The sequence below is a fragment of the Salmo salar genome, chromosome 19 (assembly GCF_965601325.2).
Source record: "Salmo salar chromosome 19, fSalSal1, whole genome shotgun sequence".
Lineage (NCBI taxonomy): Eukaryota > Metazoa > Chordata > Actinopteri > Salmoniformes > Salmonidae > Salmo > Salmo salar.
Window position 1 is genome coordinate 30156203 of NC_138309.1, and position 72089 is coordinate 30228291.

Here is a 72089-nt window from a genome sequence, read left to right on the forward strand (position 1 = left end):
ACAAACAACTGGATTCGTTATCCCGTTCATGCCCTACCTCCAGTCAACTTACTGATAACTGAACAAGAGAGCCTCATCAAAATTGCAACAAGCGGTTCTGTGAAAATTGAATTTAATCAGAAGCCACTGCCAGTTTTCTGGATTGGTGCTGAGCCTTTCGCCAAATGCAATTCTTGAGGTGGAGTAACTCTGCAAGATCACGGTTGAACCAGGGGCTGAACCTTTTTTTAATTCTCATTTTCTTTATTTGGGCGTGTTTGCTAACAATACCACTGAAAATATCAAAAAAGAAGGTCCAAGCGTCTTCGACAGAGGTGATCAAGCTGATTCTATACCATTTTACAGAGGCCAGCTCATGAAAGAAGGCTTGGTCATTAAAGATTTTTAGCAAGCGTCTATGACAAATCAGGACAGGTCATTTCACTGAGCAGCCATTACGAACACAGGCTGTAAAACAGTGATCACCTAGGTCATTACAGAAAACAACAGACTGATAACTATCAGGATTATGTGTGAGGATAACATTGAGGAGAGTAGCCTTTTCTGGGTGTTTGGAGTCATAACTTGTGGGATTGGTAATCTGAGAAAGATTTAGGGAGTCCCATTGCTTTAGGATTTGGTCAGGTGGTTTAAGCATGTCCAAATTTAGGTCACCTAGCAGGACAAATTCAGTCTTAGTGTAAGGGTCCAGGAGAGAGCTTAGGGCAGGTAGGGTATAGGCCGGTGCTGATGGAGGATGATGGTGCTGATGGAGTCAACAAAGAGCTATTTGAAAGTGTAATGCCAGCGAATCAAATTGTTTGGGGACAGACTTGGTGGAGACAACCGAACACTGAAGCTGATCCTTGGTAAAGATTGCCTACTCCCACACCTCTGGAAGATCTGTCTTGCCGTAAAAGGTTATAACCATTAAGGTTAACATCAGTATTCAAAACACTCTTCCTTAACCTTTTCACATGTACCAACACACGGGTGTGATCATTCTACAGTGGTCCCTGTAGTGTAAGATCATAGCGGTGTGATTGGAACACTTATTTAGAACGCTTATTTAGAACTGCCAGTTTCGGTATGACGCAAAAATCAGCATTTGAGCTGGCTCAGTTCCAGGTTGGATGGTGTCTCGCCTGCTCCCGTTCTCCCACTCTGGCGCTCAAGGGCATTACGTGCAGCAGCACTCATTGGACTCATGCTGTCCTGTTCCATGTCCGTTGTAATTAAATGTTCACTCCCTGTACCTGCTTCTCGTCTACCAGTGTCGATCCTTACAGAATGCTGACCACTAAAAGAAGCACCAGGTAGTTTTGTTTTTTTGTTTTGGTTGGTGACGTCGGGTCCGGATGCCATCGCAGAGGGAACCGGGGGTGCCTTAGCTAGCTCGTCAGGCTTCCACACCTTAGCTGGCGCGAGAGGTCTTCTTGCCTCGGTGGGCTCGGCAGGTGCCCTCCCCACGTCATGCTTCAGCTGGCCCATCAGGCTCCCACAATTAGCCGGATTGTCGGGTTTCTACGCCCCATCGGCTTGTCCAGCGCCCATGCCTCGGCTGGCCCGTCAGGCTCGCCCAGGTGGGACGCCGGGTGGCGCCCCTAGAGGGGGGGTACTGTCACACCTGCTACCGCTCTCCCTCTCTGGCGCTCGAGGTTGCCAGGCTGCCCTTCATTACGCACACCTGTCACCCTAATTACATGCAGCAGCGCTCATTGGACTCACCTGGACCCCTTCCCTTTGTTGATTTCCCTGTCTATAACTGTCTGCTCACCCGTTTGTTCCATGTGTCAGCATTAATGTCGTTATGTGTTCATGTCCAGACGCTGTCCTGTCCTGTTTCATGTTCGTTGTTAATTAAAAATGCAACTGCATGGTATTTGAAACTACAACGAGTCTGGATTATGATCAATTAAACCATATCAATGCAGTTAAACAGGTTCATGCAAAATAATGTATTTTGTTGGCTTACACTTATGGCACTTCCAAGGCTGTTTCATGATGATTATTATGGTCGTGTCAATCATGTTATATACTTAGGCTACTGTAACAAGGCATATGCCAGCATTATAGGCCTACTGCCTCTGCCCAGAGGCCTACTAGGCCTTCAGGGCAAAGGCCGTTAGAGCTCACTTTGCAACGTATGAGCCCTAGTTAGAGTCCCTGTTGCAGCTTTCAATTTCTTACTCTACATTGGTGGCAGCTTGGACCCAAAACAAACACATTCTAAACATTTACAAACTACCTGTTTAAAGTGTTATTAAATCCATGGTGTTCTTTTGTTACTGAAGCATATATCAAATAACCTGACAATCATCCACATCGTATTGGTAGACAAATAATGTAAAGTGTGTTATGCAGCAAAACACAACTATCCTTTTTTGAGGATGCAAACTAGTAATATGAATCACTGTTGATCCATCCTGTTCTGATCTAATGACATGGATGTAGGATTTCCTACGGCCTAGAATCGAGGCCTTTCACTCTCATGAAGGATGAAGGTAGGCCCCTCTTGGTTCTCATTGGCAAAGACTGAACTCAAGTCAGGGGTTATATGTCAGACTCTCCTATACCACTATTCCCAAACATTTTATACCCCAGAGGTTGTAAATAAACCCTTTTTATCAAGGCACAAGGCAAGACCCAGATGCAGACACAGGAGGCAGATGGTTGGAGTCTTACAATGTTTATTAATCCAAAGGGGTAGGCAAGAGAATGGTCGTGGACAGGAAAAAAGGTCAAAACCAGATCAGAGTCCAATAGAAGGACAGGCAGAATCAAGGTCAGGGCAGGCAGGATGATGATCAGGCAGGCAGGAAAGTAGTCCAGAGTCAGGCAGGGGTCAGAACCAGGAGGACTATAAAAAGAGAATAGAAAAGGAGTATGGGAAAAACACGCTGGTTGACTTGACTAAACATACAAGATGAACTGGCACAGAGAGACAGGAAACACAGGGATAAATACACTGGGGAAAATAAGTGACACCTGGAGGGGGTGGAGACAATCACAGGAACAGGTGAAACAGATCAGGGCGTGACACTTTCTAAGGTGATATAACTTGTATCATTATTATAGGGCTGTGAAACATATAGCCGAATGGCGGAGAGCTATTTGTATCTTATAACAGGTGCTGATGGCCTCTGTTTCAGTAGCGAAAGACTTCAGTGCGTCATCAACATAGAACTCACGTTCGACAAACGTTCTCACATCGCGGCCAAAGTCATCCTCTTCCTCCTTGGCAGCTTCTTAGGCCATAAATGGCAACAGCAGGGGACAATGTCATAGTTGGGATCGTTGTTGCGATACCACAGGAAGCGGTGGAAGTCTCTGGGATTCTCCCTCACCACGAAGCAGTGGAACATGTGCTGGATATCAGCAGTGATGCCATGGGTTCTTTCCTATACTCTTGTGTACCCCCAGCAGGCTTTTGTTGAAATCTGGGCCTGTGAGGAGTTCATCATTGAGGAAGACTCCGAACGAAGGGAGGTACCAGCATTCTTGACCTTCCTGAAGTGGTGGAGCTACCTCTGCATGGTCATTGACGAGCATTTTCTGCATGAACTCTAGGAAGTGCAACTTCATCTGAGTGAGTTGTCTTGCACATTTGGCTCGTTCAGGATCTGCTGCTGTGCTCCGTAACTGAGCTTCTCTTTCACCCTAACCTGACTGTTGCATGGGCTGAAGTAGGTTGGACAACCATTTTCCACGATGGATGTCTTGAACGAGCTCACCTGAGATGGTTTGTTGGCAGCTCTGAGACACACGTCCCTGACAACAACCCAACCTAGGTCTAGCTTCAGGGTGAATGGAGTGTCGTCTAAACTGTTGATTTGGTTCCTGGCTTTATGTACTCTCAAGACATCTCTGCCTAAGAGGAGAAGTATGTGTGCGTCAGGATCCAGAGGTGGGATCTTGTCTGCGATGCGTCTGAGGTGACTGTGGTGTCAAGCTGCATTTGGAGTGGGAATTTCTGAGTGGTTGTTAGGGACTTGGTTACATTCGATGAGTGTTGGAAGGCGGAGACTTGTCTTCTCATCGACTGACTCCACAATGTAACCACGGGCCTACCGGCTGTCTACCGGCTGTCTCTGTGAGTCCCGCACACGTCTTGAGTGTGTTTGAGTTTATTTAAAAAAATTTACAGGGACAGTGCACATTAATCAACGTTTTAGAAAAGTGCCGGTTTTAGCCAGCCGGCTAATTTTCAACCGCAATCCCTGGGCAGGTGTGTGCGATGAACTACCTTCGACCTTGAAGATGTCAAAGAACTCTGATCTTGCTAGAGACCGATTGCTTTGTTCATCCAGTATAGCGTACATCCTTTTGGATTCTTCACGACTTCCTTCGGGGAACACAATAACGAGGCATATCTTGGAGCATGCTCTCGCGCTCATTCTTTCTCCACATATCTTGGTGCACTTAGATGTGACCTCCTGATTGGCCGGTTCCTCTTCCTCCCTGCCATGCTCTGAAGAGGAAGGGGATGAGCTTAACTTTCATGGAGCTGGGCAATTACCTTACAGTTCTTGGTGAGATGGTTTGTGGAAGAGCAGCACTGAAAACACACAGAGTTCTCTTTGAGGAACTGTTTGCGATCTTCCAGGGACTTCTCTCTGAAACCTCTACACTTCTTTAACGGATGAGGATTGTTGTGGAGGGGCAGTGCTTATTCACATCCACTGATTTCCTCTGATCCCCCGTGTTCTCAGTTCAAGACACTTGTGTCTTGTGGACAGATATTGTCTTCCCATGTCTGTCTTCCTTGTCTCTTCTGACGGGGCTGCATGGGAGAAGAGGTTGAAGCTTGGGTCTGTCCTGACTTTGGCTTCTCTACGGATAAAGTTGGCGAACACCCAGAGGTGACGTTGTTTTCTAACTTGAATTTTGAACCGTATGATGCCCACTTTTCCTGCAGGCCATATGGGAGCATCTCTACAATAGGGCTCACCCCTCTGGATGTGTCCAGGTACGATAGGCCAGGTTGGTAGCCATCTTGCTTTGCAGCTTCGAGCTGTTTCTCATCAATGTTTTCAGCTTGCTGCGTAGCATTTTCCTTACTACTTTCTGCCATGATGATGTGAGGTAAGTGTGCCACGTAGGGTGAAGACTTAAGCTGGCGATGTCGTGATGGCTAGCTCTGAGCCGAGATGACAGCCCCTTAACTCTTGAATCCTTGCTGCCCCACATAGAAAAAAACTGTCAATGGCAATGTGAGAAAATTATGGTAACTAGTCTGGCCCTAATTCAGGTTAATATATATTTTTTTATGTAAGCCAGGGCGGGATCAGCCAACGGCGGCTTCCCGCATGCGCGATTCATTTGCAGTCTGGACGCGGATGGGTGAACATCGCCTGCTCTGACTGCAGCGCGAGCACTGGGCCGCCTGTGAGTGCTTTAGGACGAGGGTGGGACAGGGGTGGGGCCCACGGCCACCCGCTGCTCTTTGAGAAGAGTAAAAACGATAAGTGCTTTCACGTCAGAGTATCCAAAAGTCTCCAATAACACCAGAAAAAGTCGCTAGATTTTTCGCTAGGTGCTTGTTTGAAAATTTGTCGCTAGAGGGGTCTGAAGACTCGCTAAATATAGCAACAAAGTCGCTAAGTTGGCAACACTGCACATGGCTTCGCTTCTGAAACTGCTTCCTGTCACATGACACAAACAGGTCAATTCTACACTGCTCCACGAAATCTGAAATGCATTACGAAGAAAACCGTGTAGGCCTACACAAAAAAATAGTATTTCTGACTACAAGTGCACTAGTATCCCAAAGTATTAAGTAAAAACAAGCATAGAAAACAGTATTGGCATTAATAAAAAAAATGTAAAAACGTAAGGCTACTATTATATTATTTTGGTGACAACCTGGTTGATTAAATATATTGGGTTGTTAACACGTTTGCTTTTTATATAAATAAATGTGCAGTGTAGAACACTATTGCTCATCAAGCATTGCTCTAATAACTTTCAAAAGATTGTTTCCCGAAACTTGCCCCAAAAAATGTATTTTCTTATGAATGAAGTCGCACAATAATTTGTATTTTCCTCGAATTAAGTCGAACGCAATTGTGTGTATTTACACATGAATTAAGCTACACAAAAACGCATGAAATCTGCTGAAATGGTTTTTGTACATATTTGCATGAATTGAGTGTGAGACTGAGTTGGCATATTGGTAGAAATGGTAAGATAAATTGTCAGCTTCCCCAAAATTGAAACTCAGGAGCTGCCTATGGTCTTTACTATTACAGCCATTTAAAAAAATGTGAATGCACAAGCTTGTGCACACATAGGAGGTCCAGTGAAAAAACGTGTCCCCAGTCCAACTGATTCTGTCATGAACGTTGTTGTAATGATCGGACCGAGGCGCAGCGTGAGTAGCATTCCACATGTTTATTAGAAAGTGAAACTTAGCAAAATACAAAACAATAAAGAATAAACGAACCGTGATGACAATGCAGTGCTAACAGGCAACTAAACATAAACAATATCCCATAACCCCAGGTGGAAAAAATGCTACTTAACTATGATCCCCAATTAGAGACATCGATAACCAGCTGTCTCTAATTGGGAATCATACAAATCACCAACATAGAAAATAAACCTAGAACCCCACATAGAAAATATAAACTAGAACAACCCCCCAGTCACGCCCTGACCTACTCTACCATAGGAAATAAGAGCTCTATATGGTCAGGACGTGACAGGTTCGTTCTGCCGCTGGGTCTGGGAAGGCCGACATATGTGGATGCTTGGATTGAGAAGCAGCACATGCTAAAAAACAGAAATGTTAGTTTAAACGGACAGATTTTTATGGGGACTTTTTCCTTATGTTACTTAGATTGAAGCATGGGTGCGTCAACAGACGCTTAACATTGTGCACAATATGGGAATTGGGAAAGTGGCATTCGGTTGAACAAAGTTAATGTCATGTATACTCCCTCTCCGGCCTCTAGGTCATCAGGCTGCTGATTATCCCGCACACCTGTCACCATCGTCAAGCGCACCAGCGCCTCATGACACTCACCTGGACTCCATCACCTCCGTGATTATCTTCCCTACATCTGTCAGTCCCCTTGGTTCTTTCCTCAGGTGTTATTGACTCTGTTTTCATGTCGGTGTGGTGTTTGTGTTTCGTGGTTATTGTTTTGTTTTATTTATTTATTAAAACACTCACTCCCTGTACTTGCTTCCCGAATCTCAACGCACTCTTTGGTTAATCTTTAATCTACAGTTTATTATTAACATTGTGGTAAAAGGTTTGATATTGTTCCACGTATCTTTGAGATTTCTTCACATGGCGACAACAGAATACGCATCTAAATGCTAATACTTGTGTCTATTAACCTGGCCACTTCACGTGTCACATTATTTCACAACATCCTTGAGACACAGGCTACTTCCGGCATGCATACACTGGATATTGGATTTAAAAGGTATGGAGCAGAGGGTAATCCTGGTCTTACATTCTCTGACAACAAAATTACTCTATGGCCTGAGGGGCAGTCTTTCAGGGGCTGCCTGAGGTACTGCCTCCCATCCTTCGACTGCCTCCCCTCAGCATTGCACAGCTCAGGCCACCCTGATCTGTAACTGAAGCATGTACAAATGGAAATTACTGTCCAGGAGGAAAATGAAGAGGATCCATTAGAGAGAGATCTTCTGTTATTCTGAGATAGGAATTTGAATTTGCTTATGAATTTGCAACTTTTTCCCATTTTGAAAAGCAAATAATGTAGACCTTAAAGTTCCGGATTTTACAACTTGAATATTCGAACATTTGACAATTACACATAGCCAAAATCAATTGGGGTGATAGTGGCATATCTGTGAATTGAATTCCTCAAAGAACCATAAACTGCCAACGCCTGATTCATGCGTCAAACCATGAGGTCATAATGTCACATACAGAAATGCAGTTATAGTAATATATGGCCTCATTGGCCTGAACACAATAGCCTATAGCTGAGGTATATGCCATATTTTGCTGAACCACAAGACAATTATTGGATTTATCTAATGTGTATTTCAAGGCATTAGTGTCGTGGATTTTGTGGTTTATTGACAAATGAAATGATCAAATATGCATTTAAGTCAAATATATTACAGGCAGTTCACATATGCATAATAAAAACAACCCTCAATGCAGGGTTAAATCTTTACTGAGAGGGACTCAGATGTGCTGTCTCATAGTTTGATATGAAATATTACACACTCTCACATACACTGCTGTAACACATTTCTCAGAGGAGATATAACTTATATGGGCTCCAATGGCTTCGCCTATTAACCAGGCTATCAGTCTGAAAAGATTGCTATTTGGCCACACACACACACACACACACACACACACACACACACACACACAGAGAGAGACAGAGAAGGGACAGAGAGGGAGAGAGAGAGAGAGAGAGAGAGAGAGAGAGACCTGACACAGAGGTCTGTTAAATTGAAAGTATTTTATAGCCCAGTTGTCATATAAAGTAGAGGAGGATAGATATTCCCCCTCTGCAGATCTCCCAATAACCATATACCATATCTCCAGTGTCATATTTGCAACTTCAGCTTCAGGGAAGAGACCGACTGCACAGAGAGTGTTGTACCGTGAAATGAGGAAGCACGGATAAGATATTCTGTATGACAGATTTTCTTCTTCTTCTGAAACACACAGACAGACACACAACAGCTATTTTATCAACGATAAAGCCCACGTTTGACCTTCTAAATAGGAGCGAAGAGGAGAAAGTTGAGATGACAGTTAAAAAAATACCCTCCCAGCTCGGTCCTCACCAGTTCCAAGTGCTGTGTAATGTAACACAGTGGGGATTTCCTTCAGAACAGGTGCTTGTGCGTCAGAACATCTGTTCAACAGTTCAACCACATACAGTATCTGTCTTAGAAGAACCTTGTTACCCTATTACCCTATTACCAATTATTTTCCCCATAAAACCTAGACAATAGATGTCTGCAAATTGCAACACCAACTTTACAATTGTCAAGAAGTTCATGAGATGGACAAAGACATGTATGCACGCATTAATGCATGCACCTAAGCATGCACGCGCACACACACCCACTAACACACAAATTCAGTTACACCCACATGCACACAAACATTAGCATAAACACTCAAACTTGCAATAGGCTACTGGCAAGATAGTGATTGTTACAGTTCAGTGAACAGGCAGAGATGATTAACAAGTACAGTTGATTGATTGTTTCACTATAGAGTAGCCTTTGTCTATTCGCTTATGTATGTATAAAGCACAAGTCCTTTTTTTCTGCTGAATTTCAAGCTCAATAAACAGAGAAACCAATTTTCAATTCACATTAAAACCAGATCTGTTGGATAGAGATATGTAACAGATGGAGGCATCTATTCTTGCTGAGAGTCCCTGATGGTTTTTACTGTTTTCATCTCTCTGACAAAGTCAATTAAGGCTGAATTCAAAGGAACCCACACAGTTTAGTTGGTATTTGGTACTGCATGGGTGCCACCACTATACACCTACGTAGGCCTAAGCAGGCTATAACGTAGGCAGAGGCCTAATGGACATTGTCTTGGAGTTAAACCTACCCTAGTCTTCGATAAGACCATTCTCTACTTGGAAACGAAACACGTGTTGATAGATGTGTTTTAACATTAGTATTAGCAGCAAAGAGATCTGTTAGCTTCGCGCTCCATCGGTAACTAATGCTACACAGCATCCATCAAGTCCTATGAAAACTGCATTGTGCATTTTAACATAGATCGCTACTGCTCTCTTGTGGCTGTAGGCTCCTACTGCCGTTACGCAAAGAGAGACCAAATCCATGCGCTCCAAGGAGGTCCGATGGTTTTCCAGCTGTGAGTTGGCTGACATAGTTGGCCTTGTATCATGGAAGACATGGGTCACAAATTCAAACACCTCACATGTCAATGACCCACACCATTGCATAGGCATATTAGGGTACTAGGTGGTAACTACCCCCCCCCCCCCCCCCCTGAGAACAATGTCTAATTGCTGACACAAAAAAATAAATGTTTGGAGAAATAAAAAGGTATGTGGATGAAGGTCATGCTAAGGAAAACCAACCATAAAAGGAAGTAAATGGCTACATTTCAGACTTTTTTCAGATTTTTTTTCTTCATGAAATACATTTTTAGAAAAAGGCCATAACCAAGAGTGTGCCAGTTACCCCGGTTGTCACTCCCTGATCTGTTTCACCTGTCCTTGTGCTTGTTTCCACCCCCCTCCAGGTGTCGCCCATCTTCTCCATTATCTCCTGGGTACTTACAGTATACCAACGTTTTCTATCTGTCTGTGCCAGTTCCTCTTGTTTGTCAAGTCAACCAGCGTTCTGTCTTAGCGCCTGCTTTCCCCCCCAGTCTCTCTTTTTCTCGCCCTCCTGGTTTTGACCCTTGCCTGTCCTGTCTCTGAGCACGCCTGCCTGACCACCCTGCCTGACCCTGAGCCTGCCTGCTGTCCTGTACCATTGCACCACCTCTGGACTACCGACCCCTGCCTGCCTTGACCTGTTGTTTGCCTGCCCATGTTGCTGTAATAAACATTGTTACTTTGACACAGTCTGCATCTGGGTCTTACCTTCAAAACCTGACACCGGTAGAAGATTATGGCAAAGGGTTTCACCCAAGTGTGTTAAAATCCATTTACTCTGTTTTATTTAGAAATTCTTTAGTAAGTAATACCTAAAAGCTCATTCTAGTTGTCTTATTTTAATTATTTCAATAAAATATGGGGGGGAAATGGTGTTGCACATGTCACCATTACTATCCTCACTATGAGGAGATTTGATGTAAAGTCCCTCTTTTTTAATTTTCTTTGTTCTTTCTTTGTTGTTCCTTTCCCGTATATTCCATTATGTAAAATTGCACTAAATCTTATTTAAGTAATGCAAGATTTTAAATCCCAGCATTCTTTAAAATTACATTCATGAGCAAAAGGTTTTCAAAAGTTGTTTTTAATTCATAAAGAAATATATTTATTGGAATATAACTTCTAAAATTAAATAACATTGGAATATAACATTTAATAACAATAACTTAACTAATTAACTCAGTGTAACATTGGTGTGGCAACTCTCTTATGCTCTGCTATTGCACAATTCTAATTTGTACATAAATCACAAATAAAGCTATCCCCAGTCAAATTGGACCACAACTCATGAGCCCACCTCCTGCACTGCTCATACCTAATCCAGTCCCCACCTGTGACTGAAAACAGGGGGAGAGATGCCAATTGAAAAGCTCTGTCTTAAAAACGTAGCTAGCTATCCATCAAAATGACATAAAATGGTGTGTAAAATTGCTAAAAGGCTAGTTGCCCTCAACACACTCATCCAACATATTACTACTTTACTCAAAGTATCTACATTTTCTCTCTAAACAAGTGGATTATTAATTTTAAGGCTTTCCTACTTGCATATTTAAAAAAACAATTATAGATCTAACTTCATTGTAATATATCTACAAGTTTTTCAAATTTTCAAAAAATGCGATCAACTTCTCACAAAATCGTTTTCTTGAAATATCTCCAAAAGTTGTGACAACGCGGAGGAAATGTTTTGTTGAGCGTCAGCAGTGGCAGCCAGGGTACGTTTTGGGAAAATATTTTGGTGACATCTTGTGCTCTTTATGTGAATTACAGAGGGGGTATACTGTATCCTGATGATGAATTCATAGAATAAAATCTCTATCACTAACCAGGTTTCCATCCAACATTTTTATGCGCATAAAGTATATGTTGGGTAAAAACATGTCATGACAGGAATAATGGAAACATACAATGTATCGGTACACCTTACAAATGTCTACAAAACAATATATGCTTGACAAGGTGGGATCTATTTGTGTCGGTAAAATTAATGCGAGAAATGTAGGAGGAAACGCTTTCATGCGCAAATATTGATACAATAACCATCGTATCGAAGTACACATGGAGTCACGCGATTACATGTTGTGTGGTCCTCCCACTGCGACCTGTCAGGAAACCATGCAGTTTATCAGGCTACAGATGAAATAAATGATGATGAACTTCACAGGGTTGTGAAAGTGCAATGTGATGAGTTTGATGCTCTTTTCCAATAAATATCGATGGTCTTGTTCTGGAGACATGATGATCAGATCGATGCTTGACTGCTGTTTGACAAATACAAATATTATTATTATAATAAACTCATCATGTAGGCTAGCCTAACCGCACATCCTACCCGCACTGTATCTGTTGTTGCCTAGAACGCACGTGTCAAGACCAGAGAAGGCTATTGTTATTTAATGCAACAGTTTTGGAAAATGCGATGGACATTTGATTTGGTACAATGAAATATTAAGCGAAACAAATATGTTTGTGTGCACTATGTCATCATGCACTGATTTGTATCTGGAACAAGTCCGTTTGGTGACAATACTGGTGGTTATATTGCGCATATTTTCGACATGTGGATTTTACAATATTTTCATGAAAACCTGTCGCCAATTGGATGGAAACCTAGCTACTCATGGTGGGTGGATCATGTATAGGTTTCATTCAGTGGTTGTGAAGTAGGCTATGCTACAGATGAGCATATGAGAGCATCATCAAACATTGCTTGAAGCCTCCAGTAAAAGCTGGTCTACCCTTCAACGCTTCAGCTGCAAAACATTTTTTTTTTTTGCATCGAAACAAAACGCATGCGCATGGAGCAAACGAATTGCAACACAGTGCAGACGGATGTGATTGAGGCAAGAATCACCTGTATTCTGGCATTCATGGTGACACAGTGAGTACAGTTACATTGGAATTTCCTCTTTGAAATATAATTGAATGCTAAAATTTGAATTAGATTCAACATCAGCAATCTAAATGGAAAATGATGGACACTAGATAATTATTGCCAGCATGGTTTCTTGACAATCTCGTTCTATCTTTTGGAAATAGCTACCGAATTTAATGGTCAATTATTTATTTATTGCTGCTGTAGTCATAATTTGCATCAGATCATTAGATGCCATATTCTCCATCTTGAAAGAAAAATACAGCTTATGCGTTATTATACTGTATGTCAGCATACAGTATTTCGTTTAAAATATTGTCAATATTGATGAACCTAATAAATGGTAAAAAAAAAAAAAAAAGCGCTCTAACCCCCAAGTCTCCATCTGTGTTGTATCTGAGGATGCTTGGATAGAGGCAGCAACGCCTCGTCTTTCTCATCCCATGCATGTCTCATCCCAGAGCGCGTTAAAATGATTTGATCCTGCGAATGTTAAGCTTGGTAATAGGCGTTTAATAGCTTATATATAGTTTATATATGTTTATGTATTAATGTCAATGACGGTATTTTGCATAGCCAACTGGTACTACATTTCTCGCTATAATAACTTATAGCTTTGACAGTGAAAAGAAGTTCTCACAGCGATCATTCTGCTTTGTTGAAGTGGTCAGAGCATTCCGCAAGACATGCGCGCTATAGCTGATGTGACGACATGCCGTGGGGATTCCCTCAGTAGGCTACTATTTTTACGTCGTTTCGAGATGTTGTACAAGCAGTGGCGGTTCTAGCTTGTATGGCTCCCTGGGCGACGCCCCCCCCCCCCATAAAAAAAGCACCAATCTGCACTAACTGTAATTTTTATTCAGACATTTGGAACAACACAAATAAATAATCACTACATTTAAAACTATATAAATATATACAAAAATATGACTCATAAATATCAAAAAGAAGTATCAAAGACATAGAAACAAATTTGTGTTGATTTGACACTCGAGGATCAATACATGACCCATCCCCCAACACTGTCAACCAAGAGTCAAGACTAAACCAATTCACCTTGGTGGTGTGCAGACAGGTTTAATATTATTCCTAACGATTTTGCAAAAACCAGAAAAAATGCAACAATATGTCTGTGAAACTATATATTCACAGTATTATGAATGAATTGTGGTTTATTTGATAGCATTTCGTAGTGTGACTTTACTAATTGCATTAGTACTGTACAAAGTTAGAGGTGCGCTATTTGATAGATTCCCCCGCTACCCCTACCTCGGGCTTCCAGTGGGGAGACCTGATGTCAACCTACCCCCGCTCCCTTCCCCATCTCGTACTTCTGAGTGGGAGTGAGTGGGGGGGGTCTGCAGTATTGTGAGTCTGTCTCACCTACAACCTCAGCGTGGTGTTGTGTGTCTTGGTCTGCAGCGCATGGGGTCAGAGCGGCTGGAGATGCGCAAGAGACAGATGCAAGTACACCAGGAAGCCGCGGCCAGTGTCCTCCAATCACAGCACAGGATGGGGAACATGCCCACCAACGCCTCCAATGCCTGTTGTTTCTGTTGGTGTTGCTGCTGCAGCTGCTCCTGGTAGGTACCACTATACTATCCATAGTAAGTGTTCGTGTCCCAAATGGCACTCTATTCCTTATATGGCACACTACTTTTGACTAGGGCCCATAGGGTGCCATTTGAGACGTAACCCATAGCTACCTTACATTATATATACCATGCTTATACCAAAACTCTGCACTCCGGAGCAGGGGCGTCATGCACCCCAAAAATCTGAGGGGGCACCAAGTGTGTGAAGATGGCTGGGGAGTGGTCTGGACGGGGACTAAGCCCCCAGTCAGAAAGTTGGAGAATTTTGCATTTTTCAAACACCTGAAACGGTCTTTCCTGCAATCAAGAGCCATAATCATTATACTTAATTCTATGTCAAAAATATGTTTATTTTTCTGCATATCTAAGCATACCGCTTGAGCTGTCTGTATCCTCTGTAGTTATTTTGTTAAAGAAACTAAATATGCTCAAATCTGGGTATAAGATTGAAAGGAATGTGAGTCATATTCAGTGGATTTAGTAATTGCTTGTGTTTCGAAAGTCCACCGACAGCCGGCATGCCAGCTAAGATAGTTAGACAAGCTAGCTACTTGATTGATAGCCTGAAATGGCTTCTTGGTATGTAGTTATGAGGTTGGGAGATTGGGAACATATCTGGGCTAGCTAAAGCCAACTTCATAAAATTGCTAGGTGGATAGTAGTATTACAGAGAAACAACAAACAAAAAATTAAACACATTTTTATTATTTCTATTTTACAGGACATCTCTGAGGGGGCATGACGCCTCTAATCTGGAGCAACCTACATACAGTGCATTCAGAAAGTCTTCAGAACCCTTGACTTTTTCCACATTTTGTTATGTTACAGCCTTATTCTAAATGGATTACATTGTTTTTTCCTTCATCAATCTACACACAATACCCCTTAATGACAAAGCAAAACCATGTTTTTAGAAATTTTAGCAAATGTTTACAAAATAAAAAACTGAAATATGACATTTACATAAGTATTTAGACCCTTTACTCAGTACTTTGTTGAAGCACATTTGGCAGCTATTACAGCCTTGAGTCTTCTTGGGTATGATGCTACAAGCTTGGCACAGCTGTATTTGGGGAGTTTCTCCCATTCTTCTCTGCCATTCCTTTCTAGCTCTGTCAGGTTGGATGGGGAGCGTTGCTGCACAGCTATTTTCAGGTCACTCCAGAGATGTTCGATTGGGTTCAATTTGGGCTCTGGCTGGGCCACTCAAGGACATTCATAGACTTGTCCCGAAGCCACTACTGCGTTGTCTTGGCTGTGTGCTCAGGGTTGTTCTCCTGTTGGAAATTGAACCTTCACTTCAGTCTGAGGTCCTGAGCGCTCTGAAGCAGGTTTTCATCAAGGATCTCTCTGTACTTTGCTTCATTCATCTTTCCCTCAATCCTGACTAGTCTCCCAGTCCCTGCCACTAAAATAAATCCCACAGCATAATGCTGCCATCACCATGCTTCACCGTAGGGATGGTGCCAGGTTTCTTCCAGACGTGACACTTGGCATTCAGGCCAAAGACTTTAATTTTGGTTTCATCAGACCAGATAATCTTGTTTCTCACAGTCTGAGAGTCTTTAGGTGCCTTTTGGCAAACTTAAAGCGGGCTTTCATGTGCCTTTTACTGAGGAGTGGCTTCCGTCTGGCCACTACCACAAAGGCCTGATTGGTGGAGTGCTGCAGAGATGGTTGTCCTTCTGGAACATCCTCCCAACTCCACAGAGGAACTCTGGAGCCCTGTCAGAGAGTCCATCGGGTTCTTGGTCACCTCCCTGACCAAGGCCCTTCTCCCCCGATTGTTCAGTTTGGCCGGGCAGCCAGCTCTAGGAAGAGTCTTGGTGGTTCCAAACTTCTTCCATTTAAAAATGATGGAGGCCACTGTGTTCTTGGGGACCTTCAATGCTGCAGACATTTTTTGGTACCCTTCGCCAGATCTGTGCCTCGACACAATCCTGTCTCGGAGCTTTACGGACAATTCCTTCGACCTCATGGCTTGGTTTTTGCTCTGACATGCACTGTCAACTGTAGGCCCTTATATAGACAGGTGTGTGCCTTTCCAAATCATGTCCAATCAATTTAATTGTCCAATCAAGTTGTAGAACCATCTCAAGGATGACCAATGGAAACAGGATGCACCTGAGCTCAATTTCAAGTCACAGAGCACAAGGTTTGAATAAGGTATATTGTTTTTTTTATTTGTAATAAATTTAGAAAAAACAGTTTTGCTTTGTCATTATGTGATACTGTGTGTAAATTGATGAGGGAAAAAAAAGATTTTTAGAATAAGGCTGAAACGTAACAAAATGTGGAAAAGTCAAGGGTCTGAACACTTCCCGAATGAACTGTACAATATACTCTGCACAGGACACAAACAGAGGCATAAAAACGGAGCATCTGCCAGCTACACACGGTCTCTGTGGACAAAACCCACAGGGACATTTATGTTTTGAAGTCATAGATGTATACGTAAGCAAGAATTGTGCCTCTTCCTCTGACTGCTCTCTTAGGACAGCACTACCTGTTGTGTGCAGAATAAGAGCATGCTAATTCACACCTCAGGGAGTGGGAATAGTCTCTGTCTCCACATCAACCTCAATTAAGTTGTGCTAATTGTCGCAGAGCTGCAGTGTGTGGCTGGAGAGCCCAGATGTGGTGGATTCTCACCTGCTTTTAATTAGGCTACAGGTGACTGCTACACTAGGTGTTTAAATTAACTACAGCACATCTCTAAGGACTGGATGACAGTAGTGTTTACGCAAGACCTCCCTGCAGAACTCACGCATCCGGGACAAGTGCACCTACCACCACTGTTGTTCACAGTTTGGAACAAACAACATGCCTGCTACCCTCCACACCAATTGACAATAGCCGAAAACCCTACATTGTACATACAGTACATTTTCTATTTCTATTCCGTTTTTCACTGTTTTTCAGTCTGACTGTTATGACAGAGGATGAGAGGATTCAAAGAAGCACCTATGAGAGGAGGACAGAGGAAATCGCAAACTGTGATGACAGGTAACAGCACTACACAGTAAATATCCTCTATAGGGTTAGCTACATAGTTTAGGAAAAACAAGAAAAGGGGATATGGTTGAGACTGTTTAATAAAATCTCTAGACACAAATCTCTACTAAATTACTAATATGTAATGTAATGTTTTGAGTTCTATATGTAATTATATAGAGCTAGAGCTGAAACATCAACATTAAACATTCTCAACTACATCTATTGTATGAAATAAAGAGCATGGTCCCTTTTTTGAAGCCCCAAGCCTACTCTGGAGGATGCGACAATGTGGACCATGTCGTTTGAGAGGCTGATGAAGAGCCCCGCAGGGCGGGGCTGCTTCCGACAGTTCCTAAGGACAGAGTTTAGTGAAGAGAACATGATGTTCTGGTTGGCCTGTGAAGAGCTCAAAAAGGAGACCAACAAAACTGTGGTGGAGGAGAGAGTACGACAGATCTATGAGGACTTCATTTCTATCCTCTCCCCTAAAGAGGTGAGCTTACACTGCTTTGGCCTTTCTTGAGACTGAAGTATCCTATAATTGTGCTCATTTATAGCTGTAAGCCTAAAATGCTTTCTCCATAGAGTATTCTTATTAGTGTGACTTGCTTCAGCAAGACTACTCTAGATTTCACATAATTCCTACTTATTATAGTTATTCATTAGACCGCTACTGCTCTTATTCAACCTCTCTGGTTGTTAAATTACTTCTCCAGGTGAGTTTGGACTCACGTGTTCGAGATGTGATCAACAAGAACATGCTGGAGCCCACGTCCCACACGTTTGAGGACGCCCAGCAGCAGATCTACACGCTGATGCAGAGAGACTCATACCCACGCTACATGAATTCTACAGCGTATGCAGATTTACTGCAGGACCTGGAAGAACCACCACCTGCCACAGAGCCATAGACTCTCATTCTCCATCAATCACTCTACACATTGCTTTTAGATGACACTTGCGTATCTTAGGTCCAGCTTTCAGTTACAGTTCACATGTTGATTGATCAATAGGCTCTATTTACAAAAATGTCTACATTAAGGTGTAACTACTGTTTACTACCTTAAATATTGGCTTTCCAAAATCTTCAAAGCGAGCAAGAACATTCCATTTCAGATTGCAAGATGTTTCCAAATATATTTATATTTTTATATTGCCTAGCACTTGACATTGCACTTTTCTATAGTTTGATGAGGGGAAAGCATGTTGTATCTGTTAGCACTGCATTTGTGTAGTTCTATTGTCAGACTTAAAGCATTTTCAGTTATTTTTAATTAAATCTAATTTCACTTAATATTAAGAAGACATGGGAAAGTGCCTTGGCATTAAATCGTTTATCACTACACCTTTAACATACAGTACCAGTCAAAGGTTTGGGAACACCTACTCATTCCATGGTTTTTCTTTATTTTTACTATTTTCTACAGTGTAGAATAATAGTGAAGACATCAAAACTATGAAATAACACATATGGAATCATGTAGTAACCAAAAAAGTGTTTAATAAATCAAAATATATTTTCCATTTGAGATTCTTCAAAGTAGCCACCCTTTGCCTTGAGAACAGCTTTGCACACTCTTGGCTTTCTCTCAACCAGCTTCATGAGGTAGTCACCTGGAATGCATTTCAATTAACAGGTGTGCCTTGTTAAAAGTTAACTTAATGTGTTTGAGACAATCAGTTGTGTTGTGACAGGGTAGGGTTGGTATACAGAAGATAGCCCTATTTGGTAAAATACCAAGTCCATATTATGGCAAGAACAGCTCAAATAAGCAAAGAGAAACAACAGTCCATCATTACTTTAAGATATGAAGATCAGTCAATACGGAAAATATCAAGAACTTTGAAAGTTTCTTCAAGTGCTGTCGCAAAACCATCAAGTGCTATGATGAAACTGGCTCTCATGAGGACCGCTACAGGAAAGGAAGACCCAGAGGTATCTCTGCTGCATAGGATAAGTTCATTAGAGTTAGCAGCCTCAGAAATTGCAGCCCAAATAAATGCTTCACAGAGTTCAAGTAACAAACCCATCTCAACATCAACTGTTCAGAGGAGACTCCATGAATCAGGCCTTCATGGTGGAATTGCTACAAAGAAACCACTACTAAAGGACACCAATAAGAAGAAGATACTTGCTTGGGCCAAGAAACATGAGCAATGGACATTAGACCGGTGGAAATCTGTACATTGGTCTGATGAGTCCAAATTTGAGTTTTTGGTTCCAACCGCTGTGTCTTTGTGAGACGCAGAGGAGGGGAACGGATGATCTCTGCATGTGTGGTTCCCACCGTGAAGCATGGAGGAGGTGGTGTGATAGTGTGGGGGTGCTTTACGTGACACTGTCTGTGATTTATTTAGAATTCAGGGAACGCTTAACCAGCATGGTTACCACAGCATTCTGCAGCGATACGCCATCCCATCTGGTTTGGGCTTAGTGGGACTATCATTTGTTTTTCAACAGGACAATGACCCAAAATACACCTCCAGGCTGTCAGAGCTATTTGAGCAAGAAGGAAAGTGATGGAGTGCTGCATCAGATGACCTGGCCTCCACAATCACCCGACCTCAACCCAATTGTGATGATTTGGGATGAGTTGGACCGCAGAGTGAAGGAAAAGCAGCCAACAAGTGCTCAGCATATGTGGGAACTCCTTCAAGACTGTTGAAAGAACATTCCAGGTGAAGCTGGTTGAGAGAATGCCAAGAGTGTGCAAAGCTGTCATCAAGGCAAAGGGTGGCTACTTTGAAGAATCTAAAATAAAAAATATATTTTGATTTGTTTAGTAGTTTTTTGGTTACATGATTCCATGTGTTATTTCATAGTTTTGTTGTCTTCACTATTATTCTACAATGTAGAAAATAGTACAAATAAATAAAAATGAGTAGGTGAATGAGTAGGTGTGTCCAAACTTTTGACTGGTACTGTAGTTTGAATAAAATATCACAAAAATGGTGCAGCAGTTGAACACACTTGATATTAAATTGTGGTGCTTTCTGCTCTTCTCAAAGAATAGTAACTTTTTACGTACAGTGTGAGCTGATATCTGGAAAAAGATCTTGCCTGTGATATGAATACTGTGATGCTAATTTAGTCCTATTTCTTTCTCAGTCAAAACGTAAACAGGAACATACATGTACGAAATAAATAGTATGTGACCATTCATATACTGTATTTGTGTATTGAATTAACAGAAAATGGCTTTCAATTCTTACAAATCGAATAAAGCACAATCATTTTATGTTGTCGTCTTCTTTTACTATTGCATTATATTAGGGTTTTATTTCCCCATAACAAATCAACATTTTAAGATTCATATTTTCAAACCATACAATCAAAAAAATACTCCCTGGAAGAGATGGCTTTTCAATAGCAAATAATTACACTGACAACAGTACTGGCAACAGATTAAAATACTGAAGATTCCACCAGGCTCCAGCAGAGAATACAATTGTTTGAAGTTATGGTGTCCCTCTCCTTGGCTTGTCTCTAGCTAGCCCTAAGGCCTGTCCCTGACTATGTCTCTGATAGTCAGAGTTAGCAGCAGGTTATATTGAGTGAGATATGTGGTTCAGACAGTCTATGGAGCATCACAGGAGTCACCTTCAATGAGCTCTAATGGCAGTAGGTCTAAGCCTTAGATTGGAGGAAGCTGCTTTTCAATAAACTTCTTGATATCCATAATTTCCTGTTGGACGCAAGAGAGACAAGTATTACTACACAAAATATAATACATTTCATATAAACTCCATTATGCATGTTTAAAGACTTCAAAAAGTGCCAATCTTCTAAGTTGAACCATATTACAGAATTCACTCAGCTGCTGTACAAACCATACTAACCTCAGGGCAGGCACTGTGAGGCATTCTGGGATAAGTATTGTTAAAATAATTTGTATGTGTTAGGATGATGACTTAAGTGTTCCACTCTGAAATTGTAGGATAGGGGGAAAAGTTTGATAATTATGAGAAGATAAAACCAGGATGGGGGTAGATCTGTTAGCTGTGAAATACTATGATGTTATATGCTTTAGTAGGGATGTAAACAGAGTGTAGTTGTAGAGTAGGTAATAGAAAATCATTGGACTGTTTCAAACCAAGAGGGTCCCAACGGGGGGGGGGGGGGGGGGGGGGGGGGGGGGGGGAGGGGGGTGAAAGCCTTGAAGAATTTGACACATTTTATGGTTCTTTGTGGTTAGTGGAAAAGTACTGGTTGTTTGAGAAGGGAGTGGTCTAAAGATAGGAATGTATGTGTGTATTATAAAAGGACTGAGTCCTAATTTTTGACTTCAGAACATTCTCTGAATAAACTGTACAGACCTTTTGCAGAAAGCTGAGTCCTTGCCTAATTATTCTTAACCCAGTGTCTTACAAACCTTGGGGATTAGTCAAAGCTTATTGATTGTTAATTATTATCATTGGGATTCAAAATTCCCTTAACAGTATTAAAGGTGATGTTGGATGGATTGCAGAGGGTCTTCAGTTTCTCCATTGTGAGACATCTAAACATTATGGGCACCAGAGGGTCCGCCTCGCCATGGCACTGCAGGACATGCATCTCCTTGTTGGCAGAGTTGGCCGACGCCTGAGAAAGGACACCGTTAGGGTTATATTTAAAATCAACTATGACTTGCAACGTCTCTAGAATGATTTTGTCAATGTCTTGGAATTTACTTTGACCATTGTTGATTTGTGTGGTTTGGTAAAGTAACAAGCTAATAGACTGTTTACATTCCAAAACAATAGAATGGATCTTATTTATAGCCTAAGTCCACCACACAACACTTCTAATGCAGGATAGCCTATACCTGAGGGAAGGTGTGCTGTAGAGGGAGCCAGCAGCTGAGAGCAACCGCTCCCCCCAGCTTCTGTTGGGCCGTGAGAGCAGTGTAGAGAGACAACGCTCCACCCTGTATACACCAAAGCACACAAATAATTACTATCGCTATGTCTTACCACTGAGTTTCGTACATTTCAGTGTTGTTTTACAGGTTTTTGTTGTCATAGGCTAGTCTACCTGAGAAAACCCACCAAGAACAATTCTGTGGGATGTTATTCCATTCTTCACTTCTTGATCAATCAGCGTTTTAATTGAGAAGACAGGCAGCACTCAATGAAATCAAACTCAACTAGAATCCAGCTCAGGTTCATACAGTTTAAAACATGACCATACTGTATGCCCTAGTGCAGCTACATCCAAACGATGTAGACTCACTTTTCTCTGAAGCCTGTTTAATACCAGCTTTGTCTTCCTCTGCATCTGTTTGCAATCTGATGATGTCAAACCTATAACATAGAGTGATTAACCCAAATCGGCTACCGTTCTTCAATATTGCCTTCTTTTTATAAAATTAAATAAACTTGACTTCTTACCAGGAGGGCATGGACATGCCCACGTTTAATGTAACAGGCCTGATTGGACTGAACAATTAAAATAAAATGAAATAGTTTCACTGTCATTAATAAATGCATATACCATTAACACCATGTAATCAATAATCACTATCATCAACAATCTCCAAATACAGGAGCCTGCTTGTCCACAGAGGTAGTCACGCGTGAGTACACATGTATTTCACATATGGTGTCAGAATCCCAGCAAAGGCCTCTGCCCAGCCATGGCTATGAACAAAAGCAAAAGACATCTTATGAACTTAAGACTACAGTAAATGGAAAAAATATGACAGTTAACTCTTGGGTCAATGGTGAGTGGTAGAAGTAAAATGAGGGATGAAATGAATGAGCTGTTCTGCACATACCCAGTGTCACCCAGGCCATGAAGAAATATCACCTGTAATGCAAAAGAGATACATAAATGCACAATGTGGTTAGATTTATTGACAACACTTCAATGTCAATGGCTTGTAGGTCTAGGTTTGGGGTGTTCAACCCTCCACCTGCAAGCTACTGTACAGGCTTTTGTTACAGCCCTACACTAAGACAACTGATACTAGCAGCCCACGGTGGGGGCATTTACTGGGAATACAGACGTATGTGAGACAATAATGTGAGAGGAAGTTATTGTCTGCAACAACATGCCTGTTGCCTTCAATGCTCGCTGCCAAACATCCCTCACTCACCGCTGCAGTGGCTTTCCGAGCGGCAGGTACAATAGCAGGCAACGGCACTGACGTATTATTACCGCACATACAACCAGTGGCGGATTTAGGTATAGGCGACATGGGCAGCCGCCCAGGGCGGCATCTTGCCAGGGGCGGGACGGGGCGCCCGCACCAAAAAAAAAACGGAATGGTGACATTTACGTGATCGGTTTTCTGTCGCTCATTTGCACATTACGTCAATGATATCATGTCACTGTGTGGGACTGTGGGTCAATTAACCTTGTCGGAGTGGGTGCCCTGATTCTAGTTTGTGAGCTAGGCAGGCTACTGCCTGGGAAGGTCTCCCACTCAGAAGTACGAGATGGGGAGGGGGGTGGGGGTAGGTTGACCTCAGGTCTCCCCACTGGAAGCCCGAGGTAGGGAGAGCGGGGGAAATAGCGCACCTCTAACTTTGTACAGTACTGCACACCACCAAGGTGAATTGATTTAGTCTTGACTCTTGGTTTTCAGTGTTGGGGGATGGGTAATGTATTGATGCTCAAGTGCCAAATCAACACAAATTTGTTTCTATTTGTCTTTGTTACTTCTTTTTGATATTTATGAGTCTTATTTTTATAAATATTTTTTATATTTATATAGTTTTAAATGTTATGATTATTTATTTGTGTTGTTCCAAATGTCTGGAAAAAATGTGTTGGTGCAGGGGAGGGGGCGCTGAAGGGGGGTTCGCCCAGGGAACCATACAAGCTAGAACCGCCACTGCATACAACGTACGTAGCTGGCATTCAACAACAGAATTGACCATGTATGCTTGGATAGGAAGAAAGCGTTCAATTTGTATCGCCCTTGGCCCTATGATTTGCGATAGTAATGAGGGTACAGTTTGTTTACGTAGTCGCGGGCATCAGTTTGGCAGAGAGCGAGCGCAGTACACATTCATTAACTGGTAAACACAATGGATAGGACAATATTAAAATCCAATCAAGCTGTAGGAAATTTAGATGTTCCAAAAATCAGTGAAACAATGGTACTTCCGCTTCCGGCATGGGGATTGTGTCACGTCACGTGAGCCACATCCATGGTTCCTGATTTTGTCCTTGGCATGTGGAGAGGACAATGTCTTTTACCAAAAAACCTGGTGGGAAGGCATTAGATATTTTGCAGAATTTGCCTCGTATTACATTAGCAAACTTGCGACCGGAACCGGGGACAAAGAAAGCTGTAAGTATGCGTTTATTAGCTAGCCAAAAGTTGCTGAAAAGCTAGCAAGCTAGCTATCATGGCTAGACTAGCCAGAGATGAAGAGGAAAAGAGGGCCCAACTCGGCGTAAAATCTGTCTCCCTCCAACAGGTGGCGTTTTTTCGCCCACCAAGCAAGGAGTTCTTGCTGTCGAATTTGGTCAACAACAAAAAATAATGGCTTATTTGCTACTTGAGGTTTATTTGATCAAATAGATGTTTCCTAATGCTTGAGTTGTTACGAGTGTACTGGTATAAATAGGAGATGTGACAGCCCAGCAACTTTGAGAAAAAAACACTTTACATCGGAGTTGTCTCGAGATGGCTATGCATGTTCATGTCATAGCATCTTTATTTGTATTATTATTTTTAAATCCTTTTTTATTATTATTACATTTCAAATGACAATACAGTAACAACAAAAACATAGGATATCACTACACGTATATTTGCTCTGAAGAAACATAAAATAACATTAAAGTAAAAATAAGAAATCACTACACATGAATTGAGTTTCAAAAGTTAAAGTACCTAAAATAAAATAAGGTCAAGGGTTACAAATGTACAAACCTATGATAGAGTTGTAAGAATAGTGGTGTTTTTTTTGTTATTGACTAATTCTAGAGATTTTATTAAATATTGGATTTGAAGTAGAAATATATTGCATTTGGGGACAGATTTAAAATATTTGTTTGTGTGTATATAAAATTTACCAGAGAGAATGAAGAAATTAACAACTAATTCAGAAGTTTTGTTTTCATTTGAATAGATGGGTCTTATTAATAAAATAAAACATGTAAATCCTTAACTCTTAAATACTTAAAATAACTTCACAGAGTCACACATAAAAAATGTGTGTAATAGTTTCCCCTTCTTTATCACAGAAAAGTCATATGTCCTCTAAGTCAGTGGTCCTCAACTGGTTTTGCTTGGGGACCCAAATTTGACAATGACAATTGAGTCGCGACCCAATATTATGGACTGTTGATGATTACATTTTGTAATGTTGGATTGCAGCTGCCTTCTTGGGCAGGCTTTACTTGCAAAATAGACTGTCTCACTGTCTACTATTATGCTATTAAAAAAGTAATTAAAATATTTTTCAAAATCATTTAAATGTAACCTTTATTTAACTAGGCAAGTCAGTTAAGAACACATTTTTATTTACAATGACGGCCTACCCCGGCCAAACCTGGACCACGCTGGGCCAATTGTGTGCTGCCCTATGGGACTCCCAATCACGGCCGGATGTGATGCAGCCTGGATTAACTGAGAAGACATGTATTATCAGTTCAAGAGAATAAGCCATTTAATTAGCCGACCAGTTCACCTGTGGGGTGTAATAAATGATCAGACTCAGAACATGACATCAAAACCAGCCCAATAATGTTAATGAACAGTAACACATACCAGTGCTTAAAATAGAAAAAACAGCAATCATTAGGAATTCTTAATCATCAATTACCATGTGAATAGTTTCACAGCTTTGAAAAGTTTTTTTTAAAGGTGTACGTTTTTAACCAGTTCAATAAAATGTAATATAAATGTCAGAATTAATGAACAATAAAAATTAACATAGTGAACAATAACTCATTAACCTATTTATTTATTGTGTGTGTGTGTGTGTGTGTGTGTGTGTGTGTGTGTGTGTGTGTGTGTGTGTGTGTGTGTGTGTGTGTGTGTGTGTGTGTGTGTGTGTGTGTGTGTGTGTGTGTGTGTGTGTGTGTGTGTGTGGCCTATCAGTGGGAAAGCTGGGGGTTTCTTCAGATTGATAAGTTTATTGAAGTCTGGGGTGATGGTTGACAGGTCAACTCGGAGGTCGTGCTGGCTGTCCAGTCTGTTTCTGCTTTTAGTTTTCAGCACAGCCATAGCAGAGAAGCCACTTTCACACAGATAGGCAGTGCTGAACGGTAGCATGCTTCACTACAGGCGAGACCAGGATACTCTCCCATTACTCTGCATTAGAACTGTGGCTGTGTCCGCGATCAAATGACAGCTCCACCAACAGATCCTTTTCGTTGCTTGGCAATGTGACGCTTCCCATCGCCACTCGAAAGGGGGTCCGGTGTCCAGTCGTCTAGTCTCCTGTTCTCCACCGGGAAGTAGTTGCTCTCCTCCGGGAATTAGTCGCAAAACTTTCCCTGCAGCTTGACAAGATGCTGTTTAAGTTTTTTTTTCAGTGTATCACAATGTGCTATGTTGATCAGATTCTGAATCTCAAAATCAGCATTGGGAAACATGTCAATTCTCTAGTTAGAAACTTGCCCAAACTGCAAATCCATGTTGTCCCTTTGTTCAAATCGATTGTGCCCCCTCCCTCCCTTGCATTGACACATTGAGTGAATTCAGATGATCAAAAATATCTGCCAGGTAGGCAACCTGCGTGAGCCATTCCTCTCAATCGAAATGTTCGAAGCTCATAAAAGCGACCCACACATTACCCCTGGAAAGCCAGCGGACCTCTGCATGATAAAGCACCTGTTGGCGCTCGCTCCCCATATCCCTGCAGAAGGCCTGGAAACACCTGCTTTTCATCAAACTCTTTTGTATATAGTTGACACACTTGATCACATTCTGGAGAGTGGCGTGGAGCTCAGGCACGATGTCCTTCGCTGCCAATGCCTCCCTGTGTCGGAAGCAGTGGTTCCACGTCGCACTCGGTGGTCTCTCCAGGATCTGCTGTAATACTTCAGAGGGCTTTCCCATGATGACAGCTTCCCCATCAGTGGTCACACCAATGCACCCACCCCAGGCAAGTCCCACGGAGCCCAGGTACATATCCATTGTGTTAAAGACAGCCTCTGCGGTGGTGGTGGGCAAATCAGCATTAAAAAGGACCCGCTCCTCGAAGTTATTATCCCAGACGTGTCTGACATCGACCATTAGAATTGCATGGTTAGCCACATCTGTGGATTCATCAAGCTGCAGTGCATAATGGACGTTTGCACTCTGATGTCTGGTGCGTTATGTCCTCAGACATGTGCTGGATTCTCCTCATGGTGTCATTGGATAGGGGTATGGCTTTAAGTTTGTTGGCGGCTGACTCCCACGATTTTAGTGCACATGTCAATGCAGCAGGTTGCACTTAACAATACGCTGGGCCACAAGGTATGATGTGCGAAGTGCCTTTTCTTGTACCGTGCATACATTGTTAAATTAATCTTGTGAGGCCTCCAGATATTGACATTTCCTTTTAAAAAAAGTCAGCTGTCTTATCTTTGTGGCTTGGATGCTTGGTGACCAGATGCCTTTTCATTTTGGAGGGTATCATGCTCTCATTAGCTAGCTCATTGCATAGGACCCATTGCGGTCTATTCTCACCCTGCCTCTCTTCTATACATGTTATGTAAAACCATATTTGATGAAGTCGGGGAGGTATTTTCTCTTCTTGACATGGACCAGGTTGTTTGCCTTGTTGACATTGGAAGCAGCAGTAAATGAAGAATGAAGCTGCACGTTTTAAGAACTTGTCCATGATTTTACTCAGACAGCTATAGCTACATGAGTTAAATGACAGCCAACTATCCACATGTGCAATGCCTGCAGAACACATCTGCATAGTTAGCTATCAATCAAGCTGGCTGTCAGAAGAATATCTGTATTATCTGATTGGACGTGTCACATTTAAAACAAAACAATGTTGCAGAATGACATTTTTATTGGATCAGTGTGTCATATCAAATGTTTATTGTTCACATACACAAATTTAGCAGATGCTATTGCGGGTGTAGCGAAATGTGTGTGCGGGGGCGAGAACGTTATTGTATTGGGTCAGTGAGTGAGTGCAGGGCGAAAACCATCGGAGTCTGAACGTAGCTAGCCATTTCACCGGACGCACTGCTTATGTTAAGTTAGCAACAATAAGTGGTGCAGCGGTATCCTTTCAAAATAAAAGTTTCGGTGCGGCGGTTACCTTTCAAAATAATATTTTTCTATTTGTTTTTATATTCTTGCACATTCCCGCGACCCCTTAATTTTGTGCAAGATTTTGAAGTTAATTTATTTTACTTTATTTGATATACAAAATTTGTGAGGGAGCAACCACGCTTTCTTCCATTTAATTTGAGTAATAAATGCATTCCAGAAGAATTTCCCCGTAGGAGAGATCTTGTTCTTGGAGTTTCTACATTTACTAAATTTCTAATCCAACAGGGGGAAACCTTCTAACATACAGTGTATTCTGAAAGTCTTCAGACCCCTTGACTTTTTCCACATTTTGTTACCTTACAGCCTTATTCTAAATGGATTACATTGTTTTTTCCCCCCTCATCAATCTACAAACAATACCCCATAATGAAAAAGCAAAACAGGTTTTTTGACATTTTTGCAAATGTATTAAAAAATAAAAACGGATCACATTTACGTAAGTATTCAGATCCTTTACTCAGTACTTTGTTGAAGCACCTTTGGCTGTCAAGTCTTCTTGGGTATGACACTACAAGCTTGGCACACCTGTATTTGGGGAGATTCTCCCATTCTCTGCAGATCCTCTCAAGCTTTGTCAGTTTGGATGAGGACCGTCGCTGCACAGCTATTTTCAGGTCTCCAGAGATGTTCGATCGGTTTCAAGTCCGGGAAGCCCCGAAGCCACGCCTGCGTTGTCTTGGCCGTGTGCTTAGGGTCGTTGTCCTGCTGGAAGGTGAACATTCGCCCCAGTCTGAGGTCCTGAGCGCTCTGGAGCAGGTTTTCATCAAGGATCTCTCTGTACTTTGCTCCGTTCATTTTTTCCCTCAAACCTGACTAGTCTCCCAGTCCCTGCCGCTGAAAAACATCCCCGCAGCATGATGCTGCCACCACCATGCTTCACCGTAGGGGTGGTGCCAGGTTTCCTCCAGACGTGACACTTGGCATTCAGGCCAAAGAGTTCCGTCTTGGTTTCATCAGACCAGAGAATCTTGTCTGGCAAACTCCAAGTGCGCTGTTATGTGCTTTTTACTGAGGAGTGGCGTCCATCTGGACACTACCATAAAGGCCTGATTGGTGGAGTGCTGCAGAGATGTTTGGCCTTCTGGAATGTTTTCCCATTTCCACAGAAGAACTCTGGAGCTCTGTCAGATTGACCATCGGGTTCTTGGTGGTTCCAAACTTCTTCCATTAAATAATTAAGGAGGCCACTGTGTTCTTGGGGACCTTCAATCCTGCAGAAATGTTTTGGTACCCTTCCCCATATCTGTGCCTCGACACAATCCTGCCTCGGAGCTCTACGGACAATTCCTTCAACATGGCTTGGTTTTTGCTCTGAAATTACTGTTGACTGTGTGACCTTATATAGACAGGTGCGTGCCTTTCCAAATAATGTCCAATCAATTGAATTTACCACAGGTGGACTCCCAATGAAGTTGTAGAAACATCTCAAGGATGATCAATGGAAACAGGATGCACCTGAGCTCAATTTCAAGTCTCATAGCAAAGAGTCTGAATACTTATATTATTATTATAAGGTCATTTAGTTTTTTTTATAGATTTGCAAAAGTGTCTAAACCTGTTTTCGCTTTGTCATTATGGAGTATTGTGTGTAGATTGATGAGGGGAAAGAAATATTGAATCAATTGTAGAATAGGGCTGTAACATAACAAAAGTTGGAAAAGGGGAAGGGGTCTGAATGCGCTGTAAGTTGTGCATCTATCTTGACATGTTCATACTAAACACAAATTACATTTCATTAAGGCCTGAAGGTATTGCTTTGCATATAGAATGAAATTATTTGATGTATTTGGAAGTTGTATGTTTCTAAGAACTTTCTATTAGAGAGAATAATTCCTTTTTTATCAAATAAATCAAGCACAAATATAATATTTCTTTCAAACCACTTGGGGAAGAACAAATACTTGTTTTTAACAACAGTATCTTTGTTGTTCCACGAAAGTGCCTTGTGTGGGGAGAAGTTGTGGACATAACTTATTTTCCAGGCTGAAAGGGCTTTTTCATGAAACTTGGACAGTTTGATGGGTAATTTTGCTGGAGAATAGTTGCATTTCCACAAAAATGTAAGACCACCCAATTTCATACAAATATGACAGGGAATGAAGTACCATATAAATTCAGAGCTAAGCATACATCTTTTTATCCAGTTTACTTTAAAGAAATTGTTGATATCAATCAAATCTAGTACTTCGAGCCCACCATCAGCTCTTTGGTTTGATATTACAGACTTCTTAAGTTTGCATTGTTTGTTTTTCCATATAAAGTCTAGGAAAGTTTTGTTCATATCCTTGCTGGTTTGATCCACTACAAATAGGGAATGCGCATGGTAGACAAAACGTGACAGATCCTCTGCTTTGGACAATAAAACCTTCCAATAATAGAGAGGCCACGCTGGGGCCAGTTATTAAAGATGGATTTTGTTTTCTATAATCTCTGAGAGAAATTGAGATGTTGATGGACAATATGTTTTTTTTTGCTATGTGCAGCCCTAAATATTTCACATTATCTTTCACTGGAATATTCTCAACAGATTGGTAATTTGACTTATGTACGGATAATATTTCGCATTTATTTAAATTAAGTTCCAGACCAGAAGCAGAAGAGAATGATTTGATAATATTAAATGCAGTAGTAACTTGATCTTTGTCTTTTAGAAATAGCTGTATCGTCTGCTAATTGAGATATTTAAATGTATTTTCCAAATATTGAAATACCTTTTAATTCAGGGTTGTTTAAAATGCTAATAGATAGTAATTCTACAACTAAAAGGAATAAGAAAGCTGAAATAGGGCAACCCTGGCGTACACTACGGTGAATATTAAATATTTTAGATGTGTTACGATTAATCATAATAGAACTTTTCATATCTTTATAAAATATATTAATAACAGAGACAAAGCTAGTTCCGAAACCAATAGTGTACAACGAATGTATTAGGAATTTGTGTTAAATTGTATCAAATGCTTACAAAAGTCAAGGAATAGAATAATAGCCTCTGATTCAACTGAATCAGCGTAATCAATCAAGTCTAAAACTAACCTAATGTTATAGCTGATGTGGTGACCTTTCATGAAACCATTTTGGGTTTCATTAACAAGGTGGTGTTTTTTTAAAGTCTATCAGCATATGCCAAAGTTATGAATTTATAATCTGTATTTAATAATGTAATAGGTCTCCAATTATCTATGAAAAGGGGATCTTTATCAGGTTTTGGTATTAAGGAAATAAGCCCTTGTTTCATGGTGCTAATCATCTCACCCTTAGCTAGGCATTCTTGGAACATGTTGAATACTGGTCCCTCTAAATGTTCCCAAAAGTGTAAATAGAATTCCACAGAAAGATCATCTGTTCCAGGTGCTTTGCCCTTCTTCATAGATTTAAGAGCATCTCTAATCTCAACAATAGAAAACTCCTCTTCACATATGGACTTGAACTCTTCAGAAATAATTGGAACGTGGCCATGGATGTGTTTCATAAATGGTTCACATTCAATCCCATTAATTTGATTTATACAGATTTTCATAGAAAGATTACACAAAGCTCGAGATGATCGTAGGGTCTTTACTAGAGGTCGGCTTTACTAGAGCCGATTTTTTTTTTAATATATTTTATTTTAAATATATATATATCTGTAATAATGACAATTACAACAATACTGAATGATCACTTATTTTAACTTAATATAATACATCAATAAAATCAATTTAGTCTCAAATAAATAATTGAACATGTTCAATGAAACATGTTCAATTTGGTTTAAATAATGCAAAAACAAAGTGTTGAAGAATGTAAAGTGCAATATGTGCCATGTAAAAAAAAGCTAACGTTTAAGTTCCTTGCTCAGAACATGAGAATATATGAAAGCTGTCAGTTCCTTTTAACATCAGTCTTCAATATTCCCAGGTAAGGAGTTTTAGGTTGTTATTATAGGACTATTTCTCTCTATACCATTTGTATTTCATATACCTTTGACTATTGGATGTTCTAATTGGTACTTTAGTATTGCCAGCCTAATCTCGGGAGTTGATAGGCTTGAAGTCATAAACAGCGCAATGCTTGAAGCACAGCGAAGAGCTGCTGGCAAATGCACGAAAGTGCGGTTTGAATGAATGCTTACGAGCCTGCTGCTGCTTATCACCGCTCAGTCAGACTGCTCTATGAAATCATAGACTTAATTATAATATAATCAGAAATACGAGCCATAGGTCATTAATATGGTCAAATCCGGAGACTATCATTTAGGGAAAAAAATGTTTATTCTTTCAGTGAAATACGGAACCGTTCCGTATTTTATCTAACGGGTGGCATCCATAAGTCTAAATATTCCTGTTACATTGCACAACCTTCAATGTTATGTCATAATTACGTAAAATTCTGGCAAATTAGTTCGCAACGAGCCAGGCGGCCCAAACTGTTGCATATACCCAGACTGCGTGCAATGAACGCAAGAGAAGTGACACAATTTCCCTAGTTTAATATTGCCTGCTAACCTGGATTTCTTGTAGCTAAATATGCAGGTTTAAAAAAATATTCTTCTGTGTATTGATTTTAAGAAGGCATTGATGTTTATGGTTAGGTACATTCGTGCAACGATTGTGCTTTTTTCGCAAATGCGCTTTTGTTAAATCATTCCCCGTTTGGCGAAGTTGGCTGTCTTTGTTAGGAAGAAATGGTCTTCACACAGTTCTCAACGAGCCAGGCAGCCCAAACTGCTGCATATACCCTGACTCTGTTGCACAGAACGCAAGAGATGTGACACAAATTCCCTAGTTAAAAGAAATTCATGTTAGCAGGCAATATTAACTAAATATGCAGGTTTAAAAATATATACTTGTGTATTGATTTTAAGAAAGGCGTTGATGTTTATGGTTAGGTACGCATTGGTGCAACGACAGTGCTTTTTTCGCGAATGCGCTATCACCCATTTGGCGAAGTAGGCTGTGATTCAATGATAAATTAACAGGCACTGCATCGATTATATGCAATGCAGGACAAGCTAGATAAACTAGTAAAATCATCAACCATGTGTAGTTAAGATTGTTTTTTATAAGATACGTTTAATGCTAGCTAGCACCTTACCTTGGCTCCTTGCTGCACTCGCATAACAGGTAGTCAGCCTGCCACGCAGTCTCCTCGCGGAGTGCAATGTAATCGGCCATGATCGGTGTCCAAAAATGCCGATTACCGATTATGATAACTTGAAATCGGCCCTAATTAATTGGCCATTCCGATTAATCGGTCGACCTCTAGTCTTTACACAAGGTATTGTCAATATTTACGGCAGAAAGAGATTTGCTCTTATAGTTCCTTTTTTCAAGAGCAAAAAAATTGCTTGTGTTTTTCTCACCCTCCTCAACCCATTTTGCTCTAGATCTAATAAAGGGCCCTTTAGCTAAATCCATGTACATTTGATCTAGTTCTACTCCAGAGATTTGAATACAGAGACATTGTATTCAAATCTCATTCTTCCTTTGCTGAAAGGGTATCCTTCTTTCAAAAATGTTTGCTTCTTTAGTTCCTTACTGCGTGTAATGGGGATAGATCTCACTTTGAATTTAAATATTTCCCACTTCCATGCTTTGATTCTAAATCATTTGAATTAAACAAGTCTATGATCAAGTTCTTTATGTTCTTGTTGAGGACTGGATCATTTAGGAGTGAATTATTACATTTCCAGTATCCTCGAATGCCACTGGATTTTTCAGAACATTCTAACTTCAACAAAATAATTGTATGATCAGTCAAAGGAGCATGTTTATGACTTACTTATTGTACATACTGTAAAAGTGGGGGATAAATGAGAAACAGATCAATTCTGGATCTGACCATCATTGACCTATTACACCAGGTGTATTTGTTTAAGCTTGTATTAAAGAAACACCATGTATCAACCACTGTCAGTTTACTGCAAAATGAGGTGATAATGTCACTATTCTGAGATCTCAGAACTATTCTAGGTGGAAATCTATCTAAAGAGTTATCAGGTGTTTCATTGAAGTCTCCAGCTATTATAAGCCATGCATTTGTATACTTGTTTTGCAGCTCAGTAAGCCTATCAGCAAGATCCAAAAAATAAAGTCTTATTTGTGGTGTGAGAATTGTACCCATTCACATTGCATATAATAAAACAAGCATTATCTTGTACCCATGTCCCATCTTTGGACACACCAAACTCTGAAGTATCACCTGTAAACTTATGAAGCAACATCATAGTACCAGCTGAGTGGTTAGACCCGTGACTCTAATAAACAGTATTTCCCCATTGTAATTTCCAAAAGCTAGAATCTGAATCACAGGAGTGAGTGTCCTGGAGTAGAATTAAATCTGAATTACAGTATTTACAAAATAAAAACGGTGCTTTTCTTTTAGTTATGTTTTGTAAACCCCTGGCATTTTGAGATACAAGGAGGTCAAGTGAATGTCATGAAAGTACTGAATGTTTTGAAAACACTGCTCGGGTATATAGCTACATTGACTTGGAAGTTGATGGCGTCCTATTCTTTCTAAATCAAATGATAATGTTAAGAATTAGCTAAATTACTCTTGAGTAATAAGTCGATTTGTGATTTTTACGTTCACCCCGATTTATATCACCAGGTTTGTAAATGTGAATACGGGTTCATCATATTGATCACAACCTCTTCGGTTTAGGGTAGTCCAGTTCTTTCTTTAAGCTCAGGTTTCCTTACTAGCTACCTAGCTTACTGGTTCCACTAGTTAACCAGATATTCATATCACTACACTGTATTTTTTTTTTTAAATTTAAATTACATTTTGTCAGGTTAGATAACGTTTTGAATTCAATGCACTAAATATGTCATAGCATCTCTCTCCGTTAAATACCAGCTGTTGACGTCATCGAATATAAAAACATATTACAATAATGAGATGTATCCACCGATCCTCCGAAACACAACCCTGCCAAGCCGCACTACTTCTTGACACACTGCTCGCTTAACCCGGAAGCCAGCTGCACCAATATGTCAGAGGACAACTGGAGACCGAAGTCAGCTTGTAGGTGCCCTGCCCGCCACAAGCAGTCGCTAGAGTGCGATGGGACAAGGAAATCCTGGCTGGCCAAACCCTCCCCTAACCCGGACAATGCTGGGCCATTTGTGCGCCGACTCATGGATCTCCCGCTCACGGCTGGCTATGACACAGCTTGCAATCGAACCTGGGGCTGTAGTGATGCCTCAAGCGCTGCGATGCAGTGCCTTAGACCGCTGCATCTCTCGGGAGGCCCCATTATGGGGTATTGTGTGTAGATTGATGAGGGAAACAACAATTTAATACATTTTAGTATAAGGCTGTAACGTAACAAAGTGTTGAAAAAGTGAAGGGGTCAGAATACTTTCCGAGTGCACTGTACATTTCAATCACATTAAAATAAATGTTATGTTCAATCAAATGACTTCTATTATACTGTTTGTAGATTTTGGCTAAATATATGTAATGATGTATAACATGTGCGCAATGATGTGCCAAATCTTAATTTAGTGCATTAATATAGGGTAAGCATTTAGAATAACCCGCCTCAATTTTTCCAGCCATTGGTCGTAATATCACTCTAGAAACTGATCCGTCGTCAATATTGTGGAGTAATTATAATGCTAAGGAAAGATTTGAATAGTGAAAGCTGATCCGAGAGCAGCACTGCTTTTCATTTGATCCTACCGGTAGCAACACATGGTCTAACTACACACTTAGCAAACGTTCTCTCCATGTGCTTGTTTGGGAAAAACACTTGCATCATTATTTAAGAGACAACTCTTTATCTGGTACAATCATTGTAATGCTTAAGTTACATCACAACTGGGAAGCATGGCCCTTGTACCGCCAAATAATGGACATAAAAAAATCTTTGGTAAAATCACATTATCTGGCATACAATCTGTAGCTAATTCATTGCATGAATTCATTGTGACAATGACAAATAATTAACTTTTGATTACTATGTAATATGTCAATTGTTACACATGTAATATATTATGAAACCTTAATAGTTAAGAAAGAATGATGATGTGATTCATATTCTGTCTCATCTATCATTTTGTAGGAGAAGAAGCGCGGCAGAGGCCAACATGGAGGAAACAGAAGTGGCCGGGGTCACAAAGGGGAGAGGCAGCGAGGCAACCGACCTCGCCTGGGGTTCGAGGGGGGTCAGACTCCCTTCTATCTAGCCATCCCCAAATACGGCTACAATGAGGGACACAGGTTAATACATTGTTGTCCCATGTGCATTGTTGAACACGCCATGTTCTGTCGGTCATACTATCAAACGGTCATAACGTTACAACACCGAGATGCAGTCTGAGAAGCAACAAAGTAAGGCTTTGTAGCTTTTCATACTGTATCTCTGTACTGTAGTTGTTATTGCCTTGATGTCAATCACATTTTCTATACGTTATAGCCGTTTGTTTAGGGACAGATTATGCTCACAAATTTGTGCTTTTCTTCCTAGTCGGCGGGCTCAGTACCAGCCACTGACCCTGAACAGGCTGCAGTATCTGATTGACCTGGGCCGGATTGACCCCACTCAGCCCATTGACCTGACACAGCTGGTCAACGGCAGGGGAGTGACCATCCAGCCCCAGAAGAGAGACTATGGTGTTCAGCTTGTTGGCGAGGTATTTACATTGGCTACATTTACACCTATGAGCTGTCGTGACTGTGTATCCGCTTGATTTGGGGGTGAATTCATTGTTACGGAAGCTTGGGGATGAAGCACGATCCCAGCAAGGCAGTTGATTACTTATGTTTATGTAAAGCAAGGAAGATCTGTTATTTAGTGCACATATCTTTTGCCAGTAAGGGGCAGTATTTAGCTAATTAGATTGTAGTGTGATTATGCTAGACCAGAGGCAGTTTTTTTTCTGTTCTGTAGGTTTGTTCTGTATTGATTGAAAATGTATTTTCTCTATTCTTGCATCCAATTATGTGTGTTATCAGGGTGCTGGTATCTTTGCAGCAAAAGTCAACATAGAAGTTCAGATGGCGTCTGAGGAGGCCATTGCTGCCATTGAGAGAAACGGAGGGATCGTCACTACAGGTTTCTATGACCCTAGAAGTCTCGGTGAGTAGTAGTGATGGTAAGGTCGTAGTGGGTAACACTTTACAATAAGGATCCATTTGTAAAGTGTTTATAAAGGGGTTATAATTATGTTATTTAATCATTTGAAAATGTATTAAACTAATAATAAATCGTCATCGCATTGGTCAAAATAGTGCAATAACTGGTCAGTGTTTGCCAAATAGTGAGACAATATTTACCTACAGTTATTAACCATTTACAAATGCTTATAAGATTAACCCTTATGAAACCTTATTGTCAATAGTTACATAGTTGAACAATAGTTATTTTCTCACTTTTGGGTGTGATGCATTGGTGCTCTGTCCCAGGAACAGAAGAGCTTTGTTTTCATGATGTGTCTTGGCCCACGTTTGAAACCCTGATGCCCTGGCCAAATTTACATCCAGGACATAACTAAATTATTCCCCCTTACCAGATTATATCAACACACACTTACCACTTCTCTGTGATAGTCCAAGTATGGTGAACGCTCTGGTGTGAAATGGTAACCCTAATACCTTTGGTTGGTAAAACAGTGGAGGTATCCTCTACAACGTTGAATGTTTTGGTCTTCATAACCAGCATTCATTGGCTGAACATGTTTAACAAAGTGTTAAATCTTCTCTCATGTATGTGGTGATGAGTATCCAATACTGTCCTATAAGTATGTCTAAACTCTGAGTGAACTCTCAAATCTATAAATGATTTACCCACATGTATAACTGCTAAAAGTATACCTTATTTTAAGTAATAGATCTATGAACATTTATAACTTCTCAAATGATACCTTATTTTAAAGTGGCAATCCACTGACCATTAACAAATTAGTTACCAATATTTACTGCTGAAAAGATTCCTTTAAACGTCCAATATGCAGAAATTGCTCTGCCATTTCCTGGTTGCCTAATTTCAGTTTTGTGACAAAACAAGCAGTCATTGTGTAGACAATCATTGAACCATCTAAACCACTTTTCCCATAACCCAGAATATTGTATTTTTAGCTGTGTGAAGCTGGTGTACAAAACTGATGGTAAAAACAGGAAGCATAGAAATAGCGCACATAGAACAGATCTACCACTTATTAGACTTGCTTTCAATGAAAATGACAGATCTAGAACCTTTAAAGAAAATGGAACCCTACTGACCATTTATTAATGAGCTAGGCCTACCAATATTTATAGCTTCAAAAAAATATACCTTAAAAGAAAGTGGAAACCTTCTGGCCAGGGGGTGTCTTTTTCCAGCTAGCCAGCAAACGTTTTCCAGCTAGCCAGCTAACTTATTTAGTTAGCTATATCATGCCAAAGATTATCTTGTGTTAAATCGTCTAGCAGAATGTCTATATTCAAAAAATACATTTCAGGTTTTATCTACTGCTAGCTAGCGGGCTAGCTAACGTTTCCTAGCTATGTAGGCAGGACAGATGTGCTAGCAAACATTAGCTAGCTGAGCAGCATGCTAAATCATCCAGGAGAACTTCTGTATTCAAAACTGAAAGAAAATGCAAGAGAATTTACCCTTTCTCCGCTGTCAACATTTGTATCTTGTGAACAACATTTATTTTGCGCAATCTCTTTGGTCTTCGCACATTTCTCATAGCCACGTCCATCATGATTCTTCACGACGCACTGTCACATGATGTCAGTGCCAACACAACATTTTGTGCACCTTCCAGGTCGTCTTTATTTTAAGCGCGTTTCACAGATCTCCCAAAGTTGGGGAAGTTTTTCAGAAACCAGCAAACTGCACCAATAATGTGGCTTGTGATCTTGAGATGAAGCTTTCATTCCTGGAATAAATAAGTGTACCAATTGTATTTTTCTATTTAAAGTGCGGGGGGGCTGCCTTAGATTTTTACCTTGTCAGCTCTGGGATTCAATCCAGCAACCTTTCGGTTACTGGCCCAATGCTCTAACCATTAAGCTACCCCAAAATATATTTGCGTCATCAGGGTTTCAAACATGGGGCGAGACACATCATTGGGGTTTAGGGGAAAATATATTTTTAAGAAAAAAATATATTTTATATATATTGACAAAAAAATATATATGGGGGTTGGAAATGATGCTGACAATTACATTGATGGAAGCTACAATCTATCTGTAATATTAAAGCTGATCTGCCCCCCCCCCCCCCACACACACACAAAAAAAAAGACACATCATTGGAGTTGACCATTGGTCTGAAAAACAATAATTTCTATTCCTGGGAAAGAACAAGAATGCATCATACCCAAAAGTGAGAAAAAAACTATTGTTTAACTTTGCAACCGTTGAAAATAAGGTTGCATGATTATGCAACGCATTTGTAAGTGCATTTATAAATGGTTAATAGCTGGAGGTATTTTGTTTTGTTATAACCTATTAATGATTTATAATGCATTTACGTGATAATAAGTCCTTTTATAAACCCTTTACAAATAGAACCTTATTGTAAAGTGTTACTCCATAGAAACACATTAAGCCAAAACTTGAATCATCTTGCTATGACACCACTTACATTTTACACTTGGAAGGGTAGTAACTCTCTACTTTGTTCTGTCTGTAGCAGTCCTGTGTAAGCCTGTGCCGTTCTTCTTAAGTGGACAGCCCATTCCAAAGAGAATGTTGCCTGGGGAGGACATGGTCCCGTACTACACAGATGCTGCCAACCGTGGTTACCTGGCAGACCCAGAGAAGATTCAAAAAGCACGGATAGCCTTGGCCCAGAAGTATGGCTACGTTTTACCGGACATTTCCAAAGACGAGTTGTTCCACATGCTGTTTATGAGGAAGGACCCCAGACAGATCTTCTTTGGCCTCTCGCCAGGCTGGGTGGTCAACATGGCAGAGAAAAAGATTCTGAAACCGACTGACGACAAACTACTCCAATATTACAATTCTTAAAAATGATTAAAATAAACATGCTCTGTTTATGTACATAAATGTCATGATGGGTGATTTAAAATAAACGTCTCTTAGCACAACTTTTTCAACACAACTGATGTACTGTGTATACTGTATTAAATGTATTTAATTTAATGCCATGGTTCTCTCATTCGTCTTAGGGGCGTTTCAGCCAAAATCTGAAAATAATGTATTTCTATTGTACATCTCTGTAAGAAAGGCACCATGCTTTATGATCAATGCTTATAGTGAATGGAGGAGTAGATGGAGGTTAGGTAACGCACACTACTTGACCAAAAGTATGTGGACGACTGCTCATCGAACATCTCATTCCAAAATCATGGGCATTAATATGGAGTTGGTCCCCCCTTTGCAACTATAACAGCCTCCTCTCTTCTGAGAAGGCTTTCCACTAGATGTTGGAACATTGCTGGGGGGGCTTGCTTCTATTCAGCCACGAGGGTTAGTGAGGTCGGGTACTGATGTTGGGTTATTAGGCCTGGCTCGCAGTCGGCGTTCCAATTCATTCCAAAGTTGTTTGATGGGGTTGAGGTCAGGGCTCTGCAGGCCAGTGAAGTTGTTCCACACCGATCTTGACAAACCATTTCTTATATGGACCTTGCTTTGTGCACGGGGGCATTGTCATGTTGAAACAGGAAAGGCCCTTCCCCAAACTGTTACCACAAAGTTGGAAGCACAGAATTGTCTAGAATGTCATTGTATGCTGTAGCGTTAAGATTTTCCTTCGCTGGAACTAAGGGGCCTAGGCCGAACCATGGAAAAAAAAGCCACAGACCGTTATTCCTCCTCCACCAAACGTTACAGTTGGCACTGCATTGGGGCAGGCAGCATTCTCCTGGCATCCACCAAACCCAGAGTTGTCCGTCGGACTGCCAGATGGTGAAGCATGATTCATCACTCCAGATAACGTGTTTCCACTGCTCCAAAGTTCAATGGCGGTGAGCTTTACACCACTTTAGCCGACGCTTGGCATTGCGCATGGTGATCTTAGGCTTGTGTGCGGCTGCGCGGCCATGGAAACCCATTTCATGAAGCTCCCGACGAACAGTTAATGTGCTGATGTTGCTTCCAGAGGCAGTTTGGAACTCGGCAGTGAGTGTTGCAACCGAGGACAGACAATTTTTACACGCTTCAGCACTCGGCGGCCCCGATCTGTGAGCTTGTGTGGCCTACCACTTCGCGGCTGAGCCATTGTTGCTCCTAGATGTTTCCACTTCACAATAACAACACTTACAGTTGACGGGCTGCTGTAGCAGGGCAGAAATTTGACAAACTGACTTGTTGGAAAGGTGGCATCCTATGACGGTGCCACGTTGAAAGTCACTGAGCTCTTCAGTAAGGCCGTTGTTTTTTTATTTTCCGAATTTTTTTACCCCTTTTTCTCCCCAATTTCATGGTATCCAATTGGTAGTTACAGTCTTGTCCATCGCTGAAACTCCCGTACGGACTCGGGAGAGGCGAAGGTCGAGAGCCATGCATCCTCTGAAACACGACCCAGCCAAGCCGCACTGCTTCTTGACACAATGCCCACTTAACCCGGAAGCCAGCCGCGCCACAATGTGTCGGAGGAAACACCGTACATCTGGCGTCCGTATCAGCGTGCATGCGCCCGGCCCGCCACAGGAGTCGCTAGAGCGCGATGGGCAATTGTGCGCCGCCTCATGGGTCTCCCGGTCGCGGCCAGCTGCGACAGCCTGGACTCTAGTGGCACAGCTAGCACTGCGATGCAGTGCCTTAGGCCACTGCACCAGTCAGGAGGCATTAAGGCCATTCTACTGCCAACGTTTGTCTATGGAGATTGCATGGCGGTGTGCTCGATTTTATGCACCTGTCAGCAATGGGTGTGGCTGAAATAGCCGAATCCACTCATTTGAAGGGGGGTCCACATACTTTTGTATATGCAGTACCAGTCAAAAAGTTGGACACACCTTCTCATTCAATGATTTTTCTTTATTTGTACTATTTTCTACATTGAAGAATAATAGTGAAGACATCAAAACTATGAAATAACACCTATGAAATCATGTAGTAACAAAAAAAGTGTTAAACAAATCAATCTGTTTTATTATTTAAATTCTTCAAAGTAGCCACCCTTTGCCTTGATGATAGCATTCTCTCAACCAGCTTCACCTGGAATGCTTTTACAACAGTCTTGAAGGAGTTCCCACATACACTGAGCACTTGTTGGCTGCTTTTCCTTCACTCTGCTGTCCAACTCAACCCAATCCATCTCCATTGGACTGAGGTCGGGTGATTGTGGAGGCCAGGTCATCTGATACAGCACTCCCATCACTCTCCTTCTTGGTAAAATATCCCTTACACAGCCTTGAGGTGTGTTGTGTCATTGTCCTATTGAAAAACAAATGAGAGTCCCACTAAGCGCAAACCAGATGAGATGGTGTATCGCTGCAGAATGCTGTGGTAGCCATGTTGGTTAAGTGTGACTTGAATTCTAAATAAGTCACAGACAGTGTCACCAGCAAAGCACATTTTCTCCTCCATGCTTCACGGTGGGAACCACACATGCAGAGATCATCCGTTCACCTACTCTGCATCTCACACAGACGGCGGTTGGAACCAAAAATCTCAAATTTGGACTCATCATACCAAAGGACAGATTTCCACCGGTCTAATGTCCATTGCTTGTGTTTCTTGGCCCAAGCAAGTCTCTTCTTATTATTGGTGTCCTTTTAGTAGTGGTTTCTTTGCAGCAATTCGTCCATGAAGGCCTGATTCACGCAGTCTCCTCTGAACAGTTGATGTTGAGATGTGTTTGTTACTTGAACTCTGTGAAGCATTTATTTGGGCTTCAACTTCTGAGGTTGGTAACTCATGAACTTATCCTCTGCAGCAGAGGTAACTCTGGGTCTTAATTTCCTGTGGCGGTCCTCATGAAAGCCAGTTCAATCAAAGCGCTTGATGGTTTTTGCAATTGCACTTGAAAAACATTCAAAGTTCTTGATATTTTTCAGATTGACTGACCTTCATGTCTCCGAGTAATGATGGATTGACGTTTCTCTTTGCTTATTTGTGCTCTTCTTGCCATAATATGGACATGGTCTTTTACCAAATAGGGCTGTCTTCTGTATACCACCCGTACCTTGTCACATCACAACTGATTGGCTCAAACGCATTAAGAAGGAAAGAAATTCCACAAATTAACTTTTTAACAAGTCACACCTGTTAATTGAAATGCATTCCAGGTGACTACCTAATGAAGCTGGTTGAGAGAATGCCAAGAGTGTGCAAAGCTGTCATCAAGGCAAAGGTTGGCTACTTTGAAGAATCTCAAATATAAAATATGTTTTGATTTAACTCTTTTTTTTGGTTACTACATGATTCCATATGTGTTATTTCATAGTTTTGATGTCTTCACTATTATTCTACAATATAGAAAATAGTAAAAATAAAGAAAAAACATTTAATGAGTAGCTGTGTCCATACTTTTAACTGGTACTGTATATATGGTATACACTGAAGAGGGATAGCCTTGGGATACCTCACACTTTGACTAATGTATTGACTTTGATTAACGACCGCACGGCAGTCTCAGATGAAAGTGCTGTAATGATCACATCTGCTGGCGGTGCTTTAGGTCCTCTTACTGAGAAACACCAATAATCAACATGATGGAAGGAACGTAGACCCCAACAGGTGAGGGGGAAATAAGGAAAATAAAAACTCTGAATGGAAACAGGAAACAGATGCCTGCTGTGTGTTACATGTGAAAAGGCTTGCCTTAGATTGAGAAGGGGTTTTAAATTAGTCATAGGCAGCTGTATCCTGCCTGGACGTTGGAATGATTCTACACCCCCTGTTTGTAACACAATCTGAGGCACACACTTGCAGTTTTGCCCCTGTTATGCTCTAAAGCTGACTGAAATGTAAAAGGTATTTAAAAAATGTCATGATGTTAATGTAATGCTCCAAAAACACTTCCTGATTGTTATCTAAATGATCACCCTTTCAGACAGGAAGAGGACAAGGTATTCCACATCACATTTCTGGAATTCCACCATTAGAGTGCACCCCCAGTTCAGAAAACATGCATCTGACTAAAGGGCTTCTTTGATGCAATCGCTAATATGTGCACATGCAAAACAACATCCATATAGTTAATCACCTTTCATTTCTTCATCATTCCAAATGATTTTAATTTGATCAGATACATTTTTTTAAGCAACGCATATTTATGCTGTGTAGTCATCTATACATATTCTTCCCAACAGAGGTAAGCTATTGAATTTACAACATACTGCCCCATTGGCATTCCAGAATAAATGGCATCAGAAAAGTCATACTCCCCGGCCTCTTCTATATGTGTTCTCCATAAATAACTTAATATTTATTTGTATTATTTTATCTGTATTATCTTCGGTGTTTAAATCAAATAGCTTGGGTGTATTGTAATATCAATTGCCAAAGGTGGAATAGATCTGAACATCCTTTTAGACTTTTACAATTGCAATATTGGGGGAATTTTAGTGTACAACTGTTAATTTCTTAAATGTAAATGTCCTAATCTTACTACGCGTATAGTTATAACATTTGTAAATGTCTTATGCTATTTCTGTATACACTGCACAAATGTCACATTCGAAGGCCATCATGAGTGTTTTTCTGGGTGTGTGGATGTGGGGGGTAGGATCTCAGGATTGGCATCTTGTTGCCAATAATAAACTCCATACACACGTAGTAGATACTGTACACACATGGCAGGCCCTGCCAGGGAAACAAGTCTGAAACCTTACAGCATAATACTTTAAATAAATCACACCACAGGAAAGAAACTACACAATTACTGTTTATGGCAGAGCTGCAGTCCTTATCTTCAAAGCAACAGAAATCCTTTTTAATCTGGATCAGGTCTGAACATTTAAAAAAAGAAGAGACTGTTTAAACTTTTGAGAGGTTTCTCTGAAATCCCTGCTCTGGAGTTAATGTTGAATTTAAAGTATCTACGCAGAAAGCATCCACATTTGTATAGTAGTAGACTTAAGTGTTTTAGACTAAACTAAATTACACTTTAACCAGACTAAACATTTGTTCGAAACTTCATTCACATGGCCTGTCAATCGAGTGGTCTAAGCATTTCTCCTACTTAAGACTAAAAAGATTTGCCGGGAGTGGATCAAGCATTTACCATGGCTTGTGCTACAAATAACCTAATGCCTGAGTCTGATAGTCTGCCCAGTTCACACTATCTAATTAAACATTCAAATATTGTCATTGTCCGAGCAGACCAGATCAGAGCATTGATTACTTATCTGCTATCTCTGAGTAGGCCATCTAGGACAGACACAGATATCATGGTATCTCAGAGGTCTAGTGAGGGCTATACATTGATACTGATTCTAGACCAGTTAATAATTAGAGACAATTACAATAAGATGGAGCTCTATCTGTCTGTCTGCCAGGGGACCTGGGCTATGGGCAGATCACACAGACAAGACTGGGGACAGGACAGGGAGGAGCAGTGGGTCAAATCAAGGGGCTATACACTCACTAGGGGACAAGTCTTTACCTTTGGGTAAAATATGAGAATCTGGCACATTGCGTAGGATCATGATGAGATACAGTTTCCATGACAGCAGTGCTTGGGTAGAACGGCAGAGAGGCTCAGTGACTGAGACTTGCTGTATTGGATGTAGTGCAATAGCCTGCTGTGGCAATACAATACTTCATCAAATGCCAAAGCTCAACAGTCCGCACAATAAACAAACCCCTCAATTCAACAGATAAGGGTCTTATCAGAGAGCCAGGTCCAGAATACAATTCCTAATTTGCAAAGAATAGAATTGATTCGAAAGGGTTTGATGCCTCCTTCAACAGTGTATTTCAGAGCTGCTGAGCAATGCACTTTACAATGAAAGACATTTATGGATAACTCACTAGGGAGGAATAAAGTTTGAATGGGTTTATGGGATATGAACACTGATGTTTTTTCTGCGTCATGACACAGTAGGCTGACACAATGGACAGAGTCATCATTGGTTCCTATTGAATCTCTAGAGGTGTCTTTTCTTTTTTTAAACCAGCTGTGTTGTGCTCTTGCAAAGGTGCTGGTTATACTGTTTAGATGTACTTCCTCATCACTGAATGTATTACAACACTGTAATATAAATACCTTGATATTGTTATTATTTTGTCTTATTTCAGTTACCAAGATGTGGATGTAAACTTCATGTTGAAAACCAAACTTAAGGAAAAGCAGATGTGCTATTTAGAATGTACGTAAAAGCACAAATCACCCTAATAAAGAAGTAATCATGATGACATTATCCCAAAAATGATGTGGTGGTCTGAGGATGTGGTTGTACCATTGTAAATTCTGTTTGGGGTCTGGTGTGTTATCTGCTCTGAGAGGTGGGGACATCATTGTGTTCAGCTAATGAGACTACATTAAGCCCAGCCACCCCAGGGGGCGTGTAATCGTCTCAGCTATCCCCACGTAGGACAGGGCAGGGCACTGTTTACAAGTGCTGGGGCTAGCACCCAGGGCTGAGGCCAGGGTCTATGTGGTGTGTGCTCAGACACATGATTAGTACTGACTGGGTGCAGGAATAGAGGAGGGGGCAAGCCTGCTGAATAGAATTGGGAGAGGAGGGGAACACGGCTGTTACATAGAATAGTGTCTTAGCCTGACAGTGTATCTGATGGCAGCCTGCTGAGCCCATACAATACACTAGGAGTCTGAACAAAAGTCACCAGATTTCCACTCCACTCCCTCTCACACAGTTTTACGAAACAATGCAGCTCACAGCTCAAACCTCATCACAAGTTCCTATGATGAACCACTGTGAGGAAACTCACCTGTATCTCCACATGGGACTGTTTTATAAGAGCTTCGTCAACAAACATCCTCTTGTTAGAAATATTCTTTCTTATGTCTCCTTTTTGCAGTGACACATTTGTCATTGGAATTACTTGAATACACAGAGCTTCAAAGTATAGTTGGTGAAGATCATCCTAGGATGGGAACATTTTACTTTCAGTTCCACCACATACAAACGTAAGCCCTGCATGCAAACCACACTGACACAATACAAGATGGTCCCATTGGTGGTGATGATGATTATATCCAGGCATGGCTATCAGCCTCATGTCACTCCATCCAATGAGCTTCCTCTTTCTACTGTACTGTATGTCCTTGGTCCATTGAGGGACAGCATAGGCTCCAGCATATCCAACACGGGTTACAAAAGGGTTCTTCAGCTGTCCCATAAGAGAACCCTACTGAATTCCATGTAGAACCCTCTGTGGAAAGAGTTCTACATTGAACCCAAGCGAGTTCTACCTGGACCTTAAAGGGTTCTACCTGGAATCAAACAGGTTTCTTCAAGGGTTATCTTATGGGGACAGCTGAAGAACCTTTCTAGGTTGTAGATAGTGTACATCCACATCGAAGACAGTGTCATAGCAAGAATCTTTGTTCTGACCTATCCAATGAGCTTCCTCTTCCTACTGTACTGTACATCCTTGGTCCATCAAGGGACTGCATTGGCTCCAGCATGTCCTAGGTTCATCCACATCCAATACACTGTCATAGCGGGAATCCTTGTTCTTACATCCATGAAGAAGGTGACCCATTCCAGAGAAGGTGCTCTTCGGGTGAAGAGACTGTAGGGGAGACCCCTGGAGACCTCCAATGCTGATCTCTCCACCTGGGCCAATCCTGGCTCACTCCAAATCATACTGAAGACAGAGAGTGTCTCAGGAGTCTCTCAATATATGACTTCTGTCCAATACAATGGAACATTGTGATGGGGAATCTTCAGAGAACAATCCCCATTCAAACATTATAGTGACCATTCAGCAACATCACTGTCCCTAGCTGTTTGGATTTCAACACTCACAATGGCATGCATGAAACAATGCAATGATAGGCCTACTGTGTGTCAACTGCCATCCATTCATTTATTAAGAAACCAATGAGATTACACACATCTACCTGCAATTCATAACAAAATAATGGTTAAGAATATAATGAACATTTGGAACAACTATAAAAATAAATCACGTTTTTATTTTCTGACCAGTAAATGCCAAAGGTAAATAGATACCAGAGTTAAGGGGGGAAATAAGATACCTACTTTGAATGTCAAACATTATTTACAGAAATGTCAACCGAAACTAATATTTAAATGGTTTATGTGTTTTATTAGGCTAATATTAGGCTTCTAAAGTACGCTAATAAAAAATGTTTTTTTATTTTTATCATTTTGTATTTTTATTGGGCTAAATAACTTAATTTGATTCGTTTCATATGCAATGTCAAGCGCATAATCTTGATTAACGAATCCTGTGAGAGATCATGAATGCAGTATGTGACAAAATATTATTAACTTCTTTAACTATAGGGTTAGAGCAATTCGAACAAATAGGGCTATAGTCTACTAACACATATTTCGTGTTGCTATCAGCCTATGCTTTAATTGGAGCGCCTAAATTCGATTACTTCGTTCTGCTATCATTCGACTGTCTAATAAGCAAACATACGTTATATCGATTCACAAACATACACCTCAGGGCTCAAAGTTTTGTTGCGCCGACGCCCAGACTGATCTTTGACTTTGAAAAGTCTAAAAGAGGATCATCTAGAAGAAAAAGAAACCTTGATCACCCCGTTGTTGACTGAACCGAGGGAACATCAGAACTGACTCGTCTGTTTGATCAAGGTGTCAACTTCCATTACCTTTTTTTTTTTTTTACGGGGCCTGAAGACATATTCAGCAATTCATCTGTCACTGCAAAACACTGCAGGTGAAGGCCTAAATGAATGAAGACACTGCTGTGTCGTGTGTATTTTCACAATGCCTAGCCACAACAAAACATGACAGGTGGTGCAAACCAGAATGGATGACAGGCGTTCGCCTGTGTCTTGTTGATTCTACATCTGCATAAACTGCTGTAATGACACTAGCCTCTTGTTGAAGTTGATGGGATGTATAATCAGATGTGTAATCAACGAAAATAGAGTGGGATTATCATATGAAACCATGAGGAATTCTATAATGTTAGGCCTTTTTTGTAATAGACTGGTCATGCAAATTGCAAATCAAAAGGAATACACTGACTGAATTCAAAGGCTGCGCTTCACAGCCAGGGTTTGTTGACGCACTGAGGTCATTTTAATATCTACATTTGTGAGTTCATGAACAATATCACGAGTTGTGAAAATGAATGTTTATATGAAAACCAGCTCGCCCTAGCTCCCTGGGGGGTTGTACTGTCCCACACAACTCCAATAGATTTTCCTTCTTGACCTTTTAGGACTTCCTGTGCAAATCTTATCACTCTGAAAAACCTGACAAGGCAAAGGCAACACGAACATGGCCAAGATGTCAAAAAGGCCTGTTTAAAATAGGCTTCATATTTTTCTTACGTATATATTTTTACATACTGGATATTTCTTTGTGCTAACCAATGAAAACCCACAGAATGTCCAAGATGGCTTTAGCTCCATAGACTATTGTATTATAGGCCTACTGATGAATCGACTTGAAATAGGCCACTGTCACACACAAAGATAAGCTTGTCATGCGCCCTTATCAAACGTTTAGATATCTCTTTTGTTGGGGGTAAATATGTGTGTACATAATCCTATAATAAACCTGCCTTGATCACGTTTGTTTCAGTGTCCCCATAGGTGTAAAACGTGCTTTGAGAGAGACAGTGGACCTGATAAGTGAGGCTGCTGCCTACATACAGACTTGAAATCATTGGCCACTTTAATAAATGGATTACTAGTCACTTTAATAATGTTTACATATCTTGCAATATTCATCTCATATGTATATACTATATTTTATACCATGTATTGCTTCTTGCCTTTCCTGCCCGGTCTTCGCTCATCCATATATTTATATGTATATATTCTTAGTCCATCCCTTTACTTAGATTTGTGTGTATTAAGTAGTTGTCGTGGAAATGTTAGATTACTGTTAGATATTACTGCACTGTCGGAACTGGAAGCACAAGCATTTCGCTACACTCGCAATAACATCTGCTAACCAGGTGTATATAAGACCAATACAATTTGATTTGATTTGATTTGAGGGGCGGGCAATTGGCACGTGACTTAATGAGTAATAAATAACTAAATAATGAATAACGAAAGTTCTGCCAGAGAACTTTGATAGAGGATGGATGTCCAATTGATTTAATTGTATTTATAACACACAGAGGAAAGTGAAGTAAGGCCTCAATAGAAAAACGGAAAGATATTTGAAAAGGGGAATAAAGTAGGCATCCGATTCATTTGGCATAGGGCTAGGCATAGGAATTTGCCAGCTTCATGAAAGGTAAATCCATAATGGATACGTTGTTATTATTAGCCTTCAACTTCAAAGGGAAATACGGCCTATGTCACATTTGCCAAGATTGTCGTGATCCAATCGAGCAGTCATTGTACCGAATCATGAGAACATTTATCACGAATCATAAAAAAAAAAATATATATATATATATAAATATTTTTGTTCTTCGATAGGCAAATAATAGACCTACATGTATTATTTTTATTTAACATTAAATGGCCATTTGATTGATTGATGATGGATTGAGCGAAGCATCAAGAACTATCACGGACTTGAGAGAACACCTTGATTTGACACCTTAAATCCACTCCTCCTGACCTACTATTGGTGGATAGACACCCGGGAACGCATATAGCCAATGTCCATCACTAGTGGAGTAGGAGAGTAACCTCAAAGCTACATCAAAGGTAAAAAAGATGCATAACTATGTACTTTGATCGGATCCCCCCACATTCCGATCTTTGCACAACGAAAGCCATGCTTGAAAGCGACGAGTTCTGCGGTACGTCTTCCCAGAGTGAGCAGATGTCCGAGGTGCAGTCCCTCGGCTCTGTCCCATCCTGTCATCTCTCGGTCAACTCCGACTCCAGCTGCTCTAGTCCTGAGCCGAAACCACTGGCAGAGCCACGGGTCAGAAGGCCGCTGAACGCCTTTATTATCTGGACCAAGGAGGAGCGCAGACGCCTTGCCAAACTCAACCCTGAACTAGAGAACAAAGAACTCAGCAAAATGCTCGGTAAGTTTTATTCACATAATTTCCATTTGAATTAAAACCATTATGAGACTATTCATATTTCAACTATTACCAAAATCATTATTAGCCTATTAACCATTTGATGAGGGTAGACATGACAAGTTAGCTGAATGTAGCATGCATATTGTGTGTTTTGTGGTGTTTCTATACTAATAACTAATATGATTGTGTTGCTGCAGGTAAAACTTGGAAGGCCATGTCTCTGGCAGAGAAGCGGCCCTACATGCAGGAAGCAGAGTGCCTGAGAGTACAGCACACCATCGACCACCCCAAGTACAAGTACCGGCCCCGCAGGAAGAAGCAGCTGAAGAAGGGCCCCAAAGCCCTACCTGTGGAGGCCCTGGTCCCTCTCAACTACCTAATCCAGAACCAGTGCCATCAGCAGCAAGCCTACCCAAACCCAGCCATCTACCCAAACTCCCAGGCATACTTCTCCCATATGCCCGGGACCTACCCAAACAGGTCCAATTACCCAGACCCATCATCCACATTCCCTAACGAGCCTCAAGAATACTCTAACACAGGGACATACCCAGCAGAGCCTCATCCATACTACTCTACCCAGCATGGGCTGCAGCAGTGTGAGGCCCCCAGCCCAGCTTATGCTGTGTCTCATTGGGAGCAGGGGGACTTCATGGCCCAGGGCCTCCAGCTGTTCTCCTCCACTGACCTCTCTCTGGAGTTCTATCTGGAGCAGATTCACCTAGATATGCTGTATGATCTGGACCGCAGTGAGTTTGAACAGTACCTGAGCCCGCCCCCATGCAGGCCTGAGCCAATGGAGTACAGTTATCACCAGCAAGGCAGCCTACGGGAGGCCTGAATTATGTAATTTGCCATATATGGCAAAGATTTTAGCTATTTTTGTGTGTACAGTATAGATGGGTTGGCTGACAACGTCATGAAAATGAGGCACTCTCATCGATGAGGCAGAAGGCTGTGTTGTGTTATGATTCTGAACGATCAGATAGCTAGGAACCATGACAAGAAGCTGCCATGTGGGGAATCGTAGGTGGCTCGTTTCAGCTCGTTGTATCTTGTTATTGATACCATTTATTGTTTTGAGGGGTTTGGACTCATGTCATGTCTATGCTAATATGGCAAAAATTCTCTAGCTAGCTAACCATGTATTTGAGAGATAACAAGTGCTCATTGTGCAAAGGTTTTATGTTTTCAATAAACATTTGGAGACTAAATATAGTTTACATGTTGTCAGCAATCTAAGCCAACCCTGTCTGTTTTGCCCCATAGTTGTGCACGCTTCGGTTTAGTTGCTAAACAACCAACCTGTCTATGTCAACTCCAAAATGTATTCATTTAAATGATAGTTTTTTCCCAACTTATTTGATACTATTTAGAAGTATGGAAATGTTATTACATGTTTTAAAGATTACATTTTTTAGCATTGTTATTTATATTTTATATTTTGTTTTTGTCAAAATGTATTCTTATTGATGAATGTTTCCAACCCAGTATTTCTTATAAATAAATACATCTAAAATAACCTTACATTTGGATATCCTTACTCTTAAGTGAATGCTATACAATTAACAGATTAAAATGTGTGGGGCACTAAATTATACAACATTTCAACAGATTCATTTATAAAGAAAGCTATATTTTGATGGATGACTGGCAACAAATGATCTGGAATATTTATTACTTATGTCAACAAACTGGAGTGGACTGAGAGGCTGTTGGGTTTATTGCTTGCCCAGCCGTTGGCAGAAGCCAGGCTGTTGACATACTGTTTTATCTCTGGGCCTATGTCTTTCTTGACTGGGCGAGGGGAGGAAAATAGGGTGGGCGCCAGGGGCATAAACCTCCACACTTCCTGTTTCATTTTAAAACATCTCACAAAGGCTCTAAATTTATGCCAAATATCCACACATCTCCCGAATCATATGCCTCTGGCTGCCAAATGTTTATCCATTTATGAAAATGTTTCTCTCACTCTGCCCCAACCTGACTGGGCATAGGGCCAGGCAGGTTAGCTCCATCAGCCAATCAACGAATGCTACAATAAAACACATCACAAGTCCCCACTCCACACTCAAATTTACCAACACATATTTTTTTATGCATCCTTTATTGAGGGTTCACATGAGGAAGCATTGAATAATGACAGGGATGGTTATTAATTGTGGGGAAGGGGGAACCGCAAGATGGAGGCCAGGGGACTGAGGTCCAGCGACCTGCCCAGGGAGAGAGGGCTGATTAGGGGCCTAAAGAGCTGCTCCGCTCAGCACTTCCAGGCTATAACCCACAGATCCCTGAATGAATGGAAGAAATCTGACGTCAGGTCCATTCCCATGATACTCATGTAAAACCGCCAGACAGTGTGTGTTTATGTGTGACTGAGAGACACTATCTCTCTCACACATAAATACAACAACAAGCTCAATACACAGGATATTTTGAAGGTTTGAAATCTCTACTTTCCTCTCTCAATTCAATTCAATTCAAAGGGCTTTATTGGCATGGGAAACATATGTTTACATTGCCAAAGCAAGTGAAGTAGACAATAGACAAAAGTGAAATACACGATAAAAAATGAACAGTAAACATTACACTCATAAAAGTTTCAAAGGAATAGAGACATTTCAAATGTCATATTATGGCTATATACAGTATTGAAACAATGTGCAAGTACAAAAGGGAAAATAAATAAACATACATATGGGTTGTATTTACAGTGGTGTTTGTTCTTCAATGGTTAACCTCTTCTTGTGGCAACAGGTCACAAATCGTGCTGCTGGGATGGTACACTGTAGTATTTCACCCAAAGATATGGGAGTTTATCAAAATTGGATTTGTTTTCGAATTCTTTGTGGGTCTGTGTGATCTGAGGGAAATATGTGTCTCTAAAATGGTAATGCATTTGGCAGGAGGTTAGGAAGTGCAGCTCAGTTTCCACCTAATTTTGTGGGCAGTGTGCACATAGCCTGTCTTCTCTTGGCAGCCAGGTCTGCCTACGGTGGCCTCACTCAATAGCGAGGCTATGCTCACTGAGTCTGTACATAGTCAAAGCTTTCCTTACTTTTGGGTCAGTCACAGTGGTCAGGTATTCTGCCACTGTGGCCCCTCCGGCCAAATAGCTTTCTAGTTTGCTCAGTTTTTTTGTTCATTCTTTGCAATGTGTCGTAATTAGTAGAAATAGGAGAAAGGGAAGCGCTACTAAGGTACACAATAGTAAATGCTGGTAGACAGAAGGTGCTCTTTGGTAAAAGGGGTGAGTTGGTCATCAAAAAGAAAGGAGGACCAAGGCACTCTTCATATAATTGATTAAAATGCCTTTATTAGTATGGCATGTTCAATAGAAACAATGTTTTTAAAAATCCGACGCGTTTCGGCTGCATGGCCTTCGTCAGGGAGTACAAAGAAATAAATTATCTTTTTGTTTTCTCATGATTTGGTTGGGTCTAATTGTGTTGCTGTCCTGGGGCTTTGTGGGGTCTGTTTGTGTTTGTGAACAGAGCCCCAGGACCAGCTTGCCATCGGTCACTTCTCCAGGTTCATCTCTCTATAGGTGATGGCTTTGTTATGGAAGGTTTGGGAATCGCTTCCTTTTAGAAGCTCTCTCTCAATCTCTCTCTCTCCCTCTTCCTCTCTCTTTCTCTTACTCTCTCTCTCTCTCTCTCTCATGCACAATTTGTTGATCCCTTCTCTAAACTAATCCTACATTTCTCTACTGTGTATCTCTGTTGTAATTTGGTCTATTAGCAACAATCAATATTCCGTTTCAGGAATTTCCTGAAGGACCAACAGAGACAGTGTCAATGATAGCAGTGAAAGGATTCATATGATCAACAGTAAACAGCAGACACCAGTAGGACAATTGGAAACAATTCATTCCATTTCTAAGATTTATAATGAGTGAATCTACTTGTGAAGTAGGAAATATTATGAATTATCCATCCTTGTGCACTATTGTGCTGATGCATAAATATATCGTGCCTTCAAAAATTATTCATACCACTTGACTTTTTCCACGTTTTGTTGTGTTACAGCATGAATTTAAAGTGGATCACATGTCAATTCAGATTTTTTTGTCACTGATCTACACACAATACCCCATAATGTCAAAGTGGAATTATGTTTTTTATTTTTTTATTTGTATAAATTAGCTAAAAACTAAATGTTGAAATGTCAGTATTCAACCTTTAGTTATGGCGAGTCTAAATAAGTTCAGGAGTACAAATGTGGTTAACAATCACATAATAATTTGCATGGAGTCAATCTGTGTGCAATAATAGTGTTTAACGTGATTATTAAATGACCACCCCATCCATCTCTGTACCCTACACATACAATTATCTGTATGGTCCCTCAGTCGAGCAGTGAATTTCAAGCACAGGTTCAACCACAAAGACCAGGAAGGTATTCCAATGGTTAGCAAAGAAGGGCATTTTGGATGGTGTATCAATACATCCAGTCACTACTAAGATATAGGCGCCCTTACTAACTCAGTTGCCGGAAAAGAAGGAAACCACTCAGGGATTCCACCGTGAGGCCAATGGCGATTTTAAAACAGTTACAGTGTTTAATGGCTATGATAGGAGATAACTAAGGATGGATCAACAACATTGTAGTTACTCCACAATACTGACATAAATGACAGAGTGAAAAGAAGGAAGCATGTGGAAGCATTGGGAGGCATTGGGGCGGCAGGTAGCCTAGTTTTTAATGTGTTGGACCAGTAACCGAAAGGTTGGGGACTGAGCACGCACCCCGGAGGGGCCCCCGTGTTGAGGATCAGCGTGGCAGATTTGTTGTTACCTACCCTTACCCCCTGGGGGCGGCCCGTTAGGAAGTCCAGGATCCAGTTGCAGAGGGAGGTGTTTAGTCCCAGGGTCCTTAGCTTAGTGATGAGCTTTGAGGGCACGATGGTGTTGAACGCTGAACTATAGTCAATGAATAGCATTCTCACATAGGTGTTCCTTTTGTCCAGGTGGGAAAGGGCAGTGTGGAGTGCAATAGAGATTGCATCATCTGTGGATCTGTTGGTGCTGTATGCAAATTGGAGTGGATCTAGGGTTTCTAGGATAATGGTGTTGATGTGAGCCATGACTGGGCCTTTCAAAACATTTCATGGCTACAGACGTGAGTGCTACGGGTCGGTAGTCATTTAGGCAGATTACCTTAGTGTTCTTGGGCACAGGGACTATGGTGGTCTGCTTGACACATGGTGGTATTACAGACTGAGACAGGGAGAGGTTGAAAATGTCAGTGAAGACACTTGCCAGTTATCAGTACATTTTTGGAGTACACGTCCTGGTAATCCGTCTGGCTCAGCGGCCTTGTGAATATTGACCTGTTTAAAGATCTTACTCATGTCGGCTGCGGAGAGCGTGATCACACAGTCGTCCGGAACAGCTGATGCTCTCATGCGTGTTTCAGTGTTACTTGCCTCGAAGCGAGCAAAGAAGTTATTGAGCTCTTCTGGTAGGCTCGTGTCTCTGGGCAGCTCTCGACTGTGCTTCCCTTTATAGTCTCTAGTAGTTTGTAAGCCCTGCCACATTCACCGAGCGTCGGAGTCAGTGTAGTACAATTCGATCTCTTTGCCTGTTTGATGGTTCGTCGGAGGGCATAGCGGGATTTCTTAGAAGCATCCGGGTTAGAGTCCCGCTCTTTGAAAGCGGCAGCTCTACCCTTTAGCTCAGTGTAAATGTTGCCTGTAATCCATGGCTTCTGGTTGGGGTATGTACGTACAGTCACTGTGGGGACGATGTCCTCGATGCACTTATTGATAAAGCCAGTGACTGACGTGGTGTACTCCTCAATGCCATCGGAAGAATCCCGGAACATATTCCTGTCCGGGGGTATCATCGGATGGGGCCACAGTGTCTCCTGACCCCTCCTGTCTCAGCCTCCAGTATTTATGCTCCAGTAGTTTATGTGTTGCGGGGCTAGGGTCAGTCTGTTATATCTGGAGTATTTCTCCTGTCTTATCCGGTGTCCTGTGTGAATTTAAGTATGCTCTCTCTAATTCGCTCTTTCTTTCTTTCTCTCTCTCGGAGGACCTGAGCCCTAGGACCATGCCTCAGGACAACCTGGCATGATGATTCCTTGTTGTCCCCAGTCCACCTGGCCGTGCTGCTGCTCCAGTTTCAACTGTTCTGCCTGCGGCTATGGAACCCTGACCTGTTCACTGTGATTACTATTATTTGACCATGCTGGTCATTTATGAACATTTGAATATCTTGGCCATGTTCTGTTATAATCTCCACCTGGCACAGCCAGAAGAGGACTGGCCACCCCTCATAGCCTGGTTCCTCTCTTCCTAGGTTTTGGCCTTTCTAGGGAGTTTTTCCTAGCCACCGTGCTTCTACACCTGCATTGTTTGCTGTTTGGGGATTTAGGCTGGGTTTCTGTACAGCACTTTGATATATCAGCTGATGTAAGAAGGGCTATATAAATACATTTGATTTGATTTGATTTGTGCTAGCAGAACAGTCCTGTAGTTTAGCATCTGCTTCATCTGACCACTTTTTTATAGACCGAGTCACTGGTGCTTCCTTCTTTAATTTTTGCTTGTAAGCAGGAATCAGGTGGATAGAGTTATTGTCAGATTTGCCAAATGGAGGGTGAGGGAGAGCTTTGTACACGTCTCTGTGTGTGGAGTAAAGGTTGTTTAGAATTTTTTTCCCTCTGGTTGCACATTTAACATGCTGATAGAAATTAGGTTAAAACTGATTTAAGTCTCCCTGCATTAAAGTTCCCGGCCACTAGGAGCGCCACCTCTGGATGAGCGTTTTCCTGTTTGCTTATGGCAGAATACAGCTCATTGAGTGTGGTTTTAGTGCCATCTTTGGTCTGTGGTGGTATGTAAACAGCTACGAAAAATACAGGTGAAAACTCTCTAGGTAGATAGTGTGGTCTACAGCTTATCATTAGATACTCTACCTCAGGCGGGCAAAACCCTGAGACTTCCTTAGATATCATGCACCAGCTATTGTTTACAAATATGCATAAGCCCCGCCACGTGTCTTACCAGAGGCTGCTGTTCTGTCCTGCCGATAGAGTGTATAACCCACCAGCTGTATGTTCTTAATGTCATCGTTCAGCCACAACTCAGTGAAACACAAGATATTACAGTTTTTAATATCGATTGAACGTTAGCGATTGAACGTTAGCTAGCAAAACGGAAGGCAAGGGCAGATTAGCCACTCGTCGCCTGATCCTCACAAGGCAGCCTGATCTCTTTCCACGAAACCTACATTTCCTTTTCTTGTGAATCACGGGAATCTGGGCCTGGTCGGGGGTCCATAGTATATCCCTCATGTCTGACTCATTGAAGAAGAACTCCTCGTCCAATTTGAGGTGAGTAATCCCAGTTCTGATGTCCAGAAGCTCTTTTCGGTCATAAGAGACGGTAGCAGCAACATTATGTACAAACAACGCAAAAAAACTAGTAATGTAGCATGGTTGGTCAAGAGCCGATAAGACGGTAGCCCTACCCTCCCTCCATCATGTGGAATCATGTAGTAACCAAAAAAGTTTTAAACAAATCAAAATATATTTCAAAGTAGCCACCCTTTGCCTTGATGATAGCTTTGCACATTCTTGGCATTCTCTCAACCAGCTTCACCTGGTATGCATTTCCAACATTCTATTGTCCAACTCATCCCAAACCATCTCAACTGGGTTGAGGTCGGGTGATTGTGGAGGCCAGGTCATCTGATGCAGCACTCCATCACGCTCCTTCTTGGTCAAAAAGCCCTTACACAGCCTGGCGGTGTCCTGTTGAAAAAAAATAGATATTCCCACTAAGTGCAAACCAGATGAGATGGCGTATCGCTGCAGAATGCTGTGGTAGCCATGCTGGTTAGGTGTGCCTTGAATTCTAAATAAATCACAGACAGTGTCATCAGCAAAGCACCCCCAAATCATCACACCTCCTCCTCCATGCTTCACGGTAGGAACCACACATGCAGAGATCATCCGTTCACCTACTCTGCGTCTCACAAAGACACGGCGGTTAGAACCAAAAACCTCACATTTGGACTCATAAGACCAATGGACAGATTTCCACCGGTCTAATGTCCATTGGTCATGTTTCTTGGCCCAAGCAAGTCTCTTCTTCTTATTGGTGTCCTTTAGTAGTGGTTTCTTTGCAGCAATTAGACCATGAAGGCCTGATTCACGCAGTCTCCTCTGAACAGTTGATGTTGAGAAGTGTCTGTTACTTGAACTCTGTGAAGCATTTATTTGGGCTACAATGTGAGGTGCAGTTAACTCTAATGAACTTATCCTCTGCAGCAGAGGTAACTCTGGGTCTTCATTTCCTGTGGCGGTCCTCATGAGAGACAGTTTCATCAAAGCGCTTGGTTTTTGCAACTGCACTTGAAGAAACTTTCAAACACATACGTAGCAAAGATGATAACACATAATCACTCCAGACAGACACAAGCAAAAACTCATTACATAAATGTTGCAGCAGCCTAGGCTACATCTAAACATTCGAGATCTGACATGCTGTATGGGATGAAAACGAGACAATTGTAGACTACTAATGTGCGCTGTCCATTTGGTCAGGTAAACTAATTGGTAACGTTACGTATTTATAGTCCATTTGTGTGTCAGGAGAAAATGTAAATGTGATCAAAATTGGTTTATATTCCAAATTTGGCTGGCTGTGCTACCTATACGTTTTCAATCCAAAATTATTAACTGGAAGGAATCAATCGTCATAATAGTGATGACAGATGTGAGTAATTATTTGCGTAGGCCTACATGATCCAAACATGCATAAAGCCAGCTCAGCCCTGTGAGTTCTATTGTCTATCACTTGTTGTCTATGTGTCTGGGTAGAGGAAATCCCCCTCTAATCTAGTCTAAATATAATTCATATGAACAAGTATAAGGTTGCTAGTTTGACAGGGTTTTCTTCCCCCCAGTTTTTTAAAACCATGTGACCTGATTAGGAAAAACTGGTCCCATCATAGCCCTTATAAAAGCTTTTTACAACTGATTAATCGCTGTCATACCTTATAAGGGTCTAGAGTTTTCCTGGTTAGGTTAACAGATAAGGAAAAACACTGGACCCCAGGAGACAAAAATTGCCCCACTGCTCTGGGACCTATGGTGGCACCAGTCTGCTTGAAGTTGTCACTTATTGTCAGGTATGTGGTTGATCAGGGCTTTATTCAGGAACGTTTCTTGGGCTTTGATGGGTCAAGTGGGCGAGATGTGCTGTCGGTTTGACTTTGTGAATTTTGAGATGTCTGAGTTTAACTTCACGAGGCCTACTGAATGATGTCGGTGCCTATAAATAAAAAACAACTACTATGCATGGGAGATCTACCTAGAATCTTTACAGGTTGTTTTTAGGTTTATTATTGATATCTTTTTGTTAGATGGTAATAAGATTCACATGGAGCGGCTGCTATTCCACTTGAAATAAAATCATGGTAGGAAATATTGCTACGTTAACTACCGCCGTTAATACCTTGATACAGCTGCCCAGTGGGAAGCACCTCAGGTTGGCAGGCACCTCCATACAACACCAGTACTCTAGTCATCGGCTTATCAACTCGCCGTGCAGCCCAATCAGCCATACAAAACAGTCTTGAGTGGCAAGAAATCTGCCCAATTAGCTGATTCACTTTCTATACACCCACTTCCTTCGACACAACCACTTGCTCATAGTCTGGTTACCATATTGGGCTGCAGCTACACATACTCGCTCTCTACTGATAGTGCTCATTCGTGAATTCTCCTTCAGGAATGTCTCTCTGTCTACGGACGAGAAGAAAAGTCAAACAGGAAACAGGAAAGTCTGATTTGAGACTCTCAGCAGCTGTCACGTCCTGACCAGTAAAAGGGTTGTTTGTTATTATAGTTTGGTCAGGGCGTGGCAGGGGGTGTTTGTTTAGTGTGTTTCGTTTTTTTGGGGCAATGTTCTATGTTAGTCTATTTCTATGTCTGTGTCTATTTATTCTATTTCTATGCTTAGTTTATTGGGTTGACCTTCAGTTAGAAGCAGCTGTTCCTCGTTGCCTCTAATTGAAGGTCCTATTTAATAGGGGTGTTTGTTCATTGGGATTTGTGGGTAGTTGTTTCTCCGTATAGTCATTTGTCCTTACGGGACTGTTTTTCGTTGTTGTTTTTGTTCAAGTGTTTTGTTTTGTTTCTTTAATAAATAAGAAGATGAGCATACACATTCCCGCTGTGTTTTGGTCTACTCCATATGACGAACGTGACAGCAGCTTCTTGACTAGAAACACATGTTATTTCGCTCTATAATTTAATAGAGAGGCTGTTTGATAGACGTGTCACTGGAATGGACAACATAAAGAGCTTGGAAAATAATTGAATTAATAAATAGGCAAGGTGATTCACTAAGGAGACATGTCAAGGCATTTCTGACTCCAGCTTAAAATGACCACCCTCCACTCTAGGTGTGCAGTGTGCTTGAAATGAAATGAAAAGCTTAAAAACCAACCAGTCCTATTAAAACCCATTAATTAGTCTCTGATTAAAATCTAAGTGCAGAACAGTTAATTATGAGTCTATCTGGGGCAACTCCAATCAAGCCCTTGTTTGGACAATCAGATTACAATAACCTCATCAGGGCACTCTCAGTCTCAGTCCAACAGTTTCAATGGGCTTCCACCTCTGAGTCTCACAGGCTAACTTGGGGTAGAGGGGTGGGAGAAAATAGAGAGTAGAGGAGAAAAAAGAGGGGATAGGGGAAGAATGGAGAGTAGAGCAGAGAGGAGAGGACACAAGAGAGGGGAGGAGAATTAATGTTGTAGAGGAGATATAGTAGAGTGAAAAGGAGAGAAGAGAAGAGATGGGTAAATGGGACCTCCGGTCTCCAGGGGGGAACACAGTGGGGACCCTTCTATTGAGTGGAGTGGGTGCCTTTGGAGCAGGGAGACACCACCAGAAAACCAGACAGCTGATTACAGTAATGGGGTTTTAGTCTGACAGATAGACTGAATAGAATGGGGCGTCTAGGTGTGGCCCCTGTGACCTGCTGAGAAGATACAATACTCTATTAGAGGCTCCTGAGCCCAGAGCTTGTCAACAAACACATATAGGAACTGATTACACACACAATCCTCAATCTAAGCGTAGTCGTATGTACTGTGTGTGTGTTTTTATTGTGTGTGTGTGTGTTCTTTTTTTATAATCACCTGGACGCTTAGATCAGTGTATGTACTATGAGTTGCTCACAGGAAGCTACCCGCACTGTGATCATCTGGAGTTTGTTTAGCAAGCCCATTACCCTACCCTACTACACTACGTCCTCTGGAAATAACGTCAGGGCTCTTCCTGAATGTCTCAGAGTACACTATGACTCAGCGTTTGAGTATGTACTGTGTATGAATGTTGTGCAGTTGTGTTTTTATGATTTGATGAGACTGATTTAATGAGCCTTCCAGATGGTGTGTCGCCGTGTCCACACGTCACAGGAAAAGATTCCCCCTGCTTTCTCCGTACCTCAATACACCTGGGACATCACTTCATTAGCAAAATAGTTTGAGGTCACTTGAATTTTATCAGGATATAACCTCATAGGTATATGTAATAACCTATAAGTGCTTTACAAATGTAATACATTATACTTATTCATTATTATTATTACTAGTATGTATTCATCAACTATTACATGCTAACATTTGGTAATGGGTAATTATTTGATATTTACTGATATGTGTAACTGTGTTTTTCTAGTGATGGTTTGTGCTACCATTTTCAATGAATACCAAAGGAATAAAAACATATTTATTAGGTAATAAAAATGTTGCTTTTACTATGTTGTTTCTAAATATCAGGTAAATAGTGGACTGTTAAAACAAAGCATAACCTTCCTCTACACTTAAACTCTAAATCCCAATAACAAGCGCTTATAAAATGTAAGACTTGTCATTCCCAGTTCTTCTTCAATGGGCTTTGATGTGTCTGTGGAATGTGCACTCTCTGGATGACCTTCTATTCTCAAAGGTAAAGGGATCTGTTAGCGATGTATGAAGGTCAGGGACAAGAACAATACCTGCGCATGTGTGTGTGTGTGTGTGTGTGTGTGTGTGTGTGTGTGTGTGTGTGTGTGTGTGTGCGTGCGTGTGTGTGTGTGTGAGTGTGTGCTTGCATGTGTGTGACTACATACAATCTCCATACAATGACAATTCCAGTAGCAACTCCAACAACATCTCTCGTTGGGGGCACAATCTGTCTGTCCCCTAACACCTTCTTCTTCCTCCTCCTCCTCCTGTTTCCCCTCCATGGTGGGCACCTGTTAGCTTGTATTGACATGAGAATCTGTAGTAATTGGCTGAGCAGAGTAAGCTTGAGTGATACAGCCCCAGCCTCACAGCAGCAGGGTAGCTGGTTCTCAGCTGCAGTCACAATGCTGACCGGAGCACCACTGTATGGCAATGAGCCATATCTTCTACCTACATGATAGCCACCAAGTAAACCTGAACTGACTGAGCAAACAGGGCCACCACATAAAGCTCACTGACACCTGATTAACCAGTCATGAGCTTGATGTTGTTATTTCACATAGTCTATATGTTGATTTCTGGTTTAAGGTGTGTGGTTTGACATGGCATTATACTGTAGTGATAAAAATGTCACCTGGAGGTAATTTGGGGGTCTCAGAATGTTTTTAGGATGTGTTTGGAAGCATTTGGAGGTGGCATAGTGTGGTGATTCGGGGTGGCACTGCTTTTGTAAACACTGTGTGGGTTTGAGTGGCAGGGTGTTTTGAGGCAGGGGGTGTTAAGGGAGATTGGACTCTCATAGGATATGGCCTCACTTCCCCCTCTCTCTGAGGCTCTCAGGAGGAGAGCAGTGCAGCTTTCAACTTTTATTTTTGCTCTGTTTATAAACACCACTTTCTGGGAGCCTGGCTGCAACCTCTGTTATTCTTCCTGTGCTGTTTGCCCACTCGCAGCTGGAGAGACAGGAAAACCAATCTGGAAAACTACTCCAAGTATGTCATCTGTGATTACGGGACGGAGCTGCAGTGACCGCCGCCTGTGCCTGGCATAGGCAGGCCTGGGCAGCTCTCCTTGGCTTGAAGCATTGACAGGCCTGAGTAATGTGCCCCTCCTGGGGGCCTCTCTGGGTCTGAGTACCTATAGCTCAAGGCCTCAAGGTCTCCTAGCGCATTCTTCCAGGGAACACTGGCTGTCCGCCTTTTTCCTGCGGAGACACAGCAGAGGAAGCCACCCACCCTAAGATGGCCACCAAGCCTCCCAACTTTCAGTTTTTACTTGGGTTTATCCTCCCAGAGGTAACACACCCTGCGAGGACAAAACAACAAGCCTAGGGCTAGAGTTGTTTTCTCCTCTGAAAGTTTTATAATAACGTGACCCAAAGAGTGCCATATAAGATAACTCAAAATCATATCAACAGTAATGCAACCCTGTTGGAATCTGACCCATTTATATTTACTGTAAACATCACTGTGGAAGCTGTAAAAATTGTGAGATGCCTGTTTTGTCATACATATGCGGGCTGTCTCCATATAAAACCTAATTTAGGAACCTAATTTCTCCTTTCCTCCGCAGCCACTTTCCCATGGTGAGGAGAGTTGGAGCGGGGATCCAGGGTGATGGCAAATGACACAGCAGCCCGGCCTCCCATTGTATGTGTGCGTTTACTCAGCACGAGAGAGCAAGGACAGTTAGGCTGCAGGAATACAATAGCCTCATATTTATTTACTGCTTAGTGGCAGCCGGGGAGGCCCCTGTACCTGATAGTGTTTACAGCAAGGGAGAAACCCCCACTTAGTAGGATACTACACCCACTTAATTATTACAAGGCTGTGTACGTCTCAAATGGCACCCTTTTCCCTATGTAGTGCACTACTTTTGACCAGGACCCATGGGGTTCCGGTCAAAAGTAGTGCACTATCTCATTCCGCCAGATGAAGCCTTTCAATAAAGAAGGAGTGAATTCAAGGACATTAGGTCTCAAATGTAGGAATGTATTATTATTTGATGAGCATACTGTATATTTGTATACATGGGGCGGTAAAATTAAAAAGGCCTACAAGCTCAGAATAGTTAGGCCTGCATGTATAAGTTTAAATGGAATATGAATACAATTTGTGTGTGGAACTTTTATGTTGTTGATGGTCTACTGAATCAATAATAGGTATGTTATGTCAATAAGTAGAAGAATGGATAGAAGGGAGCCCTGAGTGCCTTGGCAGAGTGTTGTTATACCAGTTAGCTCCAGGGGAAGGCACATTCTAGTTTGCAACACCACAATCTAACCTGTATTTTTCCCCATCCATAGGCCTACTAGACTATATTGCTCTGACAACTGCTCTTTATATAGTCAAACCTAGTGCACATACAATTTAATTCAGTTCAATTTCCAGTTAAGTTTTGGTTAACAGGAATTGCTTTTTCCAAGTTCCCAAACATGCATTCATATGAGGGGAAAATAAACAAAAGCGGCAGCGACTATTGACCTACATGACCATACCCGTTTCCCGTGAAATGAATTTCCAGAGAGGCATTATGAGAGCTTTATTTATTGGTCGCCTTAAATCCTTTTTAGATGAACAGACTGATTAAAAAGAGGGAATTCAGAAAAAAACGAGAGATGTGTGGTAGAGCTGAGATTCTGAGATTCTCTCCGGTTACTGTGACAACCCAAATAGTTCAGGTGTGTCAAGTGACAGGGCTTCACTGCTGCTATTAGCACTTTTTATATAACAAGGATGGGTGGGGGATTTCCCCGAAAGCATTCATCTTTTGCTGTCATAGGGATGCATGTTATTAAGGAGGAGCCATTTGAATGTATTTTGCTGTATATGTTTTCTGTAGGAGCGACTTAAGGTCTGTGTCACTGTATCTAGGGCTGCCTTCACATTTGATCTCTACTAATACCACTATATGGCGTTATGCTAACTAATGTCCATACATGTCATTTCGTGCATATATTATGATGACAACTTGTGAAGTTTTTGTTAGTTTTGGTCTTCGTTCAAGGGTTCGTGCACACGTAACATTTTATTGAGGCAAGCCTAAATTCGGTAGGCAAAGTCTACGCACCTTCATCTGTGATTAGTCAACAGTAGGGATTCTTCAATTAAGTGTTTGTTGTCATTTAACAAGAGACGACTCTTTTTCATGCAAAAAAATTCACCTGAGAAATACTGCACCAAACATCTTAGTTAGATGTAAAATTGCGCGACTAAGATCTCCTCAGCAAAAACGTCAAAATTAATGACAGCTTTCTTGAGTCATCTAAGATTAATTCTGACTATTTTAAGGAAGAGTATACTGGCTACGGTGTCTCGAGATCGACAAATACTATTGCCTCTGTTTTCTTGTTTCTCAAGCGAAGGTTTTATAAGGGAATATGCGAGGCATAGACATTCACTTCGCCTAGTTGAGTTCTGCTAGGAGCAAACCGAATCTAGTATGAGGACGCTGTGGAAAACAGGTGTATGTACCAGTGTTTCCTGCACAAACACGCCGGCCTCTCTGACCAAATATAGTAATTCACCCACTTCCCCTCTGAAGTCCAGGAATGCATCCCAATTGACACCCTATTGCCTATATAGTGCACTACTTTTACCAGAGCCCTATGGGCCTTTGTTAAAGGTGGAGCAGTACATAGAGAAAAGAGTGCTATTTGGGACACAGACCCGGTTCACTCTGTGGCCAAAAGGCTGTCCTTCACACCTGTCTAAACCTGCGGTTTCCTGTCTAAACCTAATTGCTCCTGTAAGTCGCTCTGGATACGAGAGTCTGCTAAAAGACTAAAATGTAAATGTAAAATGTTTCATTAGACAGACAGTGAGATTTCACTAACCATTGGGTTGGACTACAGTTAACTAATCAACTGAATTTCTTACTCAGCTTTGCTTTCTCTCCCTTCTCCTCTCACTTACTCCATCTCTCCTCTTGCTACTCTCCTTGCCTTCTCATATATATATATTCTCTCTCTACCCTCAGTCTCCTTCTCCCTGTTCCCCTCTCTCTCTCCCTCTCTCACACCTTCCAGGCAGCTTAAGCGCTCTTCCTTCCTGCCCTAGCATGGCTTCCTGCTCCTGCTCTTATCACTAGAGAAAACGTGACAGGGCCTCAGCCTAGTCAGCCCGCCACTACCCAGCACCCCCCTTCCTAGGCCACGACCGCCTTAAATGGAAGAATTCTGCCCTGGGCCTGGAGGCATAGGTGCCTGGGGTGGGCATAGCGGGATATCCCGGGGCCCCTGTCACCCACCTGGCCCAAAACTGCTAATGGACTTATTTATTATAAACAATATGGTTCCTACTTCACAGCCTGAAAGAGGAACAATAAATGTTAAGTGGTCGGACATGTTTTTATTTATGTTTTTATTTATCTTTAAGGAAGCCCCAGGCACTCGGCATTATAAAGTCATTCTCTGTAAAGGGGGTTTCCTCAGCACAGGAAACCAGTAGCTTTGATTTTCTCTGCAAATCTGTGCTTCAACACACAATGGGAGTAGATCTGCACCTCATCATAAACGGTCCATCAAATCTGTGCTTCATCACACAATGGGAGTAGATCTGCACCTCATCATAAACGGTCCATCAAATCTGTGCTTCATCACACAATGGGAGTAGATCTGCACCTCATCATAAACGGTCCATCAAATCTGTGCTTCATCACACAATGGGAGTAGATCTGCACCTCATCATAAACGGTCCATCAAATCTGTGCTTCATCACACAATGGGAGTAGATCTGCACCTCATCATAAACGGTCCATCAAATCTGTGCTTCATCACACAATGGGAGTAGATCTGCACCTCATCATAAACGGTCCATCAAATCTGTGATTGACCTCATAGCTAATAAAGTGAAATTCAAACTGTGCATCACCCACCGTAGAATATTGTAGCATCAGAGATACGTTCCACTACGTCACAATTCTGCTGCAATTTATTTTATTGCACCACACTGGTGAATCAAAAAATGTCATCTACTACTAGTGCCTTGCATTATATTAATGTGGTAGTTGATGTGGCAGCAGGTTTTGAAATGTGAAATTTGCTTTCAGCAATTCATCAGCATATCCCACTAGGCACAGACGTCAGTTCAACTTCTTGTTTAGATTTACGTTTGAGCTAACGTGGTTGAGATAGCATGGTGAGCTAACGTCAATGCAACAAAAAAAATTCACCATGTAAGTGGATTTAAGTTAAAAGTTGGGTGAAGAAAACTAAGAAATTCCCTTACGTTGATAACTTTTTGCAAATCCATTCAGTTTTCCACATTGATTCAACATCATCACATTGCATTTTTTTGTTGAAATGACATGGAAACAACATTGATTCAACCAGTTTTTCCCCCAGTGGGATATTGTCTCTTCTTCATTCAAATGACGTTCCTCCTCAGGTAGAGTGGGATTGTTCTCCTCATTGGCCAGAGGCAGTATGTATCAAGAGACTAGGAAAATCAGCATCCTAATGATACATATGGCCCCAGATAGTGACCATGCCCAGCACTGTCATGGTCAGTCTATTATCATTCCCATGTTTTAGTGAGTGCACACACACACACACATACACCCCAGGTTGGGAGCATCTTGAGTGTGTGTGTGTTGCTCACATGCTGTATTTATTGTTGTTGTAGGGCAGCGTTGCCAGATAGGGGTCTGCCCAGCTCTGATAGAGCCAATGTTATTGTAAGGCCACAAGGCCATCTGATAAGGGCCCAAACTCCACAGCCCCCAGCAATAAGACAATGTTTTGGATGGTACCCAGCCAGAAAGCTTTATAACCTGCTGCACAAATGTAACAATAACTACAAAGTTCAAGGTCCACTTGCTGTGCATCGACCACAATGTCGGGAAAGATATGTTTTACATTCAGAAGTGGTCAAGTTCCTCTGAGGTCTCCATATATACCTTTGACTGTTTCCCAAATGGCACATACCCTATTCCCATGCATTGCACTACTTTTGACCATAGTCCTATGGATCCTAGTCAAAAGTAGTGCACTAAATAGGGAATAGGGTACAATTTGGGACGCTACCTATGTCAGTGTATGAATGTTGTTTAGTGTATTTGTGTATACTGATGGCAGTGGATAGTATTCCGTTTCTCTCTGACTGTGTTGCTCTCTTTGAGTTTTCCCTCTTATCTTGTGAGTATATCACATAGGGGAAGTTGGTCTGCTGACTCTGGTCATTGAGGTTAGGTGGAAAAGTCAAAAGTTAAGTGTGAGGCTAAGTTTAATGCCTATATCCAGACACTGTCCTGTTGATCATTCTAGTAATCAACACTAACATTGCTGTTGGTCCCCAGTATGGTATCCCTATTAGGACCTCCTGCTGAGACTGAGGCTGTCCTAACATGTCCTAATATGTACACAGTACCTGTAAATCATAATCAATGGAATTAGACTCCTCCACTGTTTAGTTATTTAATGTTGACTTTGAAAGGGTTTAGGATCTAGGTTTAGGTGCTCATGAAGGAAACTGTTATTGCTCTTTATATTCGGATTGAGGCGACTCAGATTGAGGCCTTCAAGGCACATTGACTTGGCGAGGGTACTGAGTTGTTACTGAGTTGATATGGATGCTCAACACCATTGTGTGTAAATGACCTGTCAAGAGAATATCTCTGACAGGTCATTTAACATCAGGTGAACTCAGACACTGAGAGGTTAACCTGAGCAGTGTCCCCTTGATGTCGAAAAGATATCCAACCTTAAGTAAACCTGAAAATAAACATCATAGACAACTGCATACTTTCATTTAACTGTCATCTTTTTTTCAATTATCTTATCTTAATTCAATTACATTTCTGCACTGAAAAGTTAAATAAAATCCACAAAAAGTTGTCATCAAAAGAAGAAAAGAAATATGATTTTCACAGGTCAGACATAATTTGTTCGGCATTATTATTGGCAAGAACCATCTGGTTTGATATATGACTGCACTGAAGGCATATTTTAGGCTATGAATTTGATAGAAGCTACATGTGAGAGTTAAGTGAATGGTACGGCTTCCTTACATTGTGAGTGATGAGAACATGTGTGGGTGTGTAGGTGTGCAGCCAATTAAAATGCAATATAAAGTAGGATCTTCCTGTCAGTAATATGTGTTTCTATATACCGTTAGTATAAAGGGAACAGCTCAGAGGAAGCACTCACACACAGTGCATTTCCTCCATAAAACCACAGCTGTGTGAAAACAACACATTGCACATTACTCAGCTTTTTCTGTCATTTAAGAACCATATAGGACAACATAATGCCCATGGAGAGGAGCTGCATGTACAGTAGCCATTGTTTTAAATGGAATAAATCTGTAAGTTGATTAGACTGTATTTGAAAAGGTAAGCCTACATTTAGGCTGTTGTTTATATGTGTATTTCACATTATGTTGAGGTGAAAATCTGAGTATCATCGTCACCAATCAACTGCATTACAGTTAAAAACAACTGACTACCGCCACCAATTTCTGTATGCTAGCTATGCTAACCAGCTTATACGAACAGGAGTTAGCATTTAGAAGTCACTTCTTCTAAACTTGAAAAGGGACATCTTCTAAATGTTATGCAGCGAAAACAGCCAAATATATCCAAATCAGACTTGAGTAACTACATTGTGGGCCTGTTACATTACATAAATCATGACGGATTTGACAAATATCCACTTTATTAAATCAGATTTCTTTTAAAGGTGCGCCAATCTGGTCAATGGAACGCAGAGACCCCTTTAACACATTTATTAAAGAATCCCCATAATTAAAGGCGTTCTTATATTGTAAAACATGTAAGGATACAGGTATAGCTGGATAAAGTTACAGTGTTGTGAAGATGTATTTGCCTCCTTTCTAATTTTCTCTACTTTAGCATATTTTTGAAACTGAATGTTATCAAATCTTCAACCAAAACCTAATATTAGATAAAGGGAACCTGTGTGAACAAATAACACAACAATGACATATACTTAATTGCCCTCTTACGCTCAATAACTGATTGTGCCACCTTTAGTTGCAATTACTCCAACCAAACGCAAGCCTGTAGTTGTTGATCAGTCTCTCACGTCGCTGTGAATACATTTTTACCCACTCTTCCATGCAGAACTGCTTTAACTCAGCGTCATTTGTGGGTTTTCAAGCATGAGCTGCTTGTTTCAAGTTTATTTATTTAAAAAAAAAATTATCTCACCTTTATTTAACCAGGTAGGCCAGTTGAGAACAAGTTCTCATTTACAACTGCGACCTGGCCAAGTTAAAGCAAAGCAGTACGACACAAACAACAACATAGAGTTACACATGGAATAAACAAACGTACAGTCAATAACAAAATAGAAAAAAATCTATATACAGTGTGTGCAAATGAGGTAAGATTGGGGAGATAAGACAATAAATAGGTCGTAGTGGTGAAGTAATTACATTTTAGCAATTAACACTGGAGTGATAGGTGTGCAGAAGATGAATGTGCAAGTCAAGATACTGGGGTGCAAGAAGCAACAACAAAAAAATAACAATATGGGGATGAGGTAGTTGGATGGGCTATTTACAGATGGGCTATGT

The 72089-nt window shown here is 41.3% G+C and overlaps 4 protein-coding genes across 10 annotated transcripts; 3 read left to right on the top strand and 1 right to left on the bottom strand.

The window, feature by feature from the left end:
• The first annotated feature begins 14160 nt into the window (after positions 1–14160).
• LOC106578722 (regulator of G-protein signaling 20) lies at positions 14161–18425 on the top strand. The gene is made up of 4 exons (XM_014157849.2): positions 14161–14318; positions 17253–17336; positions 17586–17820; positions 18044–18425. The coding sequence occupies exons 1-4, from the start codon at positions 14161–14163 to the stop codon at positions 18236–18238; spliced, it is 672 nt and encodes a 223-aa protein (XP_014013324.1). The 3' UTR covers positions 18239–18425.
• A 2537-nt stretch (positions 18426–20962) lies between these two features.
• Positions 20963–23473, bottom strand: LOC106578721 (acyl-protein thioesterase 1-like). Of its 6 annotated transcripts, XM_082965509.1 has the most exons (10): positions 23405–23473; positions 23084–23115; positions 22881–22946; positions 22698–22745; positions 22540–22610; positions 22342–22433; positions 22133–22234; positions 21773–21909; positions 21168–21207; positions 20963–21013 (listed from the first exon to the last, which is right to left on the bottom strand). In XM_082965509.1, exons 1-10 carry the CDS (start codon positions 23471–23473, stop codon positions 20963–20965), a joined length of 708 nt encoding a protein of 235 aa, XP_082821635.1. The 6 variants fall into 6 exon arrangements, with proteins under 6 accessions (XP_082821635.1, XP_014013321.1, XP_014013320.1 ...); XM_014157846.1 differs by lacking the exon at positions 21168–21207 and having other exon boundaries at positions 20963–21029; positions 21749–21867; XM_014157845.1 differs by lacking the exon at positions 21168–21207 and having other exon boundaries at positions 20963–21029; positions 21749–21909.
• Positions 23474–24423: 950 nt separating this feature from the next.
• Positions 24424–40639, top strand: LOC106578690 (large ribosomal subunit protein uL15m). 2 transcript variants are annotated; one of them, XM_014157794.2, is made up of 5 exons: positions 24424–24607; positions 36606–36763; positions 37011–37176; positions 37499–37622; positions 40167–40639. In XM_014157794.2, exons 1-5 carry the CDS (start codon positions 24503–24505, stop codon positions 40502–40504), a joined length of 891 nt encoding a protein of 296 aa, XP_014013269.1. In that variant the 5' UTR covers positions 24424–24502; the 3' UTR covers positions 40505–40639. The 2 variants fall into 2 exon arrangements, with proteins under 2 accessions (XP_014013269.1, XP_045558142.1); XM_045702186.2 differs by having other exon boundaries at positions 40170–40639.
• Positions 40640–51259: 10620 nt separating this feature from the next.
• On the top strand, positions 51260–52510 carry LOC106578720 (uncharacterized). The gene is made up of 2 exons (XM_014157844.2): positions 51260–51580; positions 51778–52510. The coding sequence occupies exons 1-2, from the start codon at positions 51271–51273 to the stop codon at positions 52419–52421; spliced, it is 954 nt and encodes a 317-aa protein (XP_014013319.1). The 5' UTR covers positions 51260–51270; the 3' UTR covers positions 52422–52510.
• The last annotated feature ends 19579 nt before the right edge of the window (positions 52511–72089 follow it).

Coding starts and splice junctions, on each gene's coding strand:
- LOC106578722 (XM_014157849.2), top strand. CDS start 14,161: ATGGGGTCAGAGCGGCTGGAGATGCGCAAGAGACAGATGCAAGTACAC. Junction 14,319..17,252: donor TGCTGCTGCAGCTGCTCCTG/GTAGGTACCACT, acceptor ACTGTTTTTCAG/TCTGACTGTTATGACAGAGG. Junction 17,821..18,043: donor CTATCCTCTCCCCTAAAGAG/GTGAGCTTACAC, acceptor TTACTTCTCCAG/GTGAGTTTGGACTCACGTGT.
- LOC106578721 (XM_082965509.1), bottom strand. CDS start 23,473: ATGTGCGGTAATAATACGTCAGTGCCGTTGCCTGCTATTGTACCTGCC. Junction 22,947..23,083: donor CATGGCCTGGGTGACACTGG/GTATGTGCAGAA, acceptor TTTTGTTCATAG/CCATGGCTGGGCAGAGGCCT. Junction 22,746..22,880: donor AAATACATGTGTACTCACGC/GTGACTACCTCT, acceptor TTAATTGTTCAG/TCCAATCAGGCCTGTTACAT.
- LOC106578690 (XM_014157794.2), top strand. CDS start 24,503: ATGTCTTTTACCAAAAAACCTGGTGGGAAGGCATTAGATATTTTGCAG. Junction 24,608..36,605: donor AACCGGGGACAAAGAAAGCT/GTAAGTATGCGT, acceptor ATCATTTTGTAG/GAGAAGAAGCGCGGCAGAGG. Junction 37,623..40,166: donor CTATGACCCTAGAAGTCTCG/GTGAGTAGTAGT, acceptor TTCTGTCTGTAG/CAGTCCTGTGTAAGCCTGTG.
- LOC106578720 (XM_014157844.2), top strand. CDS start 51,271: ATGTACTTTGATCGGATCCCCCCACATTCCGATCTTTGCACAACGAAA. Junction 51,581..51,777: donor AGAACTCAGCAAAATGCTCG/GTAAGTTTTATT, acceptor GTGTTGCTGCAG/GTAAAACTTGGAAGGCCATG.